Below are 63117 nucleotides of genomic sequence, written 5' to 3'. Positions count from 1 at the left end.
AATATGAATCGTGTCACACAGTCTGGTCTCAAGGAAAAATGGATAAGGGATTTATTCTTCAAGACGTCAACGACAAAATCGGAAATTAGTCTCATGCAAGATCAGTCTACCTTGTTCTTAATTTTACTCTGGATTGTTACTCTTGGCCTTGCTTTTTCAACTGCTACATTTTTTTGTGAATTACTAATCGAGTACAAAAAGAAAAGTTCTCGTTGGAAATACTTCAAGCGTCACTAAGTTATTGCCGAAGAAGATAAACAAATTGGGATCGGCTGATTTGCGACAATCTTCTACTTTCGCCCTCTATTTTGGATTATTCAATTAGTGACGGAAAAAAGATTTGCTGAATAATATTTACTGAATTTGAAAAAAAAAAGTTGACCCAGAATGAAATATTATTGATCTGTCGGACATTATTTTTCTTCTGTACTTACAATAACAAAATAAATAAAATTGTAACACAAACATTTATTGTATTTACAAAAAGAAATAATAAGTAACCTAGAAAAAATTATTGGTTTCCAATTCTCCTTATACCACTATTTGTAAATGTACAAATAAATACAGTAAGGTCTTCACTTTACTGAATTATTACTTTCAACAAATAGTAAAAAACTGAATAGAAAGCAATAAAATTAGTTGAAACACATTTGCCAGTAGTTCCTTTGCCAAAAGAATATTTAGAATTCAGAAAAATTTTTCTCGAAGTATTTAAATTTATAAAATAAGAGAAATTAAAAATTTCACACAAATAGTAAAATAGACTTTGAGATAATGGCTAAAAATTGTTCATTACTAAAAATACTGTTTGTTTTGACATTAAATAAAAATAGCTTCGAAAATGTGATCATCCAGCCGATTTGGATGCAAGATCTACAGAATTACTTATCATTAGATTTCCATAGATTTCAAACAATAATTCTGATGGATCAGGAACCGAAGAACATACCTAATGAAATTTCGGAAGAAATTTTACAAACCATGCTAGCTAGTGGTCCATCAAAATTAATTAACATTCGACAAATAAAAGCAGACTATGCCCGAACATCTATTGCCTCAAGAAGTATTTATATGACGACACAATTTTTAATAATTCCTTCCAACGAAGCAAATCCAACGGACCATCTAAAATACTTAGCTGAAATTTCCAGAGGTGCGACACATCCACGATGTTTGATGATCCAACAACAAGGAAATATGAACTACAAAAATTTACTTATGTTTGCCTGGTCTGAAAGAATTTTAGATTTTACGATTCTTGAAGTAAAGGAAATTTCCACAAATTCTGTTCGACAATTCAACTATTGGAATTCGAAGCAAAGTTTAATGTCTGTTCACAAATGTAGATTTTTAATGCTTCATTACTATAATCCGTACAACGAAAGCTACACCCAACGTCAATTTTCCTCAGGAGAAATAGTTTTCCCAAATAAACTGGATGATCTAAAAGGATACGTAATGAATGTTTTTACATTCAGAAGTCCCCATTTTGTCAATACAGAACGCAATATTTCCGGTGTCGAAATTCCAGTTTCAGGAATGAAGATGTATCTACGTAGAATATTAGAAAAAATGCAGAATTTCCAAGTGAACGAAATATCCTCTTCTGGATTACAAATCGGCTGGGCCTCTTGTCAGAAGAATAAATCTACGGGAATGATCAACAAACTCTATCATGGTAAATTTCACTTCTTCACCAATTCCTTGGTTATTCCCTCAGGCTGCAAGGAGTACGTTAATATGTTCGCTTTCGAGAACGAAAACTACAAATGTATGCTACTAGTGCCGATTACAAGAACAGATGATAAATTACTGTCCATGACGACAACGTCACTTGTCATTGGATCATCAACCACAGGTCTGATTATTTTCATTTGTATCACCGTGCGGCTTTTGAAACTCGACCGGGAATTATGGAAACTATTTAACATATTTCAAATGCTCCTGGGACTTGGGGTTGAGTTCGAAATAAAAAAACATTCAGATCGAATATTCTTTCCGTTTACCTTCTTTGGCTTCATGATAGTATCGTCCGAATTGTATTCACTACTCACGGACATCGAAATTATGGTAAAATCGGAAAAAATGCTGACAACATTAGATGAGGTGAATAAATCTCATCTCGTACCGTTCATGTATCGAAATGATAGAGATGCAGCTTTGGCTCTAGATCAAGACGAGGTTATACAGGATTTATTAAAAAAGACAATTGTTTCGCCAAGGGGGGAATATTGCATTCCGGCGTTACTCAATCATCAAAATACAACTTGTCTTCTGAAGGAAATTGATGCCAGGGTAACAATATCCCAACACTTGACGAAAGAGGGACTTTCGCCGATTTCAATTTTACCGGAGGTGTTTATGATGACACCGAATTCGATGATGATGGAGCCAAATTTCCCCAGTGCTTTTCGATTCGAGAAGAATATTAATCGCATAACGCAGGCAGGTCTCAAGGTAAAATGGATGAAGGATTTATTTTCTAAGGAAGTATCGTCAAAATCGGAAATTAGTCTGATGCAAGATCAGACAACGCTGTTGGTGGTGTTACTCTGGGTCATTATTCTAGGCCTTGCTGTTTCAACTATAGCATTCTTTTCCGAACTTTTAATAGAATTTAGAAAAAAGCATCCGCAACGGAAGTTAATAAATTTTAGCCGTGCACTCAGTTTTATAAAGGTAAAGCTTTTCTCCTAATCTGTAAATCTGCAAATATTATCGATTACTTTTTCTTATACCTTCAGCGAAAATTACAATCGATTGTCAGATATTTTATATCTCTGACCTTTTAGCAAGGTAATACAAAAAAATGAAAACAGCCTCAAGTTAAACAGAATTATTGTAACTCGTACGTATTAAATGGAACATCGAAGCTGCAAACTGAATACAAAAACTTCAAACAGTTTGGAAACGAGAATGCAATCATTTCCAAACAATAATTCTGATAGATCAGAAAACAAATCACAAGAGTACAAACGAACTATTACAAAAAATAGTTTCGGATGCTCCAGCCATATTAATCAATATTCTGCAAGCAAAACCAGAGGAAATTCGAAAAATAGTTGCCTCTAGAAGTATCCAGTCAACAACTCAATTTTTGTCAGTTCTATCAGGAAATGTTTTTCCCACCTAATCTGTAAATCGGAAAACATTATCGATTATTGTTTGACCTCCTTGAAGAAATTGAAAAGCAATTCATTTCATAAAAGCAAAAACCTCCTGACTTTTATGAAAACTAATATAACAAGAAATATGAACAGAAAAAATACAAAACCTAGATAGAAACGGACGGTTTTTCTACGTGCAATATTATTCCTGAAAAATGTCTTCCAAAATTGTCAGAGATATACTAATTCTGATCATTTTATTAGTGATCACTACGGAGAGAAATGTTGATAGTACAAACTGGATTCAAGATCTTCATAAAATTTGGACTCGGGAATTTAAATCGTTCCGAACTATAATCATGATCGATCAGAAAATAAATAACAAGATTGCAAACGAAGTAATACACAAATTTCTCACGGATGTACCAACCCTGTTGATCAATATTCTGCAGGTTAAGCCAGAGGAAGTTCGACAATCACTAACCTCTAGAAGCATACAGTCAACAACTCGATTTTTAACGATTTTATCGGAAAAAACAGATCCAAAAATTGCACTAGAGTATTTAACAACAATTTCCGGAGGCGCAACTCATCCCCGGTGTTTGATGATACAACAACATGGTAACATTACTAATTACAAAAAATTATTACGTTTTGCATGGTCCAAAAGAATTGTAGATCTAACAATTCTTGATATTAAGATGAGTACCTCTAGAAATTATATTTTGAAAAGACGAAATTTTCTCGACGAGAATGATGGTTTTTTAATGCTACATCATTTTAATCCGTACAAAAAAAGTTATACTCAAAAGAAATTTCAGGCAGGAGTAACTATTTTCCCAGATAAATTGAACAACCTCAATGGATTTAAGATGAATGTTATTACACTCCTCAGTTGGTACTGGGTTCAAAAAGAACGCAATAGTTCTGGCCATGAAATACCAGTTGGTGGAATAAAGTTCAATCTTCGTCTTGTTTTACAGCAAATGCAAAATTTCCAAGTAAACGAAATATCCTATCCTGGATTACCAATCGGTAACGCTTCTTGTCAAATTAACGGTTCAACTGCAATACTGAACAAACTTTACCATAAGGAATTTCACTTTCTCACGAATCCGTTGATAATCCCATCGAATTGCAAAGAATACGCTAATACGTTTGCGTTCGAGAATGAAAATTACAGATTGGTACTGCTTGTACCGCTTACAAGACATGATAATAAATTACTATCAATATCCACAAGGTCTCTGCACATTGGATTATCAACCATAGCTTTGATTATTTTCATTTGTCTCACCGTGCGGCTTCTAGGACTCGACCGAGAATTTTGGAAGCTTTTCAACATATTTAAAATGCTCCTAGGATTGGCGAACGAGTCTAAACTAAAAAGAAATTCAGATCGAATGTTCCTACCGTTTGTTATCTTTGGCTTCATGATAGTATCAACCGAATTGTATTCACTTCTCACGGACATCGAAATAATGGTAAAATCAGAAAAAGTGATGAAAACATTGGAGGAGGTGAACAAATCAGATCTCCCACCGTTTATGTACAGTAACGATCGAGATGCTATTTCTGCGCTTGGTCTAGAGAACATTATACAAGATTTATTGAAAAAGGCACATGTTTTAGTAGGAAAGGAATACTGCATTCCACCATTACTTGAATACGGAAATTCTACATGCCTCATGAGAGAAATCGATGCAATATTAACAATATCACAATATTTAACAAAGGAGGGTCATGCTCGATTTTATATGCTACCGGAGGTTTTCACAGAGACTCCAAATTCAATAATGATGGAGCCAAATTTTCCCAGTGCTTTTCGATTCGAGAGGAATATTAATCGCATCACACAGGTTGGTCTCAAGGTAAAGTGGTTAAAGGACTGGTATTATAAGGTGGCATCGAGAAAATCGGAAATCAGTCTCATGCAAGATCAATCCACGTTATTGGTGGTGTTACTCTGGGTCATTATTCTTGGACTTACTGTTTCAACATTTTCTTTCTTTTGCGAACTACTAATTGAACTGGGAAAGAAATAGTCTGAATAGGATTTAACTTAATGCAACTGACATTCGCTAACTGCATCTGACATTCTCACTACGCATTACTGTCAATTTGGGAATCAAAAAGTTTGAAACTAAACGTTTGCTACTGTAATTAGTATAATGTCTACAAATTGAAATGTTTTAGATAAAAATTATTTCAAGTTTTATAAATTATGGATAATTTTCGTATTAAACGTTTTATCACCTACAGACAATATTAATATAAAATACAATATATACTATAAATTATAATTAAAGGGAGAACAATTTGCACTGTATAAGTTTGTCATGTGGAAATAAAATCTAACCTCGAACGAAATGTTATTGATTTCTTACTTTTACGATATTGCTAAATACAACACTGATGACTATCGTTTTTATCTTAATCTTTAATTTTATTAAAAAGTAATACAACAGAAAGAGTACCACGAAGGAAAAGTAATTTCTGGTAAACAGTCTCTCAACTGTAACTGTACGGAAACGGTTTTCAAGGTAAAGAAAGTTACATCATTTCAAATTAAATCAATACTCTTGAATACAGTTCCAGAAAATGTCTCCTAAAGTTTTTCTTAAATTACTAATTCTAATTTCATTAACTACAACTGCAATGAGTAGAAATAAAAATTTCGAAACTACAGATTGTGTACAAGATCTTCAAGCAAAGTGGAGACGAGAGTTTACCTTCTTCCAAACAATCATCATAATGGATCGAAAAACAAACGACCAAATTGTGGAGGAACTTTTGCAAAGTGTACTTGAGAATGTACCATCGAGATTAATAAACATTCGTCAAGTAAGAGCTGAAAATATTCGAACGTCCATTGCTTCCCGAAGTATTCAGATGACAACACAATTTTTAATAATTCTTTCCGATCCAACAGCAGATCCAAAAGAACCTTTAAAACATCTACTGCAAATATCTAGAGGCGCAACGCATCCACGCTGTTTGATGATCCAATCAAAAGGACACGTGAATCAAAAGAAATTACTTCGTTTTGCCTGGTCTAAAGGAATTTTAGATCTCACGATTCTTGAGGTAAAGGAAACTTCCAAAAATTCTGTGCGACAATTCAACTATTGGAATTCGAAGCAAATGGCTGTCGATCTCAAATGTCGATTTTTAATGCTGCATTACTATAATCCGTACAACAAAAGCTACACCCAACGTCAATATTCCCCAGGAGAAGTAATTTTCCCAAATAAATTGAACGATCTAAAGGGATTTGTAATGAAAGTCGTTTCGGTGAACAGTCCACCGCTTGTCATCGTAAAAAGCAATCTCTCCGGACATACTGTCAATTCTTCTGGACTACAGATAAAACTTAGGCAAATTTTATCAGAACTGCAAAATTTTCGTGTTTCCGAAATTTCCTATCCAGGTAATTCCATAGGCAGAGCTTCTTGTCAAAGGAATACATCCACTGGCATACTTAACGAACTCTATCACAACAAATTTAACTTTTTCACAAATAGTCTAATAATTCCTTCAACTTGCAAAGAGTACGTTAACACATTTGCTTTTGAAAACGAAAACTTCCTCTATTTCATGTTAGTACCCACTAAAAACACAGAAAAATCCTTTGAAACAATAACGACAACAACACTTCTCATTGTTGTATTCACACTATGCCTACTAATTTTCATTACCCTAACTGTTAAAATTCTTCCCCTCGATAGCAAATTTTGGCGATTTGTCAACATTTTTCAAATGCTACTAATAATTCCCGTTCATCAGGACGTGAGGAACAAATTAGATCGAATATTTCTAACATTCATTCTTTTCGATTTCATGTACCTTTCCTCGCAATTGTACTCACTGCTGACTGATGTCATCATTGTGGTACAAAAAAATGATCAAGTCTTGTCATTTGACGACGTGAACAATTCAGATCTTATACCAATGATGAGTCAAAATAATAAAGATGCTGTTATGGAAATAGACAATATCAAAGCTATAGCGGATCTATTGAAGAAAACACAAATTTTCCTCAATGAGGATCATTGTATTCGGACGCTTGTGAATTACGGGAATGTCTCTTGTGTTGTAAAGGAGGATACTGCTAGGAAAGCTCTCAGTAAATTCGTGACAGAAAGTGGCAGTGCGATGATAAAAATAATACCTGAGGCATTTTTGAAAACACCGAGAGCATTAATGATGGAACCAAATTTCCCCAGTGCTTTTCGTTTAGAGAAAAATATGAATCGCATTACTCAGACGGGTCTCAAATTAAAATGGATTAATGACGGTTTCTTGTTGGCTACGACAATATCGGCAGATATCAGTTTCGTGCAGGATCAATACAGTCTATTGGTAATTTTGCTTTGGATCCTATTGTTTGGTTATGCAACGTCGGTAGTTGTATTCTTTGTCGAAATCTTATGGGTTTCTTACCTAAACCAGCGGAATGGATTCCAAACTCACGATATTTGTTGGACCTAAAACTAGTTGCAAAAATTGTTTCGAAAATTACTATGTTCCTGCAATTGCTCGACAATATATGAACTTCGCTGCCTTCAATGTTTGCTGTAAACAATATAATGATACAGTTATGTATCTGTATTAAATATTTATGCAGTTGCCTAGCGAATGGAAAACTTCACAACAAACCGAAGACAGCAGCTTACAAAATAGAAAAACTTGCTTCTAGTTATTCTTACTGAATACCAAAATTATTCCAAGAAAATTTTTTCAAAAATGTATATGAGAAATTATCCTTTAATCAGATTTTTAATCCTCCTGTTCACATTAGCGATCAGTAGGGAAGAGAGAACCAAAACGAGAAAATGGGTGCAGATTCTTGACACGATATGGAAACGAGAATTCGACACATTCCAGACAATAGTGATGATTGACGGGATGGCAAATGACAACATTCTCCAACAAGTTTTGCAGAGCATAGCAGCAAAGGTTTCATTAAAATTGATCAATTTTCTCGAAACTAAACCAGAGTTTGTTCAAAGGTTTGCATCTTCTAGAAGTATTCAAATAACGACTCGATTTTTAATAATTCTGTCAGAAGAGACAGATCCAAAGGAAACTTTAGAGTACATGGCAGAAATTTCCGGAGGGGCAATTCATCCCCGTTGTTTGTTAATCCTCCAGCAAGGAAGAATAAATTCGGAGAAATTACTTCATTTCGCCTGGTCCAAAAGAATACTGGACCTAACAATTCTAGAACTGATGGAGATTTCGCCATCAAATTCCACTTGGAATTCGAAAACGAATCTAATTCGGAAAGAATTTCCAAGTCGAGAAGAATATCTAACAATGCATCGTTTTAATCCCTACAAAAAAATTTATACCCGAAAGAAATTCTCCGCCAGGGAAATAATATTCCCCAACAAATTGGATAATCTAGAGAAATTCGAGATGAAAGTTTCCTCATCGCACAGTTGGCCGTACGTCAATCTCCAAAAAAATTCCTCCGGTCATACCATCAAACTATCCGGACTGCAGGTAAACCTTCGTCAAATTCTAGCAAAAATACAAAATTTCGTCGTTTCCGAAGTTTCCTATCCAAAAATTCAACTAGGTAGAGCTTCCTGTCAACGGAATAAATCCACTGGTATACTTTACAAACTCTATCATAACGAATTCCATTTTTTCACCACATCTCTAATAATTCCGTCCGGCTGCGACAATATCTACGCCAACACTTTTGCCTTCGAAAACGAAAACCTCCGTTACTTCATGCTCGTACCAATTACAAGAACATCGAACAAATCCTTCTCAATAACAACATCTCTAATTTTATTCTCACTAACAACATGTCTGATAATATTCCTCTGCATCTCCGTCAAAATTCTACCCGTCGACCCCAAATTTTGGAGTTTTTTCAGCATTTTTCAAATGCTCCTTGGTATTGGCATTTCAAGAGATCCAAAAAACAGTTTAGATCGAATTCTCTTTCCATTCACTTTTCTCGGCTTTACGCTTCTTTCGTCAGAAGTATTTTCCCTGTTGACTGACATCGAAATAATGGTACAAACAGAAAATGCCCTCTCAAATCTAAACGATGTGAATAAATCGGATCTCACTGTATTTTTCAGTGTAAATGGTATTGAGGCCGCAGCTGCCCTTGACAATGATAAACTAATCGAGGATTTATTGCAAAAAACACGTATTTTCTCAAATGAACAAAATTGCATACGAATGGTTGCAATACATAAGAATGTCACCTGTATTCTCAAAGAATTAATCGCAAAAATTGCTGTCTCTCAATATATCACTAGCGATGGTTTTGCAATGGTAAAAATAGTACCTGAAGTTTTTATGGAAACACCAAAAACAATAATGATGGAACCCAATTTTCCCAGTGGTTTTCGTTTCGAGAAGAACATGAATCGTCTCACTCAAACTGGTATCAAGGAAAAATGGTTCGGAGAATTATTCACGTCGGTGAAAACAAAAACAACAGAAATCAGTCTCATGCAAGATCAATCAACTCTATTGGACTCACTAATTTGGATTCTTTGCTTCAGCTATGTGCTTTCAATTATTGCATTTTTCGGAGAGTTGCTAATTCATTTCTACAGAAACAGGGAGAGAAGAGTTTTCGATATTGCCACAAAACACGATTAGGGAGAAATTTTTAAATTTACCAGGAAAATGATAGTTGTCTCAGAAGGACACTAAACATATCCCAAATTATTTATATTTAAATTGTCCGGTATCGGTACATTCATACCTGATTTATTCACAAAGCGGAAGGCTCTGTTTAAATTATTAAAGTTTTTATTTGAATCCTTGACAATTAGAATGAGAGAGAAAAAATAGATCCAGATGTCTTTAGATACACTAAAACAAAATTATAATTTTGTGGAATCAAAAAGAATTTACCTTTTAAAGTTATTGTTGTTGTAGACTTAGCATAAGCGATACCCTCCTTTATTGTGACTTCGAAGAATAACATCTTGACTAGCGGAAACAGTGAATGCAGTAGATTTCCCTCAAATTGTTTTCGGACCAGCGAAAGATGAAAAACGATATTCTACAAAATTTCAATATTATTTTTATTGTACACCTATGTATTTGAATTTTCCGAAATATGTAATTGAAAATATTAAAAATAATTGAATGTTAAAAAATTAGCAGAAATTCAATTATTTTCAAAAATTGTTCAAAAAAATTAAATTTTTAGATTAAGGCTGTAAGAGATGTTTAAGGCTGTAAGAGATGTAAAACATTATTTGTAGCATCAAGAAATAAATTCTATAATAATAATAATTAAATTTCTAGAAAGAATTTAATTTTTAAGAAATTTAAAAAAAAACCTCTTGAAAACAATTTAATTATTTTCACTAATAATAAAAAAATTTTGCAGAAATTCAATTATTTTCGAAAACTTAAATAAAATCCTAGCCAAGAAATAAATTATTTTCGTAAATTATTTAAAATTTCTTGACGAGAAATAAATTATTTTCACAAATAATAAAAATTCTTTGCAGAAATTCAATTACTTTCAGGAATTTTAAACAATTTCTTGGCAAGAATTAAATTATTTTCACAGATAATACAATTCTTTGCAGAAATTCAATTATTTTCATAAGAATTCAATTTTTTTTTTAAATAATAAAATTTTAATTTAATTATTGTCAGAAATTGCATTATTTTCATAAATAATTAAATTCTTTGTAGAAATTCAATGTTTTAAAACAATTGTGACACAAAACTTGTCTAAAATTTAATTATTTTCATAAATAATAAACTTTTTGCCTGAAATTCAATTATTTTCACAAATAATAAAATTTTTCTCTGCAAAATATTTATTTTCAAAAATTTAAATAGAATTCTTTGACACAATAATTCAATTATCTTAATAAGAATTCAATTATTTTCACAAGTAATACAATTTTAATAAAATTCTTCGCAAAAATTCAATTATTTTCAAAATTTGCAATAAAAATTCTTTAAAAGTTGATTTTCAAAAATTGTAATAAAAATACTTGAAAAAAATAAATTATTTCCAATTAAATTTTACAAAATTTTAATCATTCTAAATTTTTTTACCTATACGTATATATTTTAAAAATTTTATTATCGTAAAAAAATTATTCAAAAATACCTATAATTTTCAAAGATTTGTCTATAGTTATTTTTATAACACTGTAAAAATCGAAATATGTTGCGCGGTAGAATTTTTATACTAAAAATGTGGTATTTTTGTTGCAAAGATTTGAAAGAAAAATCGAAAAAGTCCTAATTTTTGAAAATAAGTTAAAAAAAGTCGCATTTTTAAAAATAATTAAAAAAACATTTTAAATAATTTTTAAAAATGCGACAACAAATCTGTTTAAAATTAAATAAAATAGTTCAAAATTTAAAAGTATTAATTAATTATTAAATTCATTAATTAATTAATAAATTTCTTAATTATTAATAATAATAAAATTAGTAGTGATAATAATAAAAATGATAATAATAATAAAAATAATAATAATAATAAAAATAATAATAGTATTAATAATAAACTATAATAATGAAAATAATAATAATAATAGTATTAATAATGAACTATAATAATAATAATGAAAATAATATTATATTGATCATAATCATAATAATAGGAAGAAAAATGATAAGAAAATGGTCATATATGGAAACAATAACAAAGAAGACCTTGGAATTCCAATGCAGTTTTGTTTATACTGTTTTATTTCCTATTTATCAGAAAATGAATAGCGCTAGAAATTTCTTGAATAATATTATTATTATTGCTATCATAATTATTTGTTTATTATTATTATTATTATTATTATTATTATTATTATTATTATTTTTAATTAAATTATTTTAAATTACCGTTATTAGTATATATATATATTACTATTATTATTACTACTATTATTATTATTATTATTATTATTATTATTTTTTTTTCTTTTTATTTTTATTTTTATTATTACTATTATTATTATTGTTATTTTTATTTATTTAAATTAACATTATTAAAAACAGGGATAATAAAAACAAAGTTATAATACTTTTGACACACGTGTGCATAATAATGCATAACACAAGATACAAGAGAGTGCAAGGCTCAATTTATAGGGTGCGTTCCACAACAGTAGAAATATGCATTATTGTCAACAAAAGTGCACATTTTCTGTTGCTCTCTCTCAGAACAGTCAATTTTTCCAAATACATTTTTATTCACACGTATTTTCTTTAAAAAATTGTGGCAAATTTTTTAATTTAAAAAAAAACAAATACAATTTTCAATGAGTTATGTGTGTTATTTTTTTACAAACAATTTTATTTCCCCTGAGTATTAAGGAAAAATGTCAAAACAATTTGAAATCTTGGATATTGACAAGTGCATTATTTCGAGGTTATGGTACACAGCATCTGTAATTTTAAATAATGAAATTCACAATGATTCTTTGGAAAATTACACTAAAGATGATGTAAACAATTTACGAACATTAATTACATCGTCAGTGTGAGTTTGTTTTTATTATTATTTACTTGGTGTTTCGATTGTTTTTGTTTTTATTTGCTGATGATGAACATAACCTTATCACTTTCATGATGTCATCACACATGTTTTTGAAAAGAATAATTTTCTTTTGTTTCTTTCTTTTAAATTTTTACTCTCAATGCACAATTTAAATATTTAATGTTATATTATTTCATATTATTTTAAAAATTAGTTTCGTAACATTTTGAGGAAACGGAAAGTAATTATAAAAATGGCCCGATACCTCAGGATGTTTTTTTGTATTTGTAGGTGGTATTTAAATTTGTTGTTTACATTTCAAATTAAATTAGATGTAAACAAAAAATTGAATTGCGTTTAAAATTTTTTTTTTGTTTAATAATGTATACAATTTTTTTTTTATTGTAAAAAGAAAGAAACTATTTATCATTTTAGGTCGTATTTTCAATCTCGTATTATTGTAATTTTTTTAACATAACAAATGTATTTTTATAGAAGTAAACAAGATTCAAATGAAATCAAGTGGATTAGTAGTAAGCTTTTATTATGTCTCGATAAGGCAAATTCTGCGGAAGTGCAAAAGGAACTCGAGTCAATTCAATTTGCGGCAGCCTTGAAATTAATTGACGATCAAATAACTGATCATGTGGAGCAGGTTCAATATTTTTCTATTTTTAAAAATATTGACTTTTCAAAAAAAATTTTATTTTAACTTAAAAAAAATTCTCCTTTTTTAAATTAAATTATTCTTCAAATTTTCAATTAGAATTCTTCAAAAATACAATTATTTCAAAATAATTTTTATATGTAAACAAATAAAATTCATTTCAATAAAATTTGACAAAATTTTCAATTGTTTCAATTTTTAAAAAATTATTTTCGAGAATTCAAGTATATTTTCAAAAAATTTCCCTAATATCTATCAATAAATATAATTGAAAAATAAATTTTTCTTTTCAGGAATTGAACGAACTCTTCGAGGCGCTAACAAAGTCAAAAAATCGAACGGAAAATACAAAAAAAATATCGCAAGCGAGTTTAAAATTTTTAGAAACAAATTTACAAAATCATCCATCGCTAGCTTGCTGGCTAATTAATCAATTACTCTGCATTTGGCCAACAACATTTTCATATTCCGATGAAATTCTCCAAGATTTATATTCAATTGCATTGAAATCAATAATTCAAAAAGCAGTGGATCAAGAAAATGACGACAATTTTAATGAGGAAAAAATTTCTGTTTCCAATTTATACCCGAAAAAAAAAATTCTTCTCAATGAAAAAAATCTCGGCACATTGCTGTGTATATTATCGAAACTCGAATTAACCGAGAAAAAAGAAGATGAATTAATAAAATGGCTTTTCCCATTATTATTGCAATATTGCGATACAGATGCAATTAAACTTGCACTATATTCACGAAAGAATGGAAAATTTTTCAATGAATGGGACAAATTTTTAGACAATTTATATGCACGTTCCGAGAGTCCCACATTTTATGAGAATGCAAAAAAAATATCCGATGCACTATTTTTCATTGACGAAAATAATGGCAAATGTTCCATTAATCACAGGGAATTATCGATGAGAATTTTACGACGCAAAACCCATTGGATGTCTGATATTTTGGTAAATATTTTTCATTATTTTACAAATCATAATTTTAGATAAATTTTAATTTACACACTTTTACTAATTTTATTTTACAAAAATAATTTTGAAAAGAATTTTTATTTTTTATAAAAAAAGAGAATGATTTCAATTTTATTCATTACGTACTTTTTATTTCACCAATTTTCAATTTTTCACGAAATCGCATTTGATTGATTCATTATTATTTAGCTGAATTTTTATATTTTCAAAATTACCAATTCAGAAAATTTCTATTTAACCGAATTTCGAATTAATCGAATTTTAATTAAACAAACATTTTATTTGAATCCTTTATTTTAACTGATTTAATATTAAGTCGAATACTCGAATTGTCAAAAATTTAAACAATTTCTTGTGAAGAATTCAATTATTTTCACAAATAATAAAAAATTTTTGCAGAAATTCTATTATTTTCAGGAATTTAAATAAAATTCTTTGAAAAATTCAATTATTTTCACAACTTATTACATTTTTTTCAAGAATTCAATTATTTTCACAAATAATAAAAATTCTTTGCAGAAATTTAATTATTATCAAAAATTATTAAAATTCTTTTCAAGAATGCGATTATTTTTTTTTAAATTATTAAAATTCTTCTCAAGTATTCAATTACTTTCATAAATAATGAAATACAGATTTTAAAACAATTCAATTTTTTCATAAATAAGAAAAATCTTTACAGAAATTCAATTATTGTCAAAAATTTTAAACCATTTTTTGTCCAGAATTAAATTATTTTCATAAATTTATTAAAAAATTTTGCAAACAATCAATTACTTTCAAAAATACTAAAATTCTCCCAAAAATTCAATTATTTTTAAAAATTTTAATAAAATTTTTGTCAAAAATTCAATTATTTTTAAAGCATTATGTTCATAAATAATAATAAAAATCTCCATATTAATTCAATTATTTTCAAATATTCTAATTAAATTTTTATCAAGATTTCAATTATTTTTAAAGAACTTAAATAATATTTTTCGAAACAATTCAAGTATTTTCTCGAACAATTTAATAGAATTTTTCGCAAGAATTAAATTATTTTCAAACATTTTAACAATAATTTTCTTGTCAAGAATTCAATTATTTTTACAAATAATAAAAAAATTTTGCAGAAATTCAATTATTTTCTAAAACTTTAACAAATTTCTTATCAAGTATTCAATTATTCTCATAAATTTAAAAAAATTTTCTCAGTAATTCAATTATTTTCAAAAATATTAAAATTCTTTGCAGAAATTCAATTATTTTTAAAAATATAAAAATTTTTTTCTAGAAATTCAATTATTTTCTAAATCTTTAATAAATTTCTTATCAAGAATTCAAATATTTTCATAAATTTAAAAAATATTCTCAATACATAATTAAATTATTTTCAAAAATATTAAAATGTTTTAAAAGAATTTAGTTACTTAGTTATAAAAAAGAATTTAATTATTTTTATAAAATTTTAATAAAATTCTTTCCTTAAATTCAATTTTAACTAATTTTCTCAAAATAATTTTATTATTTTTAAATATTTCTATAAAATTCTTTATAAGAATTCAATTATTTTCATTAAAATATTAACAATCTTCGTAAAAATTAAATTATTTTCATAAATTTAAAAAAAAATTCTCGTCAAGAATTAAATTATTGTTTTTATTATTTTCAATAATAATAAAATCCTTCTCTGGAATTTAATTATTTTCAATACCTACAATGTTAATTAAATTTTTAAAACAATTCTATTATTTTCAAAAATTTCGATAAAACTAAAAAAAAATGTAATTTTCTATAAAATTCAGTTAAATATAAATTTCATTTACTATGAATTCCGCTAAATATGAATATTCAGTTAATTGAAAATTTTTCCCAACTGAAAATTCATTTAATTAGAGATACTAATAATTTAATGATTAAGAAATAATCAATTTTCTCTTTTGTATAAAACAATGTTTAATTTAATCTCAATTGAAATAAATTTGTAAATTTAGTTTTTAATTTTATTCAATTATTTTAATTTAATATTCGTTAATTTAATTTTAATTCTATTTATGTATTTAATTCAATTGAAGTTCTTAATTTAATTTGCTAATTAATTGTAGTGTAGCTTTGTTAATTTTAGTTTCGTTTAGTTAATTTTAGTTCCATTTAGTTAATTTTAGTTTTGTTTAGTTAGGTTTAGTTTAATTTATTTTAGTTTTGTTTTTTAATTTAATAACATTAATTTAATGTTAAAGTTCACTAATTAGGAAACTTTTATTTAAAGGAATTGTGCAACACTTTTCTAACAAACGGCGACTACGAAAAAGTATCAAAACTCCTCTCCTGCACATCATTAAAAAATCTCTGGCCATCACTGATGTTTCATTTTATCACAAGCCTTCCTCACATTCCGATTATAACATCAATCGAGACATGGGAAAAAAATATGAAAATCTACCGCTCTCTAAATTTTCTCCACGAACAATGCACTCTAAATTCGAATAATTTCATTTTTTCCAAATCCAATGGAATAATGAAACAACATTTAAAAATAATTCACTGGATTCTTGAGTCAAAACGAAATATTTTCTCTCCCAGTTCTCATCTATCATCATCAACAACAGCATCACAAGAACAACAAACACTATCAGTAAAAAAAATTCTCCTTCGTCTACAAAATTCCTCATGTCTTCTCACTGTTTTAAAATCAAGTGTCAATTTACACGAGGAAAATTACCATCAAGTACAAGAATTATTAAAAGACACAAAAGACGCATCAAATACATTTCATTCTTATTTTGCAATGTTAAGTGCACTTAAAGGAATTCTCGCTTGTAATTATTACAAATCAAAGCGTAACGAAATTGAACAAAATTTTCAAGAAATGGAAAAATTAATCCTCGACATTAAATCATTAGATTTAAGACTCGAAGTAATGGAGAATATTTTCTCCCTTCTATTTTTAAGACTCGAAGATTTTGCCGATATAAAAGAAAAAAGTTCCGACGACGATGAAAAAGCAACGTCCGCATTGGAGAATATTGAACAAAAACATTTTGGTTTTGCCGCCAATAAATATACAATAAGAGAATTAATGGAGAAATTAAAAAACTGTTCACTAACAATTGGAATTGAAATTGCAAATTTAAAAAAAAGAAATTGCAATGAAAATTTTTCGGCAATTAATAAAAGATTGACAAATTTTTCAAATGCAATTGCTGACGCATTATGGAAACTTGAATTTCTCACGAGTGATGATTTTGTGAAAAAAAATGAAAACGACGACAATAATGAAGAGGCAAAAATTAATGTCAGTGGGAAATTTAATTTTTCCATACGACGTAAAAAGAAGGCATTTTTTTATAAAATCAATGGACCAAGTTCATCGGATGAGGAATTTATGAAATCGGATTTAGAAATAAATTCCGAATCCGGATCACTTGACAATGCAATGAATTTGAGACGAAGAAAAAGGAAAATAAGAAATTTCATTAATTCCAATAATAATGAGGGCAGGGAAAATAATTCGAAATTTATCATTAATTTTATGCTAATGCCAAGGGAAAGTTGGATTTTACAGTGTTTATGGAAGAGGGATCATTTTAGAGCCCAGCAAATAATTGAGGTAAAAAAAATTTTTCCAAAACTTTTTACTTAATTCACGAAAAATATTCTATTTCTTTTTATAGAACAGAATTTTTTTTCCTGGAAATTAAAAGAAATAAATTATTCTTTCTCATTATAAAAATTTAATTTCTATTTAATTATTTAATTTGTTATAAAGAAATAGAATTTTAATAATTCTTAGAATTTCCAATTTCTTACAGGAGACTTTTTTTAAATCAAGAACATTAATTAAATTAAATTTAAATAAAGAACACTAAATTTTACAAAATTCAAAATTCAATTATTTTCGAATTTTGATAAAATTCTTGTCAAAAATTCAATTACTTTCATACATTATAAAATTCTTCCCTGGAATTTACTTATTTTCAAAAAATTTAAATAGAATTCTTTGAAAGAATTCAGTTATCTACATAAGAATCAAAAAATTTTTCAGAAATAATAAAATTTTAATTTTATTCTCGTCAAAAATTTAATTATATTTTCATAAATAATAAAATTCTTTGCAGAAATTCAATAATTTTTATAAAACAATAAAATTCTTTGAAGAAATTTTAATATTTTCAAAAATAATAAAATTCTTTGCAGAAATTCAATTATTTTTATAAAACAATAAAATTCTTTGAAGAAATTTTAATATTTTCAAAAATAATAAAATTCTTTGCAGAAATTCAATTATTTTCATAGATAAGATAATTTTTGTCAAAAATTCAATTATTTTTAAATATTTAAATAAAATTCTTGTCAAGAATTCAATTATATTTAAAGAACTTTAATAAAAATTTTCGAAACAATTAAACTATTTTCAAACAATTTAATATAATTCTTTGAAAGAAATAAATTATTTTCACAAATTATTGAAATTCTTTTCCAGGATTCAATTACTTTCAAAAGTAATAAAATCCTTAGTAGGAATTCAATTATTTTCATAAAATAATAAAATTTCTCGAAAGAACAACAATTTTTAATTTTAATATTCTTTGAAACAATTCAATTATTTTCATAAGCTAATAAAATTTTTCTTAAGAGTTCAATTATTTTCAAAAATAATAAAATTATTCATAAGAATTGAATTATTTTCAGAAATTCCGATAAACTTCTTTGGAACAATTGAATTAATTTCATAAGTAATAAAACCTCTAAAAAGAATTTTATTATTTTTAAGAAAATTTTTAATATAATTATTGTAAACAATTATATTATTTTGATAAATAACGTAAAAAATTTATTTATCTTTTTTTTTGTTTTTTTTGTCGATTATAATTTTTCTTTCTGTTCTTTTTGAATCGAAATGAACAAGAAAAAAAATAAAACACTTTTCAATAATTTCTTATTTTTATTTGTTTTCTCATTTGTACTTTTTTTTCTCTTTTGCTTCTTAAAATCGAAATAAAAAAAATAATAATAAAAATAGTACTTTTAAAGATTTCTTATTTGACTTTCCATTTGTTGATAAGCGTCAGTTTCAAAAAGTGTTGGTTTATACTCTTCAGTTACAATATTTAATAGTTTACCGTCTTTTTCTTTTTTAACCAAAATTCCCGGTGGATTTTCCGCAAAATATTTTTTCTCCCTCAACATAACTTCCTCGGGATAGCAAAATTCACAACAGCAACAACAACAACACCAACCTTTGTATTAGAAAAAATATTTATAAATAGATAAATTAATTTTTCTAATTCCACTTTCAATTAAAAGCAAACTGTTGTTCAATATTAAAGACATTCTTCAAAAGAATTTAATTATTTTCTATATTTTAATAAAATTCTGAGAAGAATTAATTTCTAAAAATTTAAATTCAATTATTTTCATAAATAATAAAATTCTTCGAAGGAATTCAATTATTCTCAAATTTTTTGATAAAATTCTTTTCAAGAATTCAATAATCTCCAATACGTTAATTTTAAAATTGAAAATATTTAAAAAGAAAAATTATTAAAAAAGTACAATTAAAAAATTTCTTTTGTATTATTATTAAAAATTCTATTTTGAATAATTCAAACACCTTTTTGACACCAACAAGCAATCGCAACGGAAATATAAAGAATAATCCAAATTTTCGTGACATTCCAAGTTCTTTTGAGAGCATTTATCAAATCCAACGGATTCTTGACATTTTTAAATGCATTCGACAAACATTCCAGTGTTTTCGGTCCAAGAAGAAAAGATTCCACTTTCGTACAATTTATCGGCTTTTTTATTTTTCTACTTTTCGATTGTATCAAAAAATTTTTATTATTTTTGTCTAAATTTTTCAAACTTGACGTAGTTTTCGTTTCTAAAATATTTAAATTTTTATCCATAAATTCATTAGTTTTATTCATTGTCGTTGTCTCTTCAAAATTTTCACCTTCCGTATAAATAAAAAGCTTATTTTTCTTCTCCATTTCATTCAATTGTTGATAATATTCAACTTTCAATTTTTCATAATCATAATCATCATCATTTGATTTATTCTCTTCTTGTTTGTCAATTAATTCTTCTTTTTTAGTTGTACTTAATTCTGTAAATTGATTTTTCTTAAAATCAGTCGAAGAAAAATATTTCTCTTCCAGTGAATTTTCATTTGTAAATTGAAAAAAATCCGAATCTGTTGTTGTTGATTCGTTAGAATTTTCTTCGTCACTTTTTTTAAATCGTCTATTTTTAGATTTATAAAAATTATCATTCTTTACATACCATTCGTTTTCGATTTTTGGTGTTGCAAAAAATAATTTTTTCCACGCACTTTCGACTGTTGCGTCTTTGAATGATAATTCTTTTTCCATTTTCGGAACACTTTTCGGCGACTCATATTTTATCTTTAAATCAAAACTTTTTTAAAATTCTATAATTTTTAATTTTAATAAGATAAATTTGGAATTGAAAAAAATATTTTATTAAATATTTATTTATTACTTAAATAAAAAACTTGAAATTTAAAGATAAATTCAACTTCTAAAAAAATGTAAAAATAGAAAATGAATTTTTTAATTCGAAAAAAAAGAAGAGAAAAAAATTTTGAAAACATAAAATAGAAAAAACATTTTTGAAAAAATTAGATAAAATGATTTGAAAATAAAATTCTCAACCTTGTCGAGTGTCTCTTGAAAACCAACAGCAAATGGTTTTTCTTCATAAATAACATTTCGCTCCATAATTGGATGAAAATGTGAATTTCTCGAAATTTTCGCAATTTTTTCAGCTTTTTCTCGACGATTATCATTTGCCACATGATAATGTAATGGTTCATATTTTTTTTCATCATCAGCTAGCGATTTAATTTCACGTAAATCGCGTACATTAAGCAATTCATTTTCATTCTCATCGTAATCCTCCTCGTCGGAGGAAATTTCGAAAATTTGATTATCCTTTAAATCCACCTAATTATAATTATTTTTTTCACTGTTTTATATTAAATTACATTTTATATTTATATTAAATTAATATTATCCTAAAAAAACCTTTTTTTATTACCACATACGAAGGGAGTAGAATAGAATGCAAATATTTAATTTCTATTCCCAGGATAATTAAGAGAAAATTGCAGAAAAATAAATTATTATTCATAATTTAATAATTGACAATATTTTTCTCTTCAGACATTTTTTTCGAATTTTACCGAATTTTATTGAATTTTATTATTAACCAAGTTTTACTATTTTTCTTCTTTTGTTTCAGATGTTTCACATGAAGGGATCGCAACTCGATGGCGAAGTTCGATTTTCGAATGCAATTCGAAATTTCCGGCGGGATTTAAATAATTATTTGAATCCTTCGGACGTCGTCGATTCACCAGCAATTCACTCAATACTTCATGTGAGACAAATTAAAATTTTATCTAAATTAAAAGAATTCAAGAAAAATCTAATTCTTTTCAGAAATAATATTTTTTCCAATTCATGTGAGAAATTGAATTATTTTCATTCATAATAAAATTTTTCGCAGAAATTCAATTATTTTCAAAAATTTTTTTAAAATCTTGTCGAAAGTTAAATTATTTTTATAAATAATCAAATTTTTTGTCAAAAATTTTATTATTTTCACAAATAATCAAATTTTTGTCAAAAATTCAATTATTTTCAAAAATAATAAAATTCTTCACTGGAATAAATTAATTTTCAAATATTAAAATTTAACTTAAATTCAATTACTTTCATAAATAATGAAATTCTTTGCGGAAATTCAATTATCTTCATAACAATTCAATTTTTTTCAGGAAAAAATAAATTTTTTTTAAATTTTTGTCAAAAGTTTAATTATTTTTATAAATAATAAAATTCTTTGCAGAAATTTAATTATTTTTAATTATTCAAATAAAATTCTTCACAAGAATTGAATTATTTTCATAAATAATAAAATTCTTTGCAGAAATTCAATTGAATTATTTTTATAAATAATATAAATCAAAAATTTTTATAAATATAAATCAAAGATTAAAATTTAACTTAAATTCAATTACTTTCATAAATAATGAAATTCTTTGCGAAAATTCAATTATCTTCATAATAATTCAATTTTTTCTGAAATAATAAGGTTTTAATTTAGTTATTGTCAGAAGTTTAATTATTTGCATAAATATAAAATTCTCTGCCAGAAATTCAATTATTTTTAAAAATTTAGATAAAAATCTTGTCTAAAATTCAATTATCATCATAACAATTCAATTTTTTTCAGGAAAAATAAAATTTTTTTAAATTCTTGTCAAAAGTTTAATTATTTTTATAAATATAATAAAATTCTTTGCAGAAATTTAATTTTTCTCAATTATTCAAATAGAATTCTTCGCAAGAATTGAATTATTTTCATAAATAAAACAATTTTTTGCAAAAATTTATTTATCCTCATAAGAATTCAATTTTTTTCTGAAATAATAAAATTTATTTTAATTTTATTATTGTCAAAAATTGAATTATTTTCATAAATAATACAATTTTTTTGCAGAAATTCAATAATTTTCAAAAATTGTGATAAAAATCTTGTCAAAAATTCAATTATTTTCATGAATAACAATCTTTTTGTCAGAATTTCAATTGTTTTCACAAATAATAAAATTCTTCTCCGGAATATATTTATTTTCAAAAATTGAAATAGAATTCTTTGCCATAATTCAATTATTTTCATAAGAATTCAATTTTTTTGCAAAAATAATAAAAGTTTAATTTAATTCTTGTCAAAAATTTAATTATTTTCATAAATAATAAATTTCTCTTATGAAATTCAATTATTTTCAAAAATTAAAAATAGAATTCTTCTCAAAAATTTAATTATCTTTGAAAATAATAAAATACTTTGTAGAAATTCAATTATTTTCATTAATAATAAAATTCTTCGCAGAAATTCAATTATTTTTAATAAAATTTCTCGAAATTCAACTATGTAATAATAAAATTCCTCTCTAAAATTTTAACATAAATTAACAAATTTTAACGTAAATTAAAACATAAATTAAATAAAAAATAAATAAATAAAAATATCGAAGATAAAAATTAATTAAAAATTTTTAAAAATTCTCAGAATATCAAACAAGCAGCTCATGAAGGATTTCAAACGTCCCGCATAACTGGACAATTGGAAACATTTTTAGCGTCGCAAGACGAAAATATTTCCCTCCTAAATAATCAACAGTTGACGAAAAAAGAAATTTTAACAATTACAATTCTCGATTTAGCATTGACAATGGGAATGAATCGTTCAACATCAATGATATTATGCGATGTTGCGGCAAAACATTTAAAATCTTGTCGCAATTTGGAAAATACAAATAATCAAGAATTTTTCACACGAGTCCATCAATTATTATTACTGAATGATTTTAAATTAAATTCATCATCATCATTAATGGAATTATTTGCCGATGCAACAATACCATTGAATGCAAAACATTGGAAGGAGAAGAATAATTTTTGGCTCGAATTGGAGGAGAAATTGCAATTATTTAAAAATACACAAAATATCGCGGAAAATTTTCCCACCGACAATAATAGTGAGAAGAAAATTAATAAAACATTGGGAGAGAATTATTATCAAGAATTAATGCGACTCTGCGATAATGGAAATGATTATTTGAAAATTGTTTATTCGCATTTGAAAATTCTTCAGACAATCATTAACGGTATATTTTTTATTTAATTCATTTAATTTACTTTTTACTTTATTTTTATTTTATTTTTAATTATTTTTACTTTCCTATCTATTTTGTTAAACAAATATTATTACTTTTCTTCTATTTAATTTGATATTTATTTCTACTTTTTTTATTTTATTTTAATATTATTTTTAGTTTCATTTTGAGATAATTTTTAATTTATTTTTAAATTGTTTTTAGTTTTTACTTTCATTTTATTATCACTTCTCTCAATAATTAGTTTTTTATTTAAAAAATTACTTTCTTATTTGGAAAATTATTTTATTTTTCATCACTTTTTCTACAAAAATAAAAAAATTTTGTTTCTGCAGATAAAAATTTGGTTCTCACGGAGACGAATATTTTAAAAAATCCACTGGACTCGTATTTTGGACACGAAATATTCGATTTAAATGTTGAGCCAAGTGAACTCGAGTCAATAGCAAATAAACTTCAAGTGAATTTAGTTCACAGTATTCTTGTAAATTGTTGTCCAAAACTTTCTTGCGACAATGAAACAAATTGTCAGGAAATTTCCAATTCCCAATGGGGAATTATTGTTTTAAATTCACGCTCCGAGGAAATTGTAAGTTGAAAATTTTTATATCAATCTCATTTATTTCATTAAAAATATTTTAATTTATTACTTTCCGTTTAAAAAGAAATATTTTTATTTAAATAATCACTCAAATATTATAATATTAATTTAACTTCCAATCACAAAATTTTTCTCTAAATTAAAAGCAAAAGAAAAATGTCTTCTTTTACAGGAAAATCCTCAGGATTTCACATCAGATCCAAATCTCTACGTATCGGAAATTTTAACCGATCTATTGAAAACTTTACGAAAACTATCCACACCGAATGCCTCAATTTTAACTGCCAAGGATTTATTGTCCTGCTCAAAAAATGCCGAGATACAATTAATTCTGCAAAAAACGCAAATTCTCGCTGCCTTGGATTTAAGTGAATTACTCGATGGACATCATACTTTGGCATTTTTTCTCAATCTTTGGAATTTATTATTCTTACATTGCATTCTTTATTTCTGGTCAAAGGACACGTCCAACAATGATTTAAGACATTTCATTTCATTAATGATAATTGGTTATGAAATTGGTGATTTAGGTTTCGTCACACTCGCCACATTGAGAGTAAAATTACTCGGCGATTTAAATTGGAATTATCAATTTTTCCACGAAATGGAAAGTCTCAATGAACTTGCGTGGCAAGATTTGGATTTAATGATGGACTCGAGGTCAATATTTGCCATGGCTCATGAATTTTCCGATTCGCCAATTATTAAGGTAATTAAATTTACTTTAATTTAAATTTATAATTTATAATTAAATAAAATTAATTTAAATTTACTTCAACAACTTATAAGAATATTTATTATAAAACATGAAGAAATCGATTATTCCGAGTCTTCGACTCGGAATGATCGATTTCTTCCTGTTTTATAATTTAAATAAAGATAATCGAGTGAATTGATTAAAAATTTTTAATAAAATTCTTTGCAAAATTCAATTATTTTCATAAATAAAAATAAAAATAACAATAATCTTCAAAGTTATTCAATTATTTTCATAAGTAATTAAATACCGCGCAGATATTTAATTATTTGAAGAGATTTTAATAAAATTTCCCAAAAGAATTCAATTATTTAAAAAAAATGTTTATAAAATTCTACGCAAATATTCAATTATTTTCATAAATATTAAAAATTTCAAAGGAATTCAATTGTAAGAAAAAAATAATTAGTACACATTTTTTCCAAAAAACATTATTATTTAAAAATTGTATATAAAATTCTTTTTAATAATTCAATTGTTTTCATAAATATTAAAATTTTTTACAGGGATTCAATTATTTTTATAAATTATAAAATTCTTTTTAGGAATTCAATTATTTTCATAAATAATAATATTTATCACAAGAATTCAATTAAATTCAAAAGTAATAAAATTCTTCGCAGAAATGAAATTATTTAACACATTTTTTTGGGGGGGGGGGGGGATTTTTATGGGAAAAATTTCCTTGTTTATCAAGATAATTGAATTCTTTTGCAGAATTATTTAAAAAATTTTGAAAATAATTGATTTTCTGCGACGAATTAAGTTATTTATGAAAATATTTGAATTATTGCAATGAATTTTGTTAAAATTTTTTTTAAGAAATTGAATTCTTTTGGAATTTAAAAAAATTTTTTTGAAAAAAATCTTTGAATTGAGGAACATTTTTTTTTTGAAAATAATTGAAATTTTGCAAAGATTTTTATTAATATTTTTGAAAATAATTGAATTTTGAAGAAGAATTTTATTATTTATAAAGATAATTGAAATTTTGACAAGAATTTCTTTAAATTTTTGAACTAATTGAATTTTTGCCAAGAATTATATTATTTTTGTAAATAATTGAATTTCTGCAATCAATTCTAACTTCTCCAAAATTTAATTTTTTTTAGTTTTTTTAACTAAAATTCCTCCATAAATTCATTATTTTTAATAATTAATCAAATATAATTATGTTAAAAAATTTAACCAATTTCAGAAGAATTTTAATTATTAAAATTTTTCTAAAATTTCAAATTGAAACCTTTTGAAGTTCATCTATTGATGAAAATTGTAAACGCAATTCTTAAAATTCAATTAATTTTGAAATAGTTTTAAGTAAAATTATTCATTAAATATTTTCTAAATAATATTATTTTTTTCTTGTTTTTTTTTATTTTTAAACCGAAAAAATTATCCTCTTTTTAAAATTAAATTCTATTGTCAAAAAACATCAAAATAAATTTAAAAATCACTAAAACTAAGCAAATTAAAAAATTTTTTTCTTTTCCAGGTTTACAGTCCACGAACCCTAAACGATGATTTAAATAAATCCCTCTTGGACTATCTCGAACACTATAAATCCGAATCAAAAAATTCCCACCAATTTCCCGAAATAATTCAACGATTCACAAACAATCGTGAAAGAAATTATCATCAAAACGAAGAATTCAACGAAACTCTAAAATCAATCTTGAATATTTTCAATCAAATGGAAACAAGTCCCAGTGTCTACGAATACGAAATAAAATTCACCTATTCCCAAAATGAGAAGAACGCCAACAGCGAGAAAATGTATTCCCCATCAGAATGGAAAACAAGAATAATAAAACCATCATTATTACGCTATCTCGAGGAGCATTGTTGGTTACTCTCCTACCTCGTCGAGCGAATACATCAGGAAAATTCGAAAATTTTCCAAAATCACGAAAATCAACGTATCGCCTGTCTCGAGAATCTTCTAAATTCCAAATGGACAAAAATTCTCAGTTCCCTATTCGATGAAAATTGTGTTTTAGCCAGTGTAAACGAGAATCTCTCCCAATCAGCTCTTTGGCACTATTTTCACAATTCCCTCAAGGAAAAAAATTATCATCTCTGCCTCTCTATTATCAATGCCCTCCCAGATTATTATCTCGCAAAAAATACCGAACTACAATGTTTTAAAGATCGAATTTTGAGTTTAATGAGCGCCAATGTTAATCCGGAGGAAATAATGATGTATATTTATCAAATTAACGATATCAACACTCTCGTGCAGACAATTATGGAAAATATGCATCACTGGCCAATGGAAATTTGCGAGGAGGCCCTCAATCACTCGTTGAATCACAATCACAGTCAATTATTACCCCAACATTGTAAAATTCGAATGAACGAAACCTTATGCCGGGTACGAATATTTCGCAAAATTTCCCCCTACTGTATGGACGATATTAATCTCAAGAATGCAAATTGGTTGGACGTTGTTAATTGCACCGAGAAAACAGATCCGGCCCGAGTCATTCAAACTTTGGTTCAAGAAAATAAATTCGAACTCTGCCTCGAGTGGTTGGAATTCCAGAGTTTCTCATCCGAAATGCACACACTAATAACTCAGGATCTATTTCAAGGCCTCTTGAAAAACGATCAACTAGATTTCAATCATGCGAGAAAATTATTGAAAGCCCTGCCACAATCTCAATCCCTAACAATGTGTAAAGGAATCCTTGAGAATTTAGATAGAATAAAAGCAATGCGTTTCATTGTTGAATTTCTCATCGAGAATTGTCGAGCAAAGGAGGAAATAATCACCTATCGGAAAGCATTGATTGGCATTGAAATTCTCGATAATTTAGAAGCAAAAGAACAAGGACTCTATATTAGTTTAATTAAGGAACCACTGCTAATGCTCGAGCAATTATTAATGAACTGTAAATTTGAAACACTACAGAGAACGTTAAATTCGATTGGTGGGAAATTGGTGGAGGCAAATTTATCCGTTGAACATTTTGATGGTGTTATTAGATTTTATGCGAGTAAGGCATTGGATTTTCGAGTTGCATTCCAGAGGGATGGTGCTGAGGTGAAATCGAGGGATTTGCAAATGATGGAGAGCAGTATTGATGGAACGAAGGAATTTATAATGCCGGCAAATGTACCGACAAAGGAGGAATGGACGCCGAATGATAAGGCAAAGGAGTGTAGCAGTTGTAAGGAGGTGATATTCTCGATGTTTAATCGGAGACATCATTGTCGGAGATGTGGCCGAGTTGTTTGTGCAATGTGCTCGGAACATCGAATGAGAGTCAGTGGTTATCCAAATTCGGTGTTGGTACGAGTTTGCAAGGACTGTAAATTACAGACGACTATGCAGCAGAATTTTATGCTTGGTGAGTTAATCTCTTTTTTCTGTTCCACTATTTTATTAATTGTACTAGTTAAAAATGAACTGAAACCAAAACTCTTGGGTTTTTCCAAAACTGAAAACAAAAACCAAAACACTTGGGTTTTTTCAAAACTAAAAACAAACTGAAACTACTTTGGAACTTATTTAAATTGGACATTTCGTATATTGGAACTTTTGTCCTGCAATTATTCAGCAGGGTTGCCACAAATCAGGGAAAAGTCAGGGATATTTATTAAAAGTACTGAAAAAATTTAATTTTTAGAAATTCATAAGAAAATTCTGAATTTTTGGTGTCTTTTTTGTTTGCCTCATAAATTATGTAACTACCACGAATTCTAATGCAAAACCTTCAAAAATTATTTCTACTTCTAACAAGAATGAATTTTTTAATATTATTTAATTATTTCAAAAGTTTTTTAACGCAATTATCTTTTAAAAGATAGAAGAGAAGAAGAAGAAATTATTTAAGAATTCAATCATTTTCAAAAGTAATAAAATTCTTCCCATAAATTCAATTATTTTTTTGGGACTTTAATAAAATTCATTGCAAAATTAAATTATTTTCATAAATAGCAATATTCATCGCAAGAATTCAATTCTTTTCAAAAGTAATAAAATTCTTCGAAGAAATTCAATTATTTTAAAAAATTTTAACGAATATTTCGTCAAGAATTCAATTATCATTAAAAATAGCGGAATTCTCACCTAAAATTCAATTATTTTCAAAAGTTATAAAATTCTTAGAAGAAATTCAATTATTTTTAAAAATTTTTAACGAATATTTCGTCAAGAATTCAATTATCTTGATAAGTACTAAAATTCTTCCCAGAAATTCAATTATTTTTAGGAAATTTAATAAAATTCTTTGCAAAATTCAATTATTTTTAGGGATTTTAATAAAATTCATTGCAAAATTCAATTATTTCCATAAGTAACAATATTTATTGCAAGAATTCAATTATTTTCAGGCAGTTTGTTAAAATTCTTGTCAAAACTTCAATTATTTTCAAAAGTTTTTTGCAATTCAATAATTTTCATAATATTTACTATTTTCATAAAATTTATCAAAAGATTTAATTATTGAAGAAAAATTTTATTAAAATTCTACGCAAACATTCAATTATTTTCATAAATAATAAAATTTCATTTCGGAATTCAATTATTTCCATCGCATAATTTCGAATGCTTTTAATACAATTTTTTAATAAATTCCTCGAAAAATGCAATTATTCTTAAAAATTTTTATTAAAACTTGACGAAAGAATTCAATTTTAAGAAACATTCAATTATTTAATAAAATATTAAAATTCATTGCAATAATTCAAATATTTTTATAAATAACTTAATTCGTCGCAGAAAACCAATTATTTCCAAAAAATTTTAAGTAATTCTGCAAAAGAATTCAATTAACTTGATAAACAACAAACTCTTCCCATAAAAATTTTCTCCCAAAAAAAATTTGTTAAATAATTTAATTTCTGCGAAGAATTTTATTACTTTTGAGTTTTGAATTTAATTCAATTCTTGTGATGAATATTGTTATTTATGAAAATAATTAAATTCCTTAAAAAAAATTTATAATTTATAAAAATAATAATTGAATCCCTGTAAAAAATTTTATTATTTATGAAAATAATTTAATTATTGGGAAGAAATTTATAAAAAAATTTGTAAATAATTAAATTTTTTGTGAAATTTTTATTGTTTATGAAAATAATTAAATGTTTGTGTAGAGTTTTATCAAAATTATTTTAAAATAATTGAATTCTTTGGAAAATTTTATTAAAATAGTAAATAATGAAAATCATTACATTGAGAACAATTTTTGAAAATTAATTGAAATTTAGCCAGGAATTAGATTAAAAATTTTAAAAATAATTGAATTTTGCAAAAAATTTTATTAAAAGTTTTTAATTTTATTTCATTTCTTCTGAAAAAATGTATGCAAATCCTTTTTTAAATAATTTAATTCCTGTGAATTTTTTTATTGTTTATCGCAATAATTGAATATTTGCATAAAATTGTATCAAAATTATTCATAAATAATTGAATTTTGGCAAAAAATTTTGCAATTTATAAAAATACCATTTGAAATTTTGGATAGAATTTAAAAAAATAATTTTGAAAATAATTAAAAATTTTCGCAGTATTTTATTATATTTGAAAATAATTTAATACCTTTGAAGATTATTGTTATTTATGAAAATAATTGAATTTTGCAAATAATTTTATTAAAAATTTTTAATTAATTAATTTCTTCTGAAAAAATTTATTTTATTTTTTTTTTAAATAATTGAATTCTTGTAAAAAATTGTTAATATTAATGAAAATAATTGAATGTTGGTGTAAAATTTTACAAAAAATTTTTTGTAAATAATTGAATCTTGTCAAAGAATTTTTCTATTTACAAAAATAATTTAAATCTTAACTAGAATTTAAAAAAAAAAATTTTTTTAATAATAATTGATTTTCTGCAAAGAATTTTATTAAAATTATTTAAAAATCAATAAAATTCTTTCGAGAAATTTTATTCAAATTGTAAATATTGAAAATAATTGAATTGCTACAAAGTATTTTATTATTTTCATAGATAATTGAATTCTTGCAAAGAATTCTATTTAAATTATTGATAATAATTAAATTTCTGCAAAGAATTTTATTATTTATGAAAATAATAAAATTTTTTACAAGAATTAAATTAACATTTTATTATTTCTGAAAAAAATTGAATTCCTGTAAGGATAATTAAATTCTTGCAAAGAATTCTATTTAAATTTTTGAAAATAATTGAACTCCAGAGAAGAATTTTATTATTTGTGAAAATAATTGAATTTTTGACAAAAAGTTTATTATTTATAACAATAATTGAATTCTCAACAAGATTTTTATCTAAATTTTTTAAAATAATTAAATTTCTGCGAAGAATTTTTTTTTTAACTACTTTCAGAAGAATTTGAAGTATTAAAATTTTTCAAAAAACAAAGTTGTTTAAAATTTTTAATTAAATTTTTCTTTAGTACTTTTAATAAAATTCCCTGACTTTTCCCTGACAAATTCTACGTTTTCCTGATTTTTCCCTAAATTCCCTGGTTACGGGGTTGTTAGCTAAAAAGAAACATAATAAAAATTTGACTAAAATTAAAAAAATTCTTCACAGGTTCCTCGTCGACTGCAAGCAGTGAAACCCTCGAAGCCTGGCGCTTAACAATCGACGACTCCTACAATCAAACAATTCGTGACGAATTTTCCTTCGAGTACGCGCCAAACATCTCCTTCTGTCTCGCAATTCTAAATCTTCACTCTGATCACAAGGCCTACACGACATTTCTCCTCGATCAATGTGACGAAATGAAAAAACTCCTGCAACCAGTTTCCGGCGGTAAAATTAATCCCGAGATTGATCACGCCCTAATTATCAAAATGATTCGCTCCCTATTGGTAGCGGCAAAAGTCAAGTGCGCCAAATTGGGCCTGAATGCAGGTCTCGCTCATTGCGATCGTTTCCTCTCTCAAGTCGATCTCATCACAACTCTCGTTCAATCCGATTGCTTGGCTCTCATTCCAAGCGACGATCTCGACGATCATGCTCTGCGAAAATTACGCGATCTCCTCACCGAAAAGGAACAATGGACACTCGCTCTCGACGTGAGTACAAAATCAGGTCTCGACACCCAAGGCGTGTGGGCCGCTTGGGGCAAAGCTTGTCTCAAAGTTGGTTACTTTGATCGTGCCCGCGATAAATTCGCCCACTGTCTCGACAAAGCCATCAATCACGAGAATTACGAAGACTGGGTCCTCCTCTCACATCCCGAATCAAGTGACGAGGACGCAACTAAAACAACTAAACCAAAACGTGAAACACCGAAAAATTCCCGTCCCCTCAAAAATCCTCCCCTACTCACCGAAATTCTCCAAATTCTCGAGAATTTAAGTCTCAACGGTCAGGACTTCAAATCAACCCCAAATGTAGCGCAGGAAATTCTCAACACCCTCAACAGTCTAAAAACAATAACTCAAGGTAATTATCCAACAGCAATAATTTCCTGGACCGGAACAATTTACTACAACGAAAGTCTCTACTATCTTCTCATGTACGGCAGCGCAAGTTCAATACTCGAATTTTTCGTCAAACAAAAAGAATTCGATAAATGTCTCGATTTTGTTCTTGAAAATGAACTCGATCATGAATTATTTTTCAATTCAATTTACATGAAGGCATTGCAAGCGGAAATTGTTCAACAACTCCTCAATGCAATGAAAGAAAAGGACACGAGTTTAATAATGTGGAAAAAATATTTAGTCTTCATTTGTCGTAATTTGGAGAAGAAAAATTTACTCAATACACTTTATCATTTACAATTGTTCATGAGGGATTATATACGTGCGGCAATGACTTGCATAAGATTTTATAAGAATGAAGCAAGAACTTATAGTGATTTATGTGAGAGGACATTGTGGTTATTTGAGGCGCAAAATCATTTGGAGGCCGATTTAAAATTGGAGAATTTTGGTAATCGTCGAACGAGACGAAAGAGTGTGAGTTCAATGCAATCGTTGATTATGGAAATGGACGCGTCGGAAATTGATAAGCACATTAATACAATATCGAGGCAGATGGAGATTGCAAAATTTTTGGGTGCAGCTGAGAAGGAGGGAAGATCGATTGGCACATTTTTGGGTTATTTATCGGATATGGACACTGAGGGAACGCAAAAGCAGGAATTACCAACTTTATTTGGTAATCAACAGCAAAAAACGCAATTGGCAGTTTTGGCGATTTTGTGTGGACGCGATGTTGAGGAGGGATTTGGAATTGCTTTCCGAATAATGCAAGGTATTAAATTAATAATTTAATAATAATTTTTATTAAAATAGTAGATATTAAAAATTATTGAATTTAAAAAAAATTTTTTAAGATAATTTAAATTTTGACAAGAATTTTAATAAAACTGACTGAAAATAATTGAATTCTTGTAATAAATATTGTTATTCATGAAAATAATTTAATTTTGCAAAGAATTTTATTAAAATTCCTAAAAATAATTGAATTTCTGGGAAGAATTTTGATATTTATCTAAAATTTTGACTGATATTCATTTTTAAATCAATTTTTAATTGGAAAATTCTACGACTATTCAATTATTTAAATACAAAAATAAATAATATATGGAATGAACGAATGTTTCTTAAAATTGAATTCTTTCGACGAATTTTAATGAAAATTTTAAGAATAATAATTACATTTTTCCAGGAATTCAATTAAAATTGTATTAAAAATAATTGCAATTCTGCGACGAGTTTTATTATTCATGAAAATAACTGAATACATAAAAAGATTATCAAAATAATTATTTTATTTCTGTATAAAATTCGAATATTTATGAAAATAATTAATTTAATGCGAAGAATTATATAAATAATTTTTAAATAACTGATTGTTTTCAAATTAATTTATGCAAAATGATTTTAAAATAATTGAATTACTGTGAAATTTTTATTATTTATGACAATAATTGAATATTTTTTGTATGATTTTATCAAATTTTTTTTAAATAATTGAATTCTTTTGAGAAATTTTATTAAAATAGTAGATATTGGAAATTATTGAAATTAAAAAAAATTTTTTTAAATAATTGAAATTTTGACAAGAATTTTAATAAACTGCCTGAAAATAATTGAATTCTTGTAATAAATATTGTTATTTATGTAAATAATTGAATTTTGCAAAGAATTTTATTAAAATTCCTAAAAATAATTGAATTTCTGGGAAGCATTTTGATATTTATCAAGATAATTAAAAATTCAACTAATTTCAACAGAATTGAAATTAAAATTTTCCAAAAGTCTATTTTTATTAAAAAATTTTACGAGAATTCAATTACATTAAATACAAAAATAAATAATTTATTGAATAATGAAATATTTTTTAAAATTGAATTCCTATAAAGAATTTTATTAACAAACTTTTTAATAATTGAATTCTTTTGACGAATTTAAATAAAATTTTCAAGAATAATTACATTTTTCGAGGAATCCGATTGAAATTGTATTAAAACTTATTGAAATTATGCAATGAATGAATTTAATTATTTATGAAAATAATGGAATTATTATGAAGAAATTTATAAAATATTTGTAAATAATTGAATTTTTGTAAGATTTTTATTGTTTATGGAAACAATTAAATGTTTGTGTAGAATTTTCTTGAAATTTTTTTTCAATAAAGAAATTCTTTTCAAAAATTTTATTAAACTAATAAATAATGAAAATCATTAAATTGAGAACAATTTTTGAAAATTACTTGAAATGATGCCAAGAATTACATTAAAAATTTTGAAAATAATTGAATTTCGGAGAATAATTTTATTATTTATAAAGATAATTGAAATTTTAACGAGAATTTTGTTAAATTTTCTAACATAATTAAAATTCTAAGAAGAATTTTATTACTTTTTCAAATAATTGAATTTTTGCAATTATTTGAAAATTCTTCAAAAGAAAAATTTTTTTTAGTGTTTTTAACTAAAATTCCTCTATAAATTCATTATTTTTAATAATTATTTAAATATATACTAAAAAATTTAACTAATATTGCAGAAAAGAATTTGAATTATTAAAAATTTTTTAAAATCTAAGTTTTTTAAAACTTCTAATTAAATTAATTCAAAATTGAAATTTTCTAGAATTTCAAATTAAAATTTATGAAAATTGAAAACACAATTCTTTTAAAATTCAATTAATACGGAAAACTTGCCAAGAAATAATTTAAAATCAAATTTTATTAAATTCAATTTGAAAAATTACAAATACTAATATAATTCTTATTTAAAACAGAGTTAAATTTACTAAACTTAATTAAAAGTACAGTAAACTTTACTAAACACAAAAATTGAGAGTATGGTAATTTTTACAAATTCTAATATTTTTCGTTTCATTTTAAAAAATATTATAGATAGAGAATAAAATATTTCATGTATTTTACAGATTACAGTCTTCGCTCACAAAAAGTTTATTCACTGGTGGGCCACGTTCTCGCTATTGAGAAGAAAATCAATTCAATCGAACAATTAATAAAATGCTGCCGCAGTTCAGGAGCTGCCGATTCAATAGCGATTTCCGATCGCATTCTAGCTCATTGCGTTAAACTACTTTTAGGTCCATCATCCACCGAAACAAGAGATGAAGTTAATTCTCTAATTAGACTGATTACTGATGTAGAATTAAAGGTATTTATTTATTTCAAAAATAATTTATTTAATTATTTTTATTATTATTAATATTATTAATATTGATATTAATATTTTTTATTATTAATATTAATATAATATTATTTTTTTATAATTAATATTAATTAATATGTTTTGCTTCTTAGATCCTTTTCTAGAAAGCTTGTCTTTTTTGTTATTCTTTCTAAATAATTCAATAATAAATAAATAATAGTTCTATTGCATTATTGTATTATTTTCTAATAATGTTTTTTTAATTAAAATTTTCAGATAAGTTCCTATATTGAAAGTCGACAATTAAAAGCCGCATATCTTCTCGCAGTGAAGCATTCGAGGGCAAATGACATTCGTCGAATTTTAAAAGAGGCCGACAGACTCGGACAAAACGCAATAAAATCCATTTGTACTAAATGGTTACAACAAACACAAGGTTCAAACTAAAAGAAAAAAAAACTATATTTTAAAACCTCCTCTTTTCTTTTCAACAAAATAAAAAAGCTTTTCCTACTATTTTTTCAAAAACAGTCACAAATTGGACGAAAAAAGCCTTTTTTTTTTTAGAAAAGAAAACTACTTTCTCATATAATGAGAATATAAACAGGTTTATTTTATTTTTATTTTTAATAAGCAATTATAGAAGACTAGAAAGTTATTTAAATATATATAATTTATTTTCCGCGCATTTTAAAAAAACTCGAGAATGACGAAAAGTAAAAAAAGAAAAGGAATATTTTTCGTTTAAAAAGAAAAAATGTTCACGATTGAAAAGCGCACTATCTTAACAGTAATTTATTAATTAAAAGACAATATTTATATTATTATTATTAATATCGTAACAAAATAATAATTGCTTTCGAAAACAAATAGACTGCAGATATAATCATTTGTTACGGGCTGTGATACATTTTTGCGTAAAATTAAACAACGCTAATTAGCAAATAAGTTATTTGTAAAAAAAAAATAATTAATAATTTTCAAAATGAATTTAATTTTCTTTTTTTTTGGGGGGGGGGGACATTTACTCAAAATGAGAAATAAAATAATAAATAAAAACGAACTTTTTCCAAAGTCACAATAAAAAATACGAAAGAAATTACTCTAGCTTTAATTATTTTATGTAATTAAAATTTAAGTATGGGAAAAATAATTTATCGAGAAAAAACCAATCAATTATTTATTATAAATTAATTTCTTTCTAAAAGGATAAAAATAATTTTTTTATTTTCGATTTCAAATTCGAATATTAAAAAATTATTTTTATATTTGTGTTAATAAAAAAATTGTTAATAATTATAATAATTTATATGAATCATTAGATTTCGAATAATTTAATATACCTATTTATAATCATTTATAATTATTACAATTTATGTCAATCATGTAATTATGATCATTATAATTATAATAATTAATAATATAATAAATTATAAATTACAAATCGATCTGAATATTTCGAAAATCCTTTTCGAAAAACTAAAATTTTGTAAAGCAAAAAAAATCTTTTTAGAAAATATTTCCAAATGTGAAAGATTTTCCGCTTTTTTGTAAGGATTAAAAAAAATAAAGCGTATTCATATTATCTTGCTATTGTTTTATCTTATTTGAAAGAAAAACTCCTCAATTAATTAAAATTATAATTTATAATCCAAATGAATTTAGACATGAAATACAATACATTTCTTTATTTCTAAATTTGTAATTAAATAATAACAATTAACAATAATCATTAATTAATTAATCACTTGAATTGATTTCTTAAAAATTGGAATGTTTCATAAGTCCAGCAAACGCTATAAAATGTGTATAAAAAAAATTATAGCAAATTTACTATCACATTTTCCACATAATTATAATTATAAAATGTATAAAATGTATAAATTATTTTATACATAAATTTATCATCAAAATTTCAAAAAGTGGATAATTTAAAAATACTGTTTTAAAATTAATTTCGCATTTCTATACACTAGCAATATTATAAACTATATAATAATAATAATAATATTCGATAAAATGATATGAAGCTATAAAATCCAGTCTTTCTTGAATTTTTCGATTAAAAAGTCTCTTGTACTAAGAAACAAAAAAATTTGTACCAAAAGTTTCACTTACAATTCTCAAAAAGTATTATTATTAAAAAAGTATTATTTTTTTCAAATTTTGTTTTTTTTTTGGCAATTAATTAATTTCTTTTCTTTTGCCTTAAAAAATTATTCCTCGCCATCGGCAGTACAATCAGATAACCTCTGATCATATTGCTCGGCGAATTTTGGATCAATATTTTTTATTGAAACTGTGAGTGAATCTTTTTCTTGTTGCGACCAATTTTGACTCCATTCGCGAAATAATTTAATTCGACATTGAAATAAACTTGGTGGTCGATCAATGTCATCTTTACTGCATAATCCCTCAAGTCCCGAGAGTAAACCATTAACAAGACCTGCTGGACTGCAACGTTCAAGAAATATTCCAAGAAAATCGGTTCTTTGCATTTCAGACCATTCTTGAAACCATTCAACAATGTAACGCATTTGAGCTTCGTTCGATAGTGTTGTCGACATTTTTTTTACAATTTTTTTTATCTAAAACATAATTTTACTTTGTTGTTGTATATTTGCCAAAAAAACCACACAGACTGATTTTTTATTTGTACGAAATTTTCTGTTTTGAAAATCGAATTTTAAATTGAAAAAATCGAAATTATTTTAAAGAGTAACTGAATTTTAATGAACTTAACATTAATTAATTTAATTTAATTAAATTAAATTTTTTATTTATTTATCAAATATATTTATATTTTATTTATTTATTTATATACAATACATTTTACAAATTAAATTTAATAAAATTTCTAAGAATAATTGCATTTTTTGACGAATTTATTTCAAATTACATTAAAAAAATTCAAGTTCTTCAAAGAACTTTATTATTTACAAATATAATTAAATAAAAATCTTAAATCTCGAAAATTCAAATATTTCTTTCTCAAAAAATTGTAATTTGAAAAAATAAAACAAAAAAACCGACACTAATATATTCAACAATTGACATTATTTTTTAAAATTATTTTTTGTTCAGAAACAATTTCGATTTTTTGGAGGGAAAATTAAAAAATTATATTACTAAAATATATTTTTAAATCCAAAACAAATGTTTGTTATAGAAAAATAAATCTTTAACTTTTTTTGAGGTTATAAAACGTCATACAAGGAAATTTTGAATTATTAAACATCAAAATTGATTAAAAATTAAAAGAAAGTAAATTTAGAAAAAGAATTAATTTTACAATGATTCAATTTTAATTTAAATAATAAAATACGTAAAAAAGTTGATTAATTGTTGAAACTTTGAGGTTAGATTCGACAAATTAATTTAAAATCAGTCTCAGTGCGGTATGTAATTTAAAACAAAAGTTTAATACAAAAAAATTTACCAATTTCAGAGTCCAATTTTTCGTTTTCAAAATAATCGGTGAAATATGTTTTTAAATGACCATTTGAACTTTTTTATATACTTCGTCACTTGCCTCTCACTTTGTCAAAATTCTTTTACCGTTTCTCAACAATATGTGAGAAAGTAAAGTTTAACTTCAATTCGTTACAGCCAAACAAAAATGGGACAATTCTAATTTTTTTTTCAAATTAAAAAATTAAAGTAAAAAGTATTTTTAATTTACATTTTTTATAATATTACTTTTTCAACAAAACGATGAGAAAGGGTTAAAAAGGAGTGTTTATAAATATTTATATATATGTCAAAGTACTTAAAATATTTTTAATTTGTTCGATTTTTTATTTAAAAATAGAAAAACTAATTTTTGCTTTTTTGTAACTTTATAGAAATTTTCCATCTATAGAATAATTTCTTCTTTTATAATTATATAAAACTATAAAAATAAAAAATATTTAAAAAATTGTAAAAATTTTTAAACGGAACCCGGGTTCTCTATTTTCTATCTACGCTCCTGGTTGACTGTCCGTGGCATGTTCTAACCTCAAAAAAGTGTCAAAATTGAAGTTTGTTTGACGTATTGACGAAAAAAAGGGCATATGCTACCGTCGTAATGGTTTTACTAGAGAATGATGCGGTAAATATTAAAGAAATAATTAAATTTCAAATAAATAGAATAGAATTTATCTTTCATTTCAATTTATTGTAGTTTTTAGCCGAACTCACACGTTTGTTTGAAAAATCAAGACTCTCTGGTGCAGTCTCATTGACCATCAAAAGGTGTAAGTATAATTAATTAATAACCATTAAAATTCACCTCTGCATTTTAACAAACAAAATTTTAATAACTAAAACCACTGTATTAGCAATTTACTAAACTTATCAAAGCTCGCAATTTAAAAAGTTTGCTTTTCTTTATCAAATTTTTTAAAATCTTTCAAATATTTCCATTTTTCTCTGTCAACAATCATCAAAACGATGACTTGTACAAACCTTTTGAGAAAAATCGAAGTATACAGTAAATATAAAATATTTGTCAAGTATTTGAATTATTTGGGAGTTTTTCTTTCAATATACGGATAAAAATATAACATAAATAATAAAATAACAACTATTAATAATAATATAAATAATAATTTTATTACTCAGTCGTCAGAGTATTAAAAATGAGTAATAATAATTATTAATAATAATTAATAATAAATAATAAAATACTTAAAGAAGTAATAGTAAAAAATAAAAATATTCAATTATGGAAAAATGATTCTTTGTCATTGTCAATTTCTACTTTTCTTTGTAAATTAATCGTGTCTCTAATTATTTTAATAATTTTTTTCAGTTAATGGACATAATAAGCCAGTGCCAAGGAAAAGTAAACCTCCATTACCCGTTCCTAGTGAATATCTTTGTTTAGTTCGTGCAACTCTTAGTTCAAAGAAGATCTCGACAGTCGTAAGTTAATTTATCATTACATTTTTATTGCTTTTTTTTAAATAGGTTATTTTTAAAAAGTAAACTGTCCGCAGTTTATTTTATTTAATAAATCTATATTTTATTATTTTTTTAAAAAATTAACAGCTTTCACTATAATTATTAGAATAATCCAAAAAAATCTAACATCTTTAAATAAAAAATATTTGTTTGTAAATTCAGTTTTTTTTTAACAATATCAATTTTTTTTATTACAGATTCATCCAAAGGACGTGAACAAATTCCAGCAGGCGTACTGGAATCTTTTAAAGAGCAATATAAATGGACTGAAAAAACTAAAGAAAGTCAAATCCTCTAAGCCGAAGGCACTTTAATTGTTAATTTATTTATCACTTCTTTTTTAAATGTTGATATGTTCTACATGCCGATTAATATTTTTTTGTACTATATCAAATTGTATACTATTCATTCGTGTAAAATGAAGAGTCACTTTCAAGTTTATAGATAATAAAAGATAATTAAACAAAGTTTTTTCTAAAGTTATTTTCACAATTTTTGGAGTAAAATATCAAATTTAAACTTTTATAGTCGAATATCAAATTTGGGCTTTTTTAAATTAATTTGGAGCTTTTTCTGAAACACGAAGGTACTCAGAACCTTTTTATAATTTATTTCCGATTCAGAAAAAAATTGTATCTTGAAAAACGACTCTAAGTCTTGTAAATTTTTTAAATCAATTTTTCGGGTCAATTATCAAATTTGGGCTTTTTTCATAAAATTGGAGCTTTTTTTTATCAAAGAAAAGTTTTTCCTAAACACGGAGTATCTTAAAAAATGGCGCTGGTCTTGTAAATTTTTAAAACAATTTTTCGAGTCAAATATCAAATTTGGGCTTTTTTCATCAAATTGGAGCTTTTTTTTTATTAAAGACCTTTTTTCCGAAACACGGAGGTATATACTTAGAACTTTTAATTTTTGAAAAATATTCAAAAAAGTACGATTTTCTTCTATAAAATTTAATTTTCAAAAAAAATTTTACTGTTACTTTTTTAAAATTCGAATTTTTTAAAAATGTTCAAAAAAATATTAATAATTTCACAAAGTATGATTTTCTTGAGTAATTATTAATGTTTTGAAAACGTTTTATTTTTTATTAATGCATAATTATAAGAAAACTCTAAAGTTTCTTACCTTTTCTGTTATAAAAGATAAAATTATTCATTCTTTTGCTTTTATTAGAATAAAAATACTAATTAAAAATAATTAATTAATTAATTATTATTTATAATACTAATTTTAAATAATATTCTGAACTTAATAATACCTTTTGAGGTTAACTTTTGTCGAAAATAATTTCACGAAATATTTTCAATCTTCTTCATGTTTTTGTTAAACTTTAACTTTAATTATCAATTATTTACTTAAATTTGAAGCTAATTATTACTAACGATTGATAATAAACGTGAAAATATATAAACAATTTACTTGTAAAAACAAATACTTTCTTCTACTTGCGACTTTGCGAGTGCTGCGAAGCAAGGCAACTATTATTGCAATAAGCACTGCTGCCAACAGCAGAAGTGCAGGATAAAAAAATAAAAAAGGGAATTTATTGTAGTCACCAATGTTGTCAATGCAAGATAAATAAATTTTTGAATTCTTGCAGTGAACAATGATGTCTTTTTTTATTTCAATATAAAAAAAAAAAGTTTAACCATTATCTTTTTTTTGTAAAATTATTCATCTTTTTAGTTTAATTATTAAAAATAAAAGTAAATAAATATTATTTATAACCCGATTGCAAAAATGCCGTATTAAAAATGAATTCTATTTGGAGAATAAGGCGCATGAATTCTTCCTAAAAGAGTCTGAATAATACGTTGCTAAAATTTGTATTATTTCCTTATAATATATAAATTCCAGTGATTTTTTTAAAAATTATAAATATTTATTAAATATTTTCTAAATTTAGTTTGTCGAACATGATTATTCAACCATGTTTAAAGACTGGATTGTTAATTTATTATTAAAATAATTTCATACCTATGATACCTTTTCCGCTTTTTCCTATGATTTCGAGGTTATGTCGAACATTTATTTGACATTTTTATACGTGTTTATGAAACTTTTATAAATTATTGATTCAATACTCAAACTTGAAACTAATTACCGATAGAAACTAATAAAGAACTTAAAAATATAAATGATTCAATTAGATTTAATAATTCTGCAACAACAAACGCTTTCTTCTCGTCCTTCTCGTTGATACAACAGCGACAATGCAATGAGCAGTGCTGCCAATACTAGATAAAGAGAAACCCTAACTTTTCTCTCAGTATCGCCAACAAAATAATATGAAAATTCAAATTATGTCTGCAATTTTACCGCTAAATTAAAAATATTTATTTACTTTGCAAATAAATTGCAAAAAAATTATATTATTTTCAGTTATTTCAAATTATGTGATGTAAATAAATTTAATTATACTGCAGATTATAAAAATTAATATTATTATTGTTATTATCATTTCACTATTGATTTAAATAAAAGTAACTATACTTAAAAAAAATCTATTGTTATAATTTAATTACATTTGTAATTAAAAAACAATTAAAAAGATTATTAATGTATGTAAATAAATATTATTATTTTAATTTAGTAATTTATAAAATTTACAAATATTATTTTAATATTTTAAATAATTTTAATTTTTAAAATTATTTTTTAAGTAACTTTATAAACAATTAAATAATTAAGTAAATTATATAAATAAAATGAATAAAATAAATAGAAAAATAGAAATATTTTATAAATTTTTGTTTATAGAAATACTTATATAAAATTGTTTGTTTATAAAGTTCTTTTTTTTTAATTTAGATTTTAAGTTTAAATATTTTTAGAAAGATTTTTAGTAATATTTTTATAAACAAAATATATTTATTATTTTAAAAAATTATTTTTAAAAACATAATGTCCCTACAATATTTTTAAAACAGTTCATAACTTGAGAATTATTTTATATGAATAAAATACGTTTTGAAATTAAATTCGATTATTAAAAATTACTATAATTATTTTTTATTTATATTAAATATTTATTATTAAATTAAAAAATTTATTTACTTTTCGAAAAGGAAATTAGAAAAAAGTTCTATTCTGTTTTCTTTTTATTTATTATTTTATTTTATTAAAATATTGTTTTTATTATTTTAATTATTATTATTATTATCATTATTATTACCTATTATTTTCATTATTTTTTTATTATTCAATTTTTTTTATTTTTTTTTTTAAATATTATTTTTCTCTTTTTTTCCCTTGAATTTTATAGAATTTTACATGCTTTCAGTCATTGTTTTCAAAACGTTGATTTTTATTTTTCCACTATAGGTAAGTGGCATGTTTTCTAAAATTTTAACAGTTACCTGACATTCCTTTAAGCTGAGAAATTTTAGAATATCCACCAATTCCTCTTCCGTCACCTGAAAAGTACAATTTTGTTTTATTATTTATTGAAAAACAATAATAGGAATAAATTCTGTTATCTTTTTATATCATTTTTGTCATATTAAAAAAAATTTCTAATACAAATAAATCAAATAAATATTGTTTTTATTATTTTTCTTTCTTTTGAATATTTTCAATTTTATTATATTAAAATAAATAGTAACAACATAATAATTTCAGATTAATAATATTATTAATTTTTAACCTATTTATTTTCTATATTATTAATTAATTAATTAATTAATTAATTAATAATTCTTATTATTAATTACTAATAATTATAATCACCTTTGCATTTGGAATAATGGTGACAAATGCGAAAATTCTTATTTTCGAATTTTTCGTATCAGAAATTGTGGCAACTTCAACGACACTTGAATTCAACAATAAAATTCTTTCAATTTCCCAATGAATTTGATTTTTCTCATCGTCGAGGGATAAATTTGATTTTCTACTTGCAATATAGCCGTAACCTTTCTCATCGTAATAACCACAATCTTTCGAATGAAACCAACCTGTAAAATTACAATAGAAAATTAATAAAATATTTTAATTAAAATTTTGTTCCTATAAACACTTTTTATAACTTTTTCCATACTTTTCGTAATTATTATTTTAATTTTAATTAATTTCCTTTTTTACTTAATTAATTACTCAACTAATTTTTTTCTAATTCACTAGTTTTCAATTTTTAATTAAATTCTTAATTATGATCCTTTCAATTTCAATTATAATATTTATTCCAGCTTTTCTTAAGATTAACAAAAAATTAACATTTTATTTATTTTAGTAATTAATATTCAATAATTATAATTATTTAAATAATAATAATATTCACCGTTCTCGTCAATTGACGATTTCGTTGCCTCTGGATTTTTATAATATTCTCTAAACATAAATGGCGTTTTAAAACAAAGTTCTCCAATTTCATTTGCTCGTAAAGTTTCTCCATTTTGAGGATTAATTACTTTCACTTGAACTCCGGGAATAATAAAACCACAGGAATCAAAATTTTCCCTATTTATCACAGTTTTAAAACCTATCAATAATAATTCCGTTGAACCTGAAATTATATTTTCAAATAATTAATATTAATAAAATACAATTTATGTTTAATCAAATGTAAAAATTAGATGTTAAATAATGAAATAAAAACTTTAATTACATAAATAATAATTTAACTTTAATATTAACTTTACGAATAAATATATGAATTTACAAACCATACGCAATTTGTAGTTGGCCGTTTGGAAAAATTTCTTGAAAAAATTCAAATACATTTGGATTCAATTTTGCACCACCAATTGACATTCGTTTAATAGACGTTAAATCGTAATCTCTCCAATTTTTCACCATGTGACATTTGTAAATCATATCGAATGCCAGAATCAAATTTGACACCTGAAATATACAAGAAGTGAATTAGAAAATTAGAATTAAACGTTTCAAAAAAAATTGTTATATTAAATTTGAAAATTAAACAAATTAAATTTAATTTTAACCAGAGTTAAATCAAAATAATTTAAAATAATTTTATTAAATTTTTTTCTCATGTTTATTTCAATTAATATTTTTATTATTATTATTTTCTAAAAATTGTTAACTAAAATTCTTCTCTAAATCAATTATCTATATTAATTTTTAATAATTTTTGAAAAAGTTCTTTGAGAATTTTCAAATTTATTTATTTACAATTCAATTCTACGAAACATCGATTATTTGAAAGTTCTTCAAAATTAAATCCTATATTGGAAAATAAAAGTTTCTATAATAATTTTAAAAAAATTCAATTAAAGTTTAAAAAAAATGAATTCTACAGAATTGTCAGTTAAAAGTATGAAAAATTTCAATTTTCAAATATATATTAATTTAAAACCTTTTAAAAAAATTCAACTACTATCTAAAATTAAAACTAAAATTCAATTTAAAATAAATTTTTTTGCGCTACTTTTAAATAAATCATTTAAAATTTTTGCACTATTTAAATACAAAAATAAATAATTTGTTGGATAATTGAATGTTTCTTAAAATTTAATTCTTATAAGGAATTTTATCAACAAAATTTTTAAATAATTGAATTTTTTTAACGAATTTTAATAAAATTTTTAAGAATAATAACAGTTTTCGAGAAATTCGATTGAAATTATATTAAAAATATTTAAAATTCTGCAATTAGTTTTAATGTTTATAAAAATAATTAAATTCTTAAAAAACTTTTATTATTTAAGAAAATAATTGAATTATTGCGAAGAAATTTATAAAGGAAATTCATTACTTTTGAAAATAATTAAAATTTGTCCAAAAATTTTATTCAATTTTAAAAATAATTGAAATTTAGAGAAGATTTTTATTATCTGTTAAGATAATTGAAATTTTGACGAGAATTTTATTAAAATTTTTTTAAATAATTGAAATTTCGACGAGAATTTTATTAAAATTTTTGTAAATAATTGAGATTTTGACAAAAATATCATTAAAATGTTTGAAAATAATTAAAATTTGTGGCCAAAAATGTTATTCAATTTTGAAAATAATTGAAATTTTGCCAAGAATTTTATTAAAATCTTTGATAATAATTGAAATCTTGACAAAAATTTTATTAAAATTTTTGAAAATAATTGAGATTTTGCCAAAATTTTATTAAAATTTTTGTTAAATATTTGAATTCCTTTGGAAATTTTATTAAAATAGAAGATATTGAAAATCATTTAATTGAGGAAATTTTTTGATAATAATTGAATTTAATAAAAGAATTTTATTAAAATTTTTGAAAATAATTGAAATTTTGTCAAAAATGTTATTAAAATTTTTGAAAATAATTGAGATTTTGCCAAAAATTTTATTATCATTTATTTTAAATATTTGAATTCTTTTGGAAATTTTATTACAATAGAAGATATTGAAAATCATTTAATTGAGGAAAATTTTTGATAGTAATTGAATTTAATGGAAGAATTTTATTATTTATAAAGATAATTGAAATTTTGTAGAGAATTTTATTTAGTTTTTGAACATAATTGAATTTTTGTGAAGAATAATACTTTTAAAAGTAATTGAATTTCTGCAATCATTCGTAACTTTTTCAAAATTCACTTTTTTTTAGTGGTTTTAAGTAAAATTCTTCTGAAAATCCATCATTTTTAATAAGTAATTAAATATAAATCAAAAAATTGAACTAATTTCAGAAGAATTTGAATTATTAAAATTTTTCAAAAATCTTATTTCTTTAAAATTTCTAATTAAATTCATTGAAAATTGAAATTTTTAAAAATTTCAAATTAAATCCTTTTGAAGTTCATCTATTTATGAAAATTGTAAACTCAACTCTTTTAAAATACAATTAATTTTGAAATATTTAAAAGTAAAATAATTCATTAAATAATTTACAAGTAATAATTTTATGATACTTCTTCAAGAATGAAGTTATTTGAAAAAGAATTATTGTCAGAAGTACAAAAAATTTGTGAAGGTTTTGTATTAGAATTTGTGTTAGTTTGAAAATAATTTCTCACTAATTTTATAGTTTACTAAGTAAATATAAAGTACAAGGTAAATATAAAATACCTTGTATTTTTCGATGAAACGAAGAATTTCCTCTGGCTCGTGTCCTTTTTCATGAATAATTATCTTCTTTATAAACATCACAATATCAAGAATTGTATTAACAATTCCCGTTACCCAACCGAGTGGCGAACTATTTAATGCCACTTGACATTCACGATTTTTAATTAATCGACACATTAAAATTGTATGCATCACTGAACCATATAAATGTAGCGTTGGTTTTGGTTCACCAGACGCGCCAGACGTGAAAATTAATATACAATTATCCTCCGGACTATTTGGTTTTGTGCAAGAAAAATTGTCAATCTCCTCTGAATTATGTCCATCGAGTACATCAAAAATTGAAATAAATCCCTCAATTTTTTCAAACGTTATAATTTTTATATCATTATTTTCCTTTTTCTTCAACATTTTATCAATTAATATTGCTTCTCTCTCGTCGGCGAAGATAAATTTTGGTTTTATCAGTTCGGTAATGTATTCTAAATTTTCTGTAACAAAATTCGAAAACATTTCAAAAACGAAGACAAAATTAAGCAAAAAGTAATTTTCCATTTAAATGCAAATTTGAAAAGTTTTGTTAGAAAATTTTTTATTATTTTTAATTATTAATTTCGTTATTATTGTTTTTCTTGAATATTTACCAACAGAGTGTCCTGAAAATGAAGGACAAATGATTCCTCTGTTGAATAATGTTGCAAGGCAGGGAATATATGTTGCCAAGTGATTATGAGTAAAAACAACAACAGCATCTCCGAGTTTCATTCCTTCTTTTCTCATCCATAACGAGCATCTAACACTTTCGTCTGCCATTCTTTTGAAAGTGCACTCTTCACCTGTGACTGCATCTACCTGAGAAAATAAATCATTTTCCAATTAATAACACGAACACGAAATATAATTAAGAAGCAAAAAGGAAAAAAAGTTTTTAAAAAGAACGAAGAAAAAATTTTAATTAAAATAAAGGAAAAAATTTTTCAGAAATTTTCCCAGAAAATTTTAATTTTAAAATTTAATTTTAAAATCCCAGAAATTTTTTTCTTAGGAAAAGGCTTAAAAAATAAAAAAGAATAAGAAAAGCAAAGAAAAGACTAAAAAATAGAAGAAAAAAATTTAATGTTAAATAAAAGGAAAAAAAAGAATAGAAAATGAAAAGAAATAAAAAAGAAAATAATTGAATTTTTTCGAAAAATATTATTAAAAATTAAAAAAAAACTTAATTCTTTCATAAAATTTGATTAAAATTGTATTAAAAATAATTGAATTTTTGCAATAAATTTTACTATTTATAAAAATAATTCATAAAACATCAAACAAAACATTACCTGACCAACGAAATTCGGATTATTCATCAGAGTTTGAAACATTTCCCTTCCAACATCAGCGTCACCAACATCCACCGCTATTTCCTCTCCTTTAAGAACTCCATTTTCAATTTTGAATTTTGGATTTTTCTAAAACGAAAGAAACAAAAATTACTTATTAAAATTTAAAAATTAATAAAACAGTTATCGATTTTAATACAATTATTAAAATTAAAATCATAATTATTAAAAAAAAACGCAAATTTCTACAATAATAATTAATAACAATTGTAAATTACCGATAGAATACTATCCATGATGATAAAAAAAAAATTCTTCTCGCCACTGAAATACTTCAAAGACTACAGGATTCAATTTTTCATCTCTCATATTTATAATGCAGCTGATAAAAAAAAATTTCCGCTGTTTCCTCATGGATTCTGTGCAAACGAGGAAATTTAAAGATTTTTTTTTTAAACAAGAAAGTTTGCTTTTGTCTTACTTTTCCTTAATTGAGGTCACAGAAGAGATTTTTTCAAAAAAGCAAAGAAAAAAAAGAAATCAATTTTATAATAAATAATTTCCATGAGAATCGTATTCTTTCTTTTTTTTATTATCGGACCCATAATCGCAATTACAATAGTTTATCTAAAAGTACTGTACAACTATTTTAAAAAAAAGATTAAAAAAAAGATTAAAAAACAGATTAAAAAAAAGATTAAAAAAAAGATTTAAAAAAAAAAGATTTAAAAAAAAAGATTTAAAAAAATGTTTTAAAAAAAATGTTTTAAAAAATAGACTTCTTGTTTAGAATTTACAAAAAAGAACAGAAAAAAGAAAAGAGAAAAAAGAGAGTTAAATAATAAGATTAGTAAAATAATTACAAGAAAAATTAAGAAAATTAAAAAAAAAATTTGAAAAAATTATAATGCGACTGTTATTTAAATAAAAAAAATTTTTTTGTTAATGGCTGTAAGTTACGAAATGGAAAAAATTTTACGTTATGAAATTCCTCCTCACGATTAATTAGAAAATTAAAGTATACATAATTCTAATCTAGATAATATTAAAATCTACCTAATAATTCTGTACATACATTTTTAAATGTATAATTAAACTATATATTGCACGTATAGAATTTAAAATTTCTCACCAAGATCGATATTTTTTTCAATTCCAAAACTAATAAATTTTCTCCCAAAAAATTATTTTTTTTCCATTTTTCACACAATTTGGAAAATTTTTATCACAAATTAAAAAGTTAAAATTTATTTAAAGATATTTTTGAATAAATTTTAAAAAAGTTAAAATTTATTTAAAGATACTTTTGAATAAATTTTAACTTTTTATTTATATTAATTAATAATTAATATGAAAAATTAATAAAAATAATATTTCTATTAATTTTTCCAAGATATACGTATTTTTTTCCAATAATATTTTTACATTGTACAATATTTACAAATTTCCAAAAGTTTCCAGTTGTTTACTTTTCCGCATATAAATTGTTTTCATTATAAAATTTTTTCACCCACGATAATAATTTGGAATTGAAAAAATTACCCTCTTGTAAAAATTTTAGTTCCCCAAAATTTTCAATCCGAGACAATTGTGATTTATCGAAATATACAAAAATTTCCTCTGCATAAACTTCGAATATTTACGAAATCATTTTCTACAAATGAAGATTTATACATTTTCTCTTCGTGTTCGACAAAAATTTTTGAATCTTTTTAAAAATTTTAATATATTTAATTGGAAAATTAAATAGATTAAATAAATGGAATTCGAAGAGAGAAAAGAACTTTTAAAAAAATATATATATAACAAAATAAATTCTCAAGTTGGTCGAATTTTGAGCATGTGCAGATTGGGATGCCATGGCACTTTTCTGAACGTTGAAGTCATCGTATCATCACGATTACGATCGTTACATGCTTCCTGTAGACAAATATCATTTTCATGATGATAACTTGAAATTCTTCTGTGTCCCTTTAATTCCAGGGGATTATTGGTATTCCAATTTTTCGCGCCAGGATCACTGACAACACGACGATGACGACAATGTTGATGTTTACGTTGATGACGATAATGATGACGATGATTATGACATTTATAATTCAAGCAATTATTCGTCTTTCTTCGCGGTGGTGGCATTGCATAATCAATATCATGCTTTTCAATTAATGGTGCATCGATTTTTATCAAAGGATTTGGATCCAAATAGAGCCAACTAACGCTGTCCATGTACGGATGTGGATGATGCGAATTTGATTCCAAGGTCACCAGATTCTTAAAAAGTGGAACCTTCAATTCACCTTGTTGCTTTTTCTGATGACGACGATGATGATGGTGATGATGGAAATTCTTTACTTTACGGCGATGATGTTTTAATTTTCTGTAAAAAAATTTATTTAATTTATAATTTCAAAATAATTATTAAAAGTAATCAAATAAAATGTATTAAAATATAAAATTTATTTCAATGAAATTTGATAAAGTTTTAAATTTTGTTTTAAATTTTTTAAAATTATTTTCGGAAATATAATTATTTTTAATAAACTTCAATTACAATATTTTTACAAGAAATAAATTCTTTCGGAATTTCTAAATTAAATTGTTCTAAACTTGAATACTTTTTGTAAAACAAAAATTTAAAAACTTTTCTTATCTATTTTCCAACAGGAATTTAAATTTCAAATAATTTATATGAAACACCTTTTGAAAATTAATTATTTCTAAAAAATGCAACTCTAACTCTTTAAAAATTCAATTATTTCTTTAGAATTTTTGAATAGAATTATTCCAAACTTTAAAAGTTTCCAAAGAAATAAAAATAGAATTTTACAAAATTTCCTATTGTTTCAATTTTCTAAAAAAATTTTTCGTGAATTTAATTATATGCGTATCTTCAAAAAATTTTAATTACTATTTTTCAAAAATATATTTTTTTTCGAATTTCCAAATTTCCAAAGATATGTCGCAAACCGAATAAGATTTTTTTAAATTTTTTGGTCTTAAATTAAAGATAAGACTTAAAGGATGACATCTATATTTAGTTACAAATTTTTTCTGCAATTTTCAAAAAATATACCACAAAGTAAAAAATAAACAAAAAAAGTTTCATTTTCTCGTTCTTTTTTTTCAAATTTGTAGATTTAATTGCTAAAATCGTAATTTTAATAAATTTTTCAAAACAATTCAATTATTTTTACAAATAAAAAAATTCTTCTCAGAAATTCAATTATTTTCAATACAATTTTAATAAAATTCAAAAAATAAAATTTTTAATTACAATTATTAAAAGAGACGATTAATTTAAAAAGTTGCATTTAAAAAGTTTCTGTATTTTAATAAAATTTTAATGAAATTCTGAGAATATTTTTAATTCTTTTAAAAAATTTTAATAAAATCAATATAATCAAATTTTTAATTTCAATTATTAAGAAACACGATTATTTTAAAATGTTGAAAGAAATTCTTCATAAAATTCAATTATTTAAGAAATTCTTCAAAAGAATTCAATTATTTTTAAAAATAGTCAAATTTTTTTCAAGAATTCAATTATTATTTTCAAAACAATTTTAACAAAATTTAATTAATAAAGTAAAATCATCGAATGTTTAATTTCAATTATTAACAAACACGATTATTTAAAAAACTTGAAAGAAATTCTTAAAAAAATTCAATTACTTTCAAAATTTCCAATTAAAATTATTAAAGAATCTCCATTATTTAAAAAAAAATCCAAAATAAATTCTTCTGTAGAATTAAATTAGGATTATCAAAAATTTTAATAAAATTCTTCTAAGGAATTCAATTATCTTGACAAAAATCAAAAATTTCCCTAGAAATTCAATATTATTTTCAAAAGTAGGTAATAAAATTCTTCTCAAAAATTAAAATATTTTCATAAATTTGAATACATTTCTTGGTAAAATTTCAATTAATTTTCAAAAATCTTTCTCAATTAAATGGTTTTCAATATCTTCTATTTTAATAAAATTTCCAAAAGAATTCAAATATATTTAAAATAACTTTTAATAAAATTCTTCGTAAAAATTCAATTATTTTCAAAAATAAGAAAAATTTGCGACAAAATTCCATTTTTCTTTATAAATAATAAAATTCTTCTCTAAAATTTAATTCTTTTCAAAAATTGTAATACAATTCTTGTCAAAATTTTAATTATTTTCATAAATTTTCCTCAATTCAATGATTTTCAATATCTATTATTTTAATAGAATTTTCCAAAAGAATTCAATTATTTAAAAAAAATGTTGATAAAATTATTCTCAAAAATTTAAATATTTTTAAAAATATGAAAAATTCTCGTCAAAATTCTAATTATCTTTATAAATAATAAAATTTTTCGAAAGTATTAAATTTTTTTCAAATTTTTAAAAAAAATTTTTTGCAAAAATTCAATGATTTTTAATACATTAATTTTAAAATTAAAAACGTTTGAACAAAAAAATTATTTTAAAAAAGTTAGGGAAATTTCATTTAAATTGTACAGGACATAATTAAATTCTCGAAAATAATTACATTATTTAAAAAAATTTAATTCTTGTGAAGAATTTTATTAAAATTTTTGAAAATTATTTCATTATTTCAAAGAATTTTATTAATATATTAAAAAATAGACGTAAATAATAATAATTAATTAGCTTATAAGTGAACTTTTCTGAATTTTAAATCTGAAATCATTCAAAAATTTGAAGTATAAATATTAATTTTTTTTTTGAACTGTCAGAGAGGGTTTAAAGTAGTTGTCCCTTATTTTTAATTTCCATTTCTTAATTTTTAATTCTTAACTTTATTACTTTTTAGTTTTTAATTTTCAATTCTTATTTTTTTGACAACTCAGTATTTTAACAATATTTTAAAAATATCAAGTTCAAAAATTGTAAAAATTTCAATGGTAGATTTTATATAAAAATAAAATTAAGTAAATTTTGTTAACAAAAATTGTAAAAATGTTAAAAGTAGATTTTATATAAAAACAAAATTAAGTAAATTTTGTTAAAAAAAATTGTGAAAATTTCAAATGTAGATTTTATATTAAAAAATAATATTAAATTTTGATAAAAAAAATTGTAAAAATTTCAAAAGTAGATTTTATATAAAAAATAATATTAAATTTTGATAAAAAAAATTGTAAAAGTTTCAAAAGTAGATTTTATATAAAAAATAATATTAAATTTTGATAAAAAAATTGTAAAAATTTAAAAAGTGGATTTTATTTAAAAATAACATTAAATTTTAGATAAATACCCTGCAAGTGACCTTGGAGTCATTCCTTGTCGTCAGTTGAGCGGATGTTCACCCCGCGGCGTTCTGTAACACTTATTCCAAATTTCCAATAACAAAACACAACTGTGAAATCGATAGAAAATCAATAGAGGCAATCCAATTCTAGAAATAATACCCCAAGCAAGAACGCCAAAAAATCTCAATTGTAATTCCTGTGAAATCCAATTGTGAATGATGACAGTGTCAAATGCCCAAAGAACAGCATTGCTGAATAATAAAAATGTAATAACTTGTCTCGCTGGTTTTGCCATCATTTGATATCTCGTGATACACGATCTTTTCGATGCCTCCGCAATCAATGTACTTTGGGCATAACTCTGTAATAATTGAAGAATCGATGCTGACAATAGCATAATGTGTCGTCCCTCCGATTCATCGTCATCCGTCCAATTCAAGCAGCAAATACAGACAATTATTGTAAATACCGAATAGAGTTGAATGCCAAATAGAGAGACATTTGAGAGTAATGTATCGAGTGCGGCTGGCGCTCTTGACACAATTGACATTTGACGTATTTGCACTAAACCACTCGCTGTCATTAGACCACTGAGACTGAGAATTGCAATTAAAGTGCCACATGTCAGCCACGAGAGTGTTGATGGCGGAAAATTTTCATCCTCCCTCACAACGAGGAAAATAAGAATTACAACGATACCAGCGACCATACATAGAATTCCCAGAAAAAGGCCTTTACTCGAACCATCGCAGCCCGCTCGATTGTGAATCGTTAAATCTTTAACTGCAAAAAAAGAAAAGACAAGAATATGTTAGTTTTTTTATTCCCTCAAATAGAAAGAAAGAAAGAAAAGCAAAATAAATTCGAATACAAAAACAAAATAGAGTCAATCTTTTTATCAAATTTTACTAAAGTTGTTTATCAATGCAAGCGGAGTTATAAAAATTAAAACACTTACTACTGTGGAATTTGTGCTTGTGAGACAAGCGATTTCGACCGACGTTTTGTCCCATAACGAAAGTCACCGCAGCTGCTATCAAACTGCAAAAGGAAAAACTATTAATAAATAAATAAATAAAAAACTATTAATTTAAATAAATAAATAAATAAAGAAAAAACTATTAATAAAAGACAATTTTTTAAAGAGAAAACAGAAAACATTGTTTAATTACAGGGTGATTGTTTTTTCATGAATAAAAAATCCCAGGTCATGAATTATTTTTCCCGGTCAAGAAAAACTCTGAAAAATTATTTTCAAGATTAAATGTTTCAATTGATTCAATTCAATTATTCTCTAGAAATTTTAAATTGTTAAATTTTAAATTCTTCTCTAATACAAATAAATTTTTAATACTTCTTGAGAAAGTTCCTTAAAAATTGAATTATTTCAAAAAAAGTTCAACTAAAATATTTCTGAAATCTACTTGTTTACAAGACAATTTCGTGAAATTAGCGAATATATGTAATTTGAAAATTTTTAATATAATATTTTAAAAAAAATGTGAATAAAACTGTAACAAAAAACTAACTTATTCAGAATTTGTAATTCAAATTAAAATTTCTGAAAATAATTTTGATATTTATATAAAAATATATAAAATTTAAAAAAAAATTGTATTACTTTTAAAAATAATTGAATTTTTGTGATGAATTTTTATTTATGAAAATAATTGAATTTTGCAAAGAATTTTATAACAATGCCTCAAAATAATTAAATTTTTGGAAATAATTTTGTTATTTATCTTTAATAATTAAAATTTTTCGAAGAATTATTTATGTAAATAATTGAATAGTTGATAAGAATTTTTTTTTTAAATTTTCAAAAATAATTGAATTCCTGAGAAGAATTTTATTATTGATGAAAATAATCGCATTCTTGCGAAGAATTTTATAAGAATTTTTTAAAATAATTGGAATTTCCAAAAAAGAAATATATTACTTTTAAAAATAATTGAATTCCTGTGAAAAATTACAATATTTTTGTAAATAATTAAATCCTTACAAACAATTTTAAACAAAACATTTTTTAAATAATTGATTTTCTGAGGAATTGAAATTAAATTTTTAAAAATAATTAAATTTTTAGAGCAGTTCCTGTAAAATTGTATACTAAAAATAATTGAATTTCTGTAATGAATTTACTCAATTGTAAATACTCTTGTTTATTACTATTAAAAAATTTTAATAAAATTTTTCGCAAGAATTTCATTATCCTCATAAATTATAAAATTCTTTAGAGCAATTCAATTATTTTTAATACAATTTGAATAAAACTTCTCTAAAGAATGTAATTTTTTTAAAAAATAATAATTAAATTCGATTATTTTTAAGAATTTTAATATAAATTCAATTATTTTCAACAATTTTGATGAAATTCTTTTTAAAAAATCATTATTTTTAAAATTTTTAATAAAATTTTTTCAAAAAATTCAATTATTTTCAAAAATTCAGATAAAATTCTTCGAAACAATTCAATTATTTATATGAATTGCAAAATCCTCCGCAAGACTTCAATTATTTTCATAAATAAGAAAATACATTATAATAATCGTAAGTTTCCTTTCCGTTAGCAAATTATCTGCATTCATTTGTTTGTTTTGAAAATTAAATTTTGTGGGTTAAGTATTGGCATTATATTTTTTAATGTCAAACTTTTTAATGTGAAAAATACTTAACTTATTAAATTGTCTCAATTCTTTGGTAAAAAATCTAAAATTATCAAAAATTCGAAAAAATTCAAAAATCCGATTTTCTTAAAATTCAACATTTTTTCCTCTCTATTATGGGATTTAGCTTCATTATTTTTGTGCTTTTGAAAAATACTTTACTTATTAAATTGTCTCGACTCTTTGGTAAAAAATCTAAAATTATCGAAAATTATCAAAAATTCAAAAATCCGAATTTCTAAAAATTCAACATTTTTTCCTCTCTTTTATAGGATTTAGCTTCATTATTTTTGTGCTTTTGAAAAATACTTTACTTATTAAATTGTCTCGACTCTTTGGTAAAAAATCTAAAATTATCGAAAATTATCAAAAATTCAAAAATCCGAATTTCTAAAAATTCAACATTTTTTCCTCTCTTTTATGGGATTTAGCTTCATTATTTTTGTGCTTTTGGAAAATACTTTACTTATTAAATTGTCTTGACTCTTTGGTAAAAAATCTAAAATTATCAAAAATTCGAAAAATTTCAAAAATACGTTTTTCTTAAAATTCAACATTTTTTCCTCTCTTTTATGGGATTTAGCTTCATAATTTTTGTGCTTTTGGAAAATACTTTACTTATTTAATATTCTCGACTCTTTGGTAAAAATTCTAAAATTATCAAAAATTCGAAAAAATTCAAAAATCCGATTTTCTTAAAATTCAATATTTTTTCTTCTCATTTATGGGATTTAGCTTCATTATTTTTGTGCTTTTAGAAAATGCTTTACTTATTTAATAGTCTCGACTCTTTGGTAAAAAATCTAAAATTATCAAAAATTCGAAAAATTCAAAATACGTTTTTCTTAAAATTCAACATTTTTTCCTCTCTTTTATAGGATTTAGCTTCATTATTTTTGTGCTTTTGAAAAATACTTTACTTATTAAATTGTCTCGACTCTTTGGTAAAAAATCTAAAATTATCGAAAATTATCAAAAATTCAAAAATCCGAATTTCTAAAAATTCAACATTTTTTCCTCTCTTTTATGGGATTTAGCTTCATTATTTTTGTGCTTTTAGAAAATGCTTTACTTATTTAATAGTCTCGACTCTTTGGTAAAAAATCTAAAATTATCAAAAATTCGAAAAAATTCAAAAATCCGATTTTCTTAAAATTCAATATTTTTTCTTCTCATTTATGGGATTTAGCTTCATTATTTTTGTGCTTTTAGAAATGCTTTACTTATTTAATAGTCTCGACTCTTTGGTAAAAAATCTAAAATTACAAAAATTTCAAAAAACGTTGTCCTTAAAAATTCACCATTTTTCCTCTCTTTTATAGGATTTAGCTTCATTATTTTGTGCGTTTGAAAAATACTTTACTTATTAAATGGGTGTCTCGACTCTTTGGTAAAAAATCTAACGAATTATCGAAAATTAATTCAAAAAATTCAAAAATTCCGAATTCTAAAAATTCAACATTTTTGCCTCTCTTTATGGGAATTTAGCTTCATTATTTTTGTGCTTATGGAAAATACCGTTACTTATTAAATTGTCCTCTACTCTTTGGTAAAAATCATAAAATTAATCAAAAATTCGAAAAAATTCAAAAATCCGATTTCTTAAAATTCAAATCGACATTTTTCTTCTCTTTTATGGGATTTACATTCATTATTTTTTGTGCTTTACTTATTAAATTGTCTCGACTCTTTGGTAAAAAATCTAAAATTATCGAAAATTATCAAAAATTCAAAAATCCGAATTTCTAAAAATTCAACATTTTTTCCTCTCTTTTATGGGATTTAGCTTCATTATTTTTGTGCTTATGGAAAATACTTTACTTATTAAATTGTCTCTACTCTTTGGTAAAAAATCTAAAATTATCAAAAATTCGAAAAATTTCAAAATACGTTTTCTTAAAATTCAACATTTTTTCCTCTCTTTTATAGGATTTAGCTTCATTATTTTGTGCTTTTGAAAAATACTTTACTTATTAAATTGTCTCGACTCTTTGGTAAAAAATCTAAAATTATCGAAAATTATCAAAAATTTAAAAATCCGAATTTCTAAAAATTCAAACATTTTTTCCTCTCTTTTATGGGATTTAGCTTCATTATTTTTGTGCTTTTAGAAAATGCTTTACTTATTTAATAGTCTCGACTCTTTGGTAAAAAATCTAAAATTATCAAAAATTCGAAAAATTTCAAAAATACGTTTTTCTTAAAATTCAACATTTTTTCCTCTCTTTTATAGGATTTAGCTTCATAATTTTGTGCTTTTGGAAAATACTTTACTTATTTAATATTCTCGACTCTTTGGTAAAAAATTCTAAAATTATCAAAAATTCGAAAAATTCAAAAATCCGATTTTCTTAAAATTCAATATTTTTTCTTCTCATTTATGGGATTTAGCTTCATTATTTTTGTGCTTTTAGAAAATGCTTTACTTATTTAATAGTCTCGACTCTTTGGTAAAAAATCTAAAATTATCAAAAATTTCAAAAAACGTTTTTCTTAAAATTCAACATTTTTTCCTCTCTTTTATAGGATTTAGCTTCATTATTTTTGTGCTTTTGAAAAATACTTTACTTATTAAATTGTCTCGACTCTTTGGTAAAAAATCTAAAATTATCGAAAATTATCAAAAATTCAAAAATCCGAATTTCTAAAAATTCAACATTTTTTCCTCTCTTTTATGGGATTTAGCTTCATAATTTTTTGCTTATGGAAAATACTTTACTTATTAAATTGTCTCTACTCTTTGGTAAAAAATCTAAAATTATCAAAAATTCGATAAAATTCAAAAATCCGATTTTCTTAAAATTCGACATTTTTTCTTCTCTTTTATGGGATTTAGATTCATTATTTTTGTGCTTTTGAAAAATACTTTACTTATTAAATTGTCTCGACTCTTTGGTAAAAAATCTAAAATTATCGAAAATTATCAAAAATTCAAAATCCGAATTTCTAAAAATTCAACATTTTTTCCTCTCTTTTATGGGATTTAGCTTCATTATTTTTGTGCTTATGGAAAATACTTTACTTATTAAATTGTCTCGACTCTTTGGTAAAAAATCTAAAATTATCAAAAATTCGAAAAATTCAAAAATCCGATTTTCTTAAAATTCAACATTTTTTCCTCTCTTTTATGGATTTAGCTTCATTATTTTGTGCTTTTGAAAAATACTTTACTTATTAAATTGTCTCTACTCTTTGGTAAAAAATCTAAAAATTATCAAAATTCGAAAAATTTCAAAATACGTTTTTCTTAAAATTCAACATTTTTTCCTCTCTTTTATAGGATTTAGCTTCATTATTTTTGTGCTTTTGAAAAATACTTTACTTATTTAATAGTCTCGACTCTTTGGTAAAAAATCTAAAATTATCGAAAAATTCGAAAAAATTCAAAAATCCGATTTCTTAAAATTCAACATTTTTTCCTCTCTTTTATGGGATTTAGCTTCATTATTTTTGTGCTTTGAGAAAATACTTTACTTATTTAAATTGTCTCGACTCTTTGGTAAAAATCTAAAATTATCAAAAATTCGAAAAATTTCAAAATACGTTTTTCTTAAAATTCAACATTTTTTCCTCTCTTTTATAGGATTTAGCTTCATTATTTTTGTGCTTTTGGAAATACTTTACTTATTAAATTGTCTCGACTCTTTGGTAAAAATCTAAAATTATCGAAAATATCGAAAAATTTCAAAATCCGAATTTTCTTAAAATTCAACATTTTTTCCTCTCTTTTATGGGATTTAGCTTCATTATTTTTGTGCTTTTAGAAAATGCTTTACTTATTTAATAGTCTCGGACTCTTTGGTAAAAAATCTAAAATTATCAAAAATTCGAAAAATTTCAAAAATCCGATTTTCTTAAATTCAATATTTTTTCCTCTCTTTTATAGGATTTAGCTTCATAATTTTTGTGCTTTTAGGAAAATACTTTACTTATTTAATAGTCTCGACTCTTTGGTAAAATATCTAAAATTATCAAAATTCGAAAAATTCAAAATCCGATTTTCTTAAAATTCAACATTTTTTTCTTCTCTTTTATGGATTTAGCTTCATTATTTTTGTGCTTTTAGAAAATGCTTTACTTATTTAATAGTCTCGACTCTTTGGTAAAAAATCTAAAATTATCAAAAATTCGAAAAAATTCAAAAATCCGATTTTCTTAAAATTCAATATTTTTCTTCTCATTTATGGGATTTAGCTTCATTATTTTTGTGCTTTTAGAAAAATGCTTTACTTATTTAATAGTCTCGACTCTTTGGTAAAAAATCTAAATTATCAAAAATTTCAAAAATTCAAATACGTTTTCTTAAAATTCAACATTTTTTCCTCTCTTTTATAGGATTTAGCTTCATTATTTTTGTGCTTTTGAAAAATACTTTACTTATTAAATTGTCTCGACTCTTTGGTAAAAAATCTAAAATTATCGAAAATTATCAAAAATTCAAAAATCCGAATTTCTAAAAATTCAACATTTTTTCTCTCTTTTATGGGATTTAGCTTCATTATTTTTGTGCTTATGGAAAATACTTACTTATTAAATTGTCTCTACTCTTTGGTAAAAAATCTAAAATTATCGAAAAATTATCAAAATTCAAAAATCCGAATTTCTAAAATTCGAACATTTTTTCCTCTCTTTTATGGGATTTAGCTTCATTATTTTTGTGCTTATGGAAAATACTTTACTTATTAAATTGTCTCTACTCTTTGGTAAAAATCTAAAATTATCAAAAATTCGAAAAATTTCAAAATACGTTTTTCTAAAATTCAACATTTTTTCCTCTCTTTTTATAGGATTTAGCTTCATTATTTTTGTGCTTTTGAAAATACTTTACTTATTAAATTGTCTCGACTCTTTGGTAAAAAATCTAAAATTATCGAAAATTATCAAAAATTCAAAATCCGAATTTCTAAAAATTCAACATTTTTTTCCTCTCTTTTATGGGATTTAGCTTCATTATTTTTGTGCTTTAGAAAATGACTTACTTATTTAATATGTCTCGACTCTTTGGTAAAAAATCTAAAATTATCAAAATTCGAAAAATTTCAAAAATACGTTTTTCTTAAAATTCAACATTTTTTCCTCTCTTTTATAGGATTTAGCTTCATAATTTTTGTGCTTTTGAAAATACTTTACTTATTAAATTGTCTCGACTCTTTGGTAAAAATCTAAAATTATCAAAAATTCGAAAAATTCAAAAATCCGATTTTCTTAAAATTCAACATTTTTTCCTCTCATTTATGGGATTTAGCTTCATTATTTTTGTGCTTTTAGAAAATGCTTTACTTATTTAATTAGTCTCGACTCTTTGGTAAAAAATCTAAAATTATCAAAATTCGAAAAATTTCAAAAATCCGATTTTCTTAAAATTCAACATTTTTCCTCTCTTTTATGGGATTTAGCTTCATTATTTTTGTGCTTTTAGAAAATGCTTTACTTATTTAATAGTCTCGACTCTTTGGTAAAAATCTAAAATTATCAAAATTCGAAAAATTCAAAAATACGATTTTCTTAAAATTCAACATTTTTTCTCTCTTTATGGGATTAGCTTCATTATTTTGTGCTTTTAGAAAATGCTTTACTTATTAATAGTCTCGACTCTTGGTAAAAATCTAAAATTATCAAAAATTCGAAAAATTTCAAAATACGTTTTTCTTAAAATTCAACATTTTTCCTCTCTTTATAGGATTTAGCTTCATACTTTTTGTGCTTTGGAAAATACTTTACTTATTAATTTCTCGACTCTTGGTAAAAATTCTAAATTATCAAAATTCGAAAAAATTCAAAAATCCGCTTTTCTTAAAATTCATATTTTTTTCTTTACATTATTTTTGTATTTAGCTCATTTTTGTCTTTTAACGAAAATGACTTTGACCTTATTTAATCGTCTCGGACTCTTTGGTAAAAAAGTGCCATGTAAATTATCAAAATTCGAAAAAAATTCAAAAGCCGATTTTCCTTAAATTCAATATTTTTTCTCTCATTTATGAGGATTTAGCTTGTCAGATATTTTTTGTGCTTTTCAGAGAAATTG

The 63117-nt window shown here is 24.0% G+C and overlaps 6 protein-coding genes across 6 annotated transcripts; 2 read left to right on the top strand and 4 right to left on the bottom strand.

Annotated features, from left to right (window-relative positions):
- Window positions 1-12272: 12272 nt before the first annotated feature.
- On the top strand, window positions 12273-37091 carry LOC122498269 (zinc finger FYVE domain-containing protein 26 homolog). The gene is made up of 12 exons (XM_043605939.1): window positions 12273-12600; window positions 13093-13252; window positions 13558-14226; window positions 16502-17842; window positions 21502-21639; window positions 23338-23935; window positions 24280-24533; window positions 24718-25254; window positions 26795-28652; window positions 31827-33503; window positions 35654-35895; window positions 36166-37091. Exons 1-12 carry the CDS (start codon window positions 12440-12442, stop codon window positions 36334-36336), a joined length of 7806 nt encoding a protein of 2601 aa, XP_043461874.1. The 5' UTR covers window positions 12273-12439; the 3' UTR covers window positions 36337-37091.
- Window positions 37092-37850: 759 nt separating this feature from the next.
- Window positions 37851-39636, bottom strand: LOC122498272 (uncharacterized protein C14orf119). Its single transcript, XM_043605942.1, has 2 exons — window positions 39329-39636; window positions 37851-38477 (listed from the first exon to the last, which is right to left on the bottom strand). Exon 2 carries the CDS (start codon window positions 38454-38456, stop codon window positions 38106-38108), a length of 351 nt encoding a protein of 116 aa, XP_043461877.1. The 5' UTR covers window positions 38457-38477; window positions 39329-39636; the 3' UTR covers window positions 37851-38105.
- Window positions 39637-39824: 188 nt separating this feature from the next.
- On the top strand, window positions 39825-41303 carry LOC122498273 (signal recognition particle 14 kDa protein). The gene is made up of 4 exons (XM_043605943.1): window positions 39825-39982; window positions 40055-40127; window positions 40685-40797; window positions 41034-41303. Exons 1-4 carry the CDS (start codon window positions 39959-39961, stop codon window positions 41148-41150), a joined length of 327 nt encoding a protein of 108 aa, XP_043461878.1. The 5' UTR covers window positions 39825-39958; the 3' UTR covers window positions 41151-41303.
- Window positions 41304-44022: 2719 nt separating this feature from the next.
- On the bottom strand, window positions 44023-49600 carry LOC122498268 (luciferin 4-monooxygenase-like). Its single transcript, XM_043605938.1, has 8 exons — window positions 49451-49600; window positions 49173-49301; window positions 48492-48699; window positions 47848-48338; window positions 45507-45684; window positions 45122-45346; window positions 44572-44798; window positions 44023-44258 (listed from the first exon to the last, which is right to left on the bottom strand). Exons 1-8 carry the CDS (start codon window positions 49466-49468, stop codon window positions 44112-44114), a joined length of 1623 nt encoding a protein of 540 aa, XP_043461873.1. The 5' UTR covers window positions 49469-49600; the 3' UTR covers window positions 44023-44111.
- A 981-nt stretch (window positions 49601-50581) lies between these two features.
- Window positions 50582-54590, bottom strand: LOC122498215. The gene is made up of 2 exons (XM_043605846.1): window positions 54429-54590; window positions 50582-51549 (listed from the first exon to the last, which is right to left on the bottom strand). Exons 1-2 carry the CDS (start codon window positions 54449-54451, stop codon window positions 50991-50993), a joined length of 582 nt encoding a protein of 193 aa, XP_043461781.1. The 5' UTR covers window positions 54452-54590; the 3' UTR covers window positions 50582-50990.
- On the bottom strand, window positions 54461-55464 carry LOC122498211 (proton channel OtopLc-like; the record flags this gene model as incomplete). Its single annotated transcript, XM_043605842.1, is given in 2 exon segments — window positions 54461-55206; window positions 55382-55464. Coding segments are annotated over 2 exon segments (829 nt in total), but the record flags the coding sequence as incomplete, so codon positions are not given.
- Window positions 55465-63117: the final 7653 nt, after the last annotated feature.

This window comes from Leptopilina heterotoma, unplaced genomic scaffold (genome assembly GCF_015476425.1).
Source record: "Leptopilina heterotoma isolate Lh14 unplaced genomic scaffold, ASM1547642v1 Lhet_144, whole genome shotgun sequence".
Lineage (NCBI taxonomy): Eukaryota > Metazoa > Arthropoda > Insecta > Hymenoptera > Figitidae > Leptopilina > Leptopilina heterotoma.
Note: the sequence above shows the minus strand (reverse complement) of the source record. Positions and strands in the feature narration are given on the sequence as shown.

What these genes read in the sequence shown, in the direction of transcription:
- LOC122498269 (XM_043605939.1), top strand. Translation starts at nt 12,440, where the DNA reads ATGTCAAAACAATTTGAAATCTTGGATATTGACAAGTGCATTATTTCG. An exon ending in TAACTGATCATGTGGAGCAG is followed by an intron (nt 13,253 to 13,557) that starts GTTCAATATTTT and finishes TTTTCTTTTCAG; the next exon opens with GAATTGAACGAACTCTTCGA. An exon ending in ATTCACGCTCCGAGGAAATT is followed by an intron (nt 24,534 to 24,717) that starts GTAAGTTGAAAA and finishes CTTCTTTTACAG; the next exon opens with GAAAATCCTCAGGATTTCAC.
- LOC122498272 (XM_043605942.1), bottom strand. Translation starts at nt 38,456, where the DNA reads ATGTCGACAACACTATCGAACGAAGCTCAAATGCGTTACATTGTTGAA.
- LOC122498273 (XM_043605943.1), top strand. Translation starts at nt 39,959, where the DNA reads ATGGTTTTACTAGAGAATGATGCG. An exon ending in TTTTACTAGAGAATGATGCG is followed by an intron (nt 39,983 to 40,054) that starts GTAAATATTAAA and finishes AATTTATTGTAG; the next exon opens with TTTTTAGCCGAACTCACACG. An exon ending in CTCATTGACCATCAAAAGGT is followed by an intron (nt 40,128 to 40,684) that starts GTAAGTATAATT and finishes AATTTTTTTCAG; the next exon opens with TTAATGGACATAATAAGCCA.
- LOC122498268 (XM_043605938.1), bottom strand. An exon ending in ATCCGAATTTCGTTGGTCAG is followed by an intron (nt 48,700 to 49,172) that starts GTAATGTTTTGT and finishes TTATTTTCTCAG; the next exon opens with GTAGATGCAGTCACAGGTGA. An exon ending in ATCGTCAATTGACGAGAACG is followed by an intron (nt 44,799 to 45,121) that starts GTGAATATTATT and finishes GTAATTTTACAG; the next exon opens with GTTGGTTTCATTCGAAAGAT.
- LOC122498215 (XM_043605846.1), bottom strand. Translation starts at nt 54,451, where the DNA reads ATGACTCCAAGGTCACTTGCAGG. An exon ending in ACTCCAAGGTCACTTGCAGG is followed by an intron (nt 51,550 to 54,428) that starts GTATTTATCTAA and finishes ATTTTTTTACAG; the next exon opens with AAAATTAAAACATCATCGCC.